This window comes from Culicoides brevitarsis, chromosome 1, assembly GCF_036172545.1.
Source record: "Culicoides brevitarsis isolate CSIRO-B50_1 chromosome 1, AGI_CSIRO_Cbre_v1, whole genome shotgun sequence".
Classification (NCBI taxonomy): Eukaryota; Metazoa; Arthropoda; class Insecta; order Diptera; family Ceratopogonidae; genus Culicoides; species Culicoides brevitarsis.
In genome coordinates this window covers 38,969,145-39,041,233 of record NC_087085.1, presented here as the reverse complement: position 1 = coordinate 39,041,233, position 72,089 = coordinate 38,969,145, and the positions used below count along the sequence as shown (strand labels likewise).

At 25.6% G+C, this 72,089-nt stretch overlaps 1 protein-coding gene across 1 annotated transcript; it reads left to right on the top strand.

The window, feature by feature from the left end:
• The first annotated feature begins 12,258 nt into the window (after window positions 1–12,258).
• Window positions 12,259–57,237, top strand: LOC134827196 (adhesion G protein-coupled receptor E4-like). The gene is made up of 9 exons (XM_063839769.1): window positions 12,259–12,432; window positions 14,215–14,738; window positions 45,143–45,309; window positions 51,141–51,246; window positions 52,558–52,724; window positions 52,837–52,974; window positions 56,074–56,260; window positions 56,541–56,642; window positions 56,706–57,237. The coding sequence occupies exons 3-9, from the start codon at window positions 45,143–45,145 to the stop codon at window positions 57,054–57,056; spliced, it is 1,218 nt and encodes a 405-aa protein (XP_063695839.1). The 5' UTR covers window positions 12,259–12,432; window positions 14,215–14,738; the 3' UTR covers window positions 57,057–57,237.
• The last annotated feature ends 14,852 nt before the right edge of the window (window positions 57,238–72,089 follow it).

The window sequence follows — 72,089 nt, the reverse complement described above, 5'->3', positions numbered from 1 at the left end:
TGCCGAGTGCTTCTTGAACAGTATCTCTCTCTCGCTTACGAAACAAAATAATAATAAAAAGTAATACGCTTCGCCTTGTTCAGCAACGCACACATTTGACTCGATATGCATTACATTTCCCCAACAAGTACCAACTAAGTATAAAAATGATATATAAACATTTTTTCCCCATTATTTGCTGATTTTTTTTTCTTTCTTATTTTTTTTTCCAAGAGTGTGTCAAGCTTTCGCACAATTTTATTAGATCCTTCCATTCAGGTTGGCGACGCAAATGTTCGTGGAAAAAGTTAATAAATTACATTTTCCTCTCTCGCTCGCTCGCGTCTGTATAGGAAACTTTTTAAAGTAATAGTTTGTGACATTATGTCCTTCTGACGTCTCGCTCCGGAGGAAAACGTAGGTGAGAAACGAATAAAAATGTAAATTGAACATGTTACGTGTCGTGTTAGTGATACAATAAATTCCATCAGTAATTTTCCTCCTCCTACTCGGAACAATGCTCGGAGAGCTATTAAGCTAAAATTGAAGCGATTACGTTCCTTTGTTCTATGAAGCACTTTTTCTTTGAAAATGGGTTCGTCAACCACAGAATAAAATGAAATTTTTAATAACGTTCAAGCTAACGAGATTTTGTCTTGTTTTTTTTTTAGTTATTGTCGCAAATGTGATGTAATAAGATAAATTATGCTTAAAATGTTGCCTTTTTTTCGAAAAATATCCTGTTTATATTTTTTTATTATGATGTTTTTTTCTCTTTTTTGCTCTCTTCCCACTTTTTTTCTTTTTTCTCGTCGGCAAAACAAACAAACAAGAAGATTAACAAGATAAGTGTTTGTTCAAAGTGAATGTCAGATGTAATAAAATGTGTAATAAGTTTTGACGTTTTCGCAGTAGATTAATGATTATGAGCCATTTTGTTCCACGAGAGAAAAAAAAGACAAAATCTCTTTTTGCTAATTCAAAGTTTCAAACTACTTTTTATCGTTTTTCGTGTCGTTGACATCATTTTCTCGTCTAATCCGACTAACAAGAGTTTGTTTAACGTTTTTTAATGAGAAACGACAAAACAAATTAAGATGCTCGTTCTTGCTCATTTTTCATCCAATTTTTAATTGAGTCTTGTTCGTGTCACTATTTTCAGCTCAAAAGAACTCATTACAAAGTTTTTTTTTTTTCATTACTTTGACAGATTTTCTTTCTCGTTCTCGGCGTTGTCTCTGAGGAGAAAATAATAATAATTAAAGTTTTTTCCTCTAATAAATCAATCACTCAGTCACAGGAGGAGGCTTCGACAACAGGATGGCGTTACCTTACAAAGGCGTAAAAATATAAAATTTGAAAGTTTTTTGGTTTGAATTTTTGTATTTTGAGCGCATTTTTAAATAAATTTATAATTTAATTAATTATTTTTTTATTTTAATTTTTTGTAATTTTTTAAAATTATTTTTAATTTTTTAAGATTTTTTTTTATATTTTATTAATTAATTCAATTGGACAGTTTTATTTCAATTTTGTTTCTTATTTTAATTTTTTTTTATTTCAAATAATTTTTATTTTCAAAGAATTAAGTTTTAAAAATTGGCCTTGAAAATTTTGTTATTTTTAAATAATTTCTTTAGATTTTTTTAATATATTTAAGATTTTTTAAATATTTTAAAATAACCTTTTTTTAAAAAATAAAATTTGATTTGAAATTATAAAATATTAGAAAATTAAAAATTTATTTTAGCCTTATTTTTTTTTTATTTTTATTAAAAGTTTATTTTATATTTGGACATTTTTTTTTATTTTAAACGATTTTAAATAATTATTCATGTCAAAATATTGAATTTTAAATATTTTTAATTGTTTTGACTTTTATTTATTTTTTAAATACATTTATGTGAAAATTTCATTATTTTAAAAATATTTTGTATCTAATTTTTTTTTTTAATTTTTAAAAAATTTTTTTTCTTCTTAAAATATTTTAAAATTAATAATTTTTCAGTTAAGTAATTTCTTTTAAATTAATAAAAAATAAATTATAAAATTATTTTTAAATAAATATTTTCTTAAAATTTTCTTATATATACCTATTTTTAAATGATTTTGATCTAACTTTGATTTTTAAAAATATATTTTAGATTTAAAAATTTTTTCAATTAAGCATCGTTTTGAATAAATAAAAATTGATTTAAAATCAAATAATTTTTTAAGATTAAATTTTTATTTTTTTTTATTAATTTTTTTTTTATTTCGGCAATTTTTATTTTAAATAATTATTCATTTCTAAAGATTAAATTTTAAATATATTTTTAATTTTTTTTTTATTTTTAAATATTTTAAAATTAATAACTTTCAGTTAATATTTAATTCAGTTAATTAATAAAAATTAAATTACCTATAAAATTATTTTCAATTAAATATTTTCTCATAAATTATTTATTTCAAATTATTAATTTTTAAAATTAAAAAAAAAATTATATATTTTTTTTCTTTTTTTAAAGATTCAAAAAATTAAGACTTAAATCGAATTTTCATAAAACCTTCAAAATGCAACACAAAAAGTATCGCCATCGATAAGAAACAACTCGATCGAGACGAAGAAAAAGTTCTTTTGATGAAGATGAAGTGCGAGAAAAAAACAAGACGAAACCATAAATTTTGTATGCACGTCAAACACACAAAGGGAGGCAAAAAGAAAAAACGCAAACCCAAGCACCGCCGGAGCAATAACAAACAAAAATAAAAATATAAAGAGAAAAATTTGAACGATTTATTTATTTGTTTTAGCAAAAGTTCAATATAATAATATCTACACGAGTAATCTGACGCAAATTGATTTATTACAATAAATAAAATGCTGCTGTTGCACACACAAGAGAAACGAAAATACAGCAACAGGATAACAAGTTGTTCGTGCGGCAGCGTCTTTTTTTAGCAGCAGCAAAAATACAAGATGAAAAATATTTGCAGATGCTGTCGATTCGTTTGTCAATTTTCTATATATCGGTAAATATCTCAAGGTTTCTGCGCGTCAAAGCGAATAGCGCTGCTAAAAATGATTAAAAATAAATGAAAATTTACTATTTGCGTGCATGTCGCGCCAATTTTCATTAAATTCTCCAACAACCTGTTTCAATTCACTGACACTCGTTTCGCAAGAGAACTCGTACAAAAGTCCTGAAATTGAGCAGTTATGTTGCTCTTATACTGAACAGTTCACGTTTTATTTACTTACCGCGCCGGAACGACACGACGACTCTACTTCGCTTCGTGTTATGTGAAACTCTCCGAATAATGCAACTCAAATAGAAACATTTCAATAACATGTTCGTCGACGTGCGTTCTTTCAGGCGGTTTTTATTGAACAATAACATTGGAGAACTTTTTTTCATCAGATTTTATTTTTTTCGTTTGGACACGCGGATCGACCAACGACGACAAGTACAGCTTGTTTCGCAGCAACGAAAAAAAAATGTGTGGGGTTAGAATAAATTGATTGAAATGAAAAACGTGTTTGATTACTGCCGTTAGCATGCTGATTGCTTGCTTAGTTTACGTGTGCTAAGTCAGTATTAAGAGGAAATGCCGTAACATGTTTTAACACACGACACACTGAAAACCTCACAAAAAGTTTGACATAAAACTGAGTTTCTATGGAAAAAAAGAGAAAAACAGTAAATTTAGTTTTGTTAAATTTTACGAGACGAATTGAAAAAGGAGTCGTGCTGTGAGAAATAGTGATACTTTAACCAAATAGAGATTAAGATAAACTGGCAGTAAAAAGGTACACCGTTAAAATTTAGTCAACCTGAACCTCTTTTCATGCATTTAAATTCGAAGGATTTTTTTTTGTCTTTTTGATTAACTTTGAATGTTCGAATTTTCTCAGTTTTCTTAAGAGATACAACCTCCGGGGTATATTTTTCTGAAAGAGCATAAAAATTGCAAGAAAGTATTGGTAGACTTTTGAATTTTGGGTTCTCGTGAAAAAATTTCATCAACCTGAACCCGGTTTTCATGAAATTTATTGGTAGACTTTTGAATTTTGGGTCTTCATGAAAAAATGTTATCAACAGAAAATTTCAAAGGAAATTTTTCTTCTTTTTGATTAAGTTGAAAGTTCGAATTTTTCTCAGTTTTCTTAAGAGATACAACCTCCGGGGTATATTTTTCTGAAAGAGCATAAAAATTGCAAGAAAGTATCGGTAGACTTTTGAATTTTGGGTCCTCGTTAAAAAATTTCATCAACCTGAACTCGGTTTTCATGAAATAAAATTTTCTTCTCTTTGATTAAGTTGAAAGTTCGAATTTTTCTCAGTTTTCTTAAGAGATACAACCTCCGGGGTATATTTTTCTGAAAGAGCACAAAAATTGCAAGAAAGTATCGGTAGACTTTTGAATTTTGGGTCCTCGTTAAAAAATTTCATCAACCTGAACCCGGTTTTCATGAAATAAAATTCAAAGGAAAATTTTCTTTGCTTTGTTAGAGTTCAAAGTTCGAATTTTCTCAGTTTTTTTAAGAGATTCAACCTCCGGGGTATATTTTTCTGAAAGAGCACAAAAATTGCAAGAAAGTATCGGTAGACTTTTGAATTTTGGGTCCTCGTGAAAAAATTTCATCAACAGAATACCTGAACCCGGTTTTCATGAAACAAATTTCAAAGGAAATTTTTCTTCTTTTTGATTAAGTTGAAAGTTCGAATTTTTCTCAGTTTTCTTAAGAGATACAACCTCCGGGGTATATTTTTCTGAAAGAGCATAAAAATTGCAAGAAAGTATCGGTAGACTTTTGAATTTTGGGTCCTCGTGAAAAAATTTCATCAACAGAACACCTGAACCCGATTTTCATGAAACAAATTTCAAAGGAAATTTTTCTTCTCTTTAATTAAGTTGAAAGTTCGAATTTTTCTCAGTTTTCTTAAGAGATACAACCTCCGGGGTATATTTTTCTGAAAGAGCATAAAAATTGCAAGAAAGTATCGGTAGACTTTTGAATTTTGGGTCCTCGTGAAAAAATTTCATCAACAGAATACCTGAACCCCGTTTTTCATATTTCAATGAAAAAAAAAATTTTAACAGTGTAAATTCAAAAAACATTCACAAAAAGACAAGATAAATTCTCAATTGGCATCGAATCAAATGTTGCTTGAATATCTTCATCCTTTGACAACTTCATACCGATAAAAAGTGAACAAATTGTTTACCCAACCGCATTTTCTATTTTCGTCCTCGGAGCAACAATAATTTAATGATTGTCTCATGTGTAACATTAAATTCTCATTATTTACCATGACAATCGTCTCCAGTGCGAAAAAAAGTAACAAACTGTAACTGCTGAACTGGATGAAACAAAAGTATCCACAATAAATAATAATGACAACAAGAGTAATTGAGTGTGTCTCGCCCGTGCCTCGTGTCTGTCTCTAACACAAAATGACACTAAATTACATAAAAATTTATCCTCATATTATATTTCACGCACTTAATATGCTGTGCCAGGCATGGAGTTGACCAAAAAGTTTACTTCGCTACAACACCTGTCCTTCTTCGCCGTCGTTGCTTCGGCAAATTAAATGACACACTCAATATGTGAAGTGACTCCAAAGACGCCCGAATTCAGTGAAAAAGGGATTAGCTAAAGTGCGTTGTGCAAATTCTAGTCACGTGTCAGCTGAAATAATATCTTTTTCCTGTCCTTCACGTTGGTTGGTCCTTGGTGAAATTTGTCATGTCTTCCGACACCCGGCGCGTCATGTTCGGGACTGCACTAAGTGATGATGTTAAAGTTTATGTGCTTCGAGGCATTTATCGTCATACCTACAAATTAATTATTTTAATAGGTGAGTCGGAAAAGGCAAGTTTCATGTTACCTTTGTGAGCGAGTAATTGTGCGCGCGCTACGGAGCAAGGAAAGAAATGATAAAATAATTTCAACGACGAAGAAGCGAAAAAGACAGAGAAAAGGAAGAAATTTATAATAAAAGAAGATAAATTCTATGAATTGCTGATTGAAATTTTCTTTTGTACTTTATGGGCGAAAGACAATGGAAACGAACAATGATGTGAAACGACATGACACGCAGAGAATTGCTTTTATGTGATTACGGGAGGAATTGCGAAAGTTGGCACTGACATAATTATTTGAATAAATTGTTCGAGAAAAGGTAAGTTGAGGGAAAAGTTGAGACAATGGAATGACGTCTGCGGAGGAAACGGATGCGTAGAAAAGAGCAAACGACGTTTTTGGTGATTATTTTGGGGAGTTGCCTAACATTTTTTCGAGGGTAAGTATCGACGAAGTGTCATTTGATGTCTGTCTGTTTAATACATATACAAAAAATTTTCAAAAATATTTTTAAATTTTGTCCCAATGCACAATTTAAAATTTTTCCCTGAAACTTCTAGCGTTTTTTCCCAATGCATTATTAAAATTTTTCCCTTATGCATTCAATTTAAAATTTTTTGCCCTAATGAACATTTTAAAATTTTGTCCCAATGCACAATCTAAAATTTTGTCCTAATGAACATTTAAAATTTTGCCCTAATGAACATTCTAAAATTTTTCCCAATGCATAATATTTTAAAATTTTGCCCTTATGAACATTCTAAAATTTTGTCCCAATGCACAATTTAAAATTTTTCCCTAATGAACATTCTAAAATTTTGTCCCAATGCACAATTTAAAATTTTGCTCGAATGAACATTCTAAAATTTTGTCCCAATGCACAATATTTTAAAATTTTTCCCTTATGAACATTCTAAAATTCGGTCCCAATGCACAATATAAAATTTTGCCCTAATGAACATTCTAAAATTTTGTCCCAATGCAAAATCTAAAATTTTTCCCTAATGAACATTTTAAAATTTTGTCCCAATGCACAATATAAAATTTTGCCCTAATGAACATTTTAAAATTTTGTCCCAATGCACATTCTAAAATTTTGTCCCAATGCACAATATTTTAAAATTTTTTCCCAATGCACAATTTAAAATTTTTTCCCAATGCACAATTTAAAATTTTTCCCTAATGAACATTCTAAAATTTTGTCCCAATGCACAATTTAAAATTTTTCCCTAATGAACATTCTAAAATTTTGTCCCAATGCACAATATTTTAAAATTTTGACCTTATGAACATTCTAAAATTTTGTCCCAATGCACAATGAATATGAATATTCTAAAAAACAATTTTTTTTTTTATTTTTAAAAATCATTTTGAATTTTCAAACTCGTATTGATAAAAATACGCTCAAGTCAATTACCAAAAATTTTTCAACAAAAATTTCTGATTTATTTCCCTCTATTGTTTGAAATGAAATAAAATTCGTCCTTCAGGTAAATTACCGTAAATTTTTCCTCTTGTCAAATAAAAAATTCCTCCTCCTCTCTCATTATCTTTTACCACAAGAAATCAATTAATCATGCGATGATAAAAAGCTAAACAAAATAATTATCTGTCAGTTCAGTCTCCCGACTGTCGCCCTTGACAAATTTCAGCTAATCGCACCATTTATCACTAATTACATTTTCTGCCCACTTTTTTGACTTTTCACTGAAAAGTTTTCAGCAAAGGAGACTAATTTTTTAATTTATCGCCAACGAAAAAAAAAAGTTTTGCTATTGAACAATAAATTTTATTTTTTTTTTTTAATTTTTCACCCACACTCCTTTATTTATTCAAAACTTAAACTATTGAGAAAGATAAGAACACTTATTTCACTGAACAAACGAACAAATAAAACTATATTTAATTAAAACACTTGGAATTCTACTTTTGGAGTTTTTTTTTCTTTAATGCTAAAACGAAAGGATAAATTTTCGTTCGCCGCTTTGCACGTACAAAACTTTTTCTCATGAAAATTTATCAAGTTATTAGCATCATATTTCTCCAAACAGCAAAAAACGGAACAAAAGTGTGCAACTTTGCGTTAAAATATTTAAAATAAAAGAAATGACTAAGAAAGATTAATTAAGCATAATGGTCTTAAACGGCATCTATTGACTTTTCTTACTTCCTCGTTTAATTTGATAAGACAAGAGAAATGCAAATCACACAAAAATTTTATTTGAAAGGGACCCGAAATTTGCATGAACATTTATCATATTTAAAATGTCAAAAAAATTCCTCAATAAAATTAATTTTACTTTGAAACTTTAATTCAATATTCAATTTTGAGGAATTTTTAAAGAGTTTTTTGAACTCTGCCTGATCGGTGTAATTAAAAATACACAAATCCCCAATAAATGACGACCGTCTGTGGTTTATTTGAGTGTCTTTTGTGCAAAAACCCCACTTGACGTGGGACCATCAGCCAACATTAGTGCGGTAAATAATTCCATGTTATTCGATACTTTGGCAGACACAAAAGGACTAAATAATTAATGAGTTTGTACATCGTTGCGAACTGGAGAGAAAAAAGCGGATGATAAATGGCTATCGACGCAACGAACAAAAAAAAATTGAAGAATCCCCATGATAAAATGCAGCAATACACGCGATACGGATTCTCTCGAGGGGAAGATTTGACCTTCAAGGATGTATTTCAAGTAAATACGTAGAAAATTCCATTTAACGAAACTGCTATATAGCGAAAATGTGCATTAGGACGAAATTTTTAAATGTGTATTGGGTAAAAATATCAAAATGTGACTTGGGGCGAAAGTTTTAAATATGTTTTAGGTAAAATTTTTAAAATTTTCATTAGATCAATTATTTCAAAATGTCAACTGGGGTAATCATTTGGAATGGGCATTGGGTAAAAGTTTTTAAATGTACATTGGGTAAAAATTTAAAAAAGTCATCTGGAAAGAAATTTTTAAAAAAGTTTTAAGTAAAGTTTTTAAATTTTTATTTAAGTCAATTATATCAAAATGTCAACTGGGGTAAAAATTTTGAATGTGCATTGGGACAAGGTTCAAAATGTGTATTGGGTAAAAATATCAAAATATGACTTCGGGCGAAGTTTTAAAATGTTTTAGGTAAAATTTTTAAAATTTGCATTAGGTCAATTATTTTAAAATGTCAACTGGGGAAAATATTTTAAATGTGCATTGGATAAAAGTTTTTAAATGTGCATTGGGTCAAATATTTAATATGTATATTGGGTCAAAAATATTAAATGTGCATTAGGGCAAATATTTTAAAATGTAAACTGGGTCAAATTTCGAGTATATAATACTTTAAAAACTTAAAATATGCACTGGGATGAAAAATTCCATTTGTATAATGGGCTATTATTTATATTTGTCAAATGGGAAGTTGTACGTAAAAGCAAATAAATAACAAATATTTGCAAAATTTGTAGTTAAATATTAATTTAGCATGTCGACGTCACACAAATTAGAACAAAGCACAAGTGCCTACTTCACAATTAAATTATTTCGCCGTAATTCAGAAGTTTACTCGAACATTACACCGTAATAATTAATAAACACATGTGATAAATGCTCTTGTATATCCGCTTCTGGCCCATCCGCAAAATTGGTGTGGGAGCGAATAATCATCAAAATTATTTACTCGGTCAGCAGGGAGAGATATTTGAGCTGTGCAATTGCCTGCCAGTATCACTATAGGAACAATTTAATTGATTTAGTTAAAATTTATATTTATTTATATGGAAATGTAATCCAATATTTTATGCTGGTTGAACATAACTTTGATATTTTATGCAAAAGACGGATGTTCGTGTTTTGGATAACATTTTATTATCGAGAAAGATTTTATCCTGAAATGACCAAAAGCAAATAAATGTGGGTTTTACAGGATATGTGATAGATTTCAATCGTCCTTTTATCGTTTGAAATGTTTAGAATGTTGTAATTCGAATGAATTTTAAAGTTTGCTCATGAAAGGTTTTTGATGAAATTCTGGGAATTGATTGTGGTTTGTTAAAAATTATTTTGTTTTTGTGAAGTATTTAATTTTGACATGAAAACCTTGTCAGTTTTTGTGAAAATTTAATTTATTTTGATTGATTATGTCAAAAAAAATATGATTTTTAATTTATATTTACAAGATTTTTTTTCTTCGAAATTTTGCTTATTTTATTCAAATTTAATTTTAAAAATAAATAATATAAAAAAATTAAATAAATTTTAATAAAAAAAAAATTTTAATTAATTTTAAATGTTGAAAATTCTCGAATTCATAAGTGACGTCAAATCTAGTGTCAAATATAAATATCTTGCCAAGATCAGAGTGATTACAGATTTGAAGCTTTATAACTAAATATAACAAATGTTATAGCAAAAACAGAAATTTAAATGAACTCAAATTATTTATTGGTAAGTTGCCAAAATCTGAATATCACGAAAGAACCATTAATTTACAAGAATATTATTTGCAAATGTTTCGATAACAGAAGCGAAGTCAATAAAATCTGTTCAAGATAGAAAAAAAAATAAAATCTTATAAAATTTTTCTCCAAAATTTATTTTTTTAGTTCTTTAGATTACTGCAACGTTAAAAAATTAAATAAAATTGAATTATGAAAAAATAAAAATTAAATAAATTAAAAAAAAATTATTAAAAAATTATATTTTAATTATTTTCTAATTTTCAGGATATGAATAAAAAATTAAATAAAATTTCGAAAATTATTATTTAATTTTTTAATTTTTTTGGGTAAAATCTAATACAATAAATAATAAAAAAATAAAATAATAAAATTAATTGAAATTTTTATTTAGTTATTAAATAGATACAGGATAAAAAAAATTATTGATTTATAATTTTTATAAAATTTTACATAATTTAATAAAATAATTTTAAAAATAATAAGGTATTAATTTTCTTATTTTTTATTTAAAAGTATAAAATTGCATATTAAATTTAAAAAAAATAATGAAACTTTTTTGAACAAAGATTTCAATATGTTTATTCCTTAATGATTTTCAAAGAAAAATGAAAATTATAATATTTTTCAAGCAATTTGTATAATTTTATGACATTAAACTTTTTAATTTAAATTCATTGTTTGCCATTTCTTTGTTAAAATATTTATTTTTAGAAAAAAGTTTTTTAACTTTAAGTTTTATTTTTTTTAAATTAAGTATTACAAAAAGTATGAAAAATAAATATAAAAATAATAATTTTACTTTTCCAGACTTTAAAACAACATTTTTCTGCATTTATTTGCATGTTAAACATTTTACAACATTCTCCATCAAAACAGACAAAAAAAATCGGCAGAAACCCTTCGCGTGCATGCTAAATAAAATATATCGAAGCCATAACACCCATTATTTAGCACATAGTTCATCATCATCGCGAACTTGTCGAACAAGTAACAGCTTGACAGTAAAACATGGCCAAGGCCGCCACGAGCACAATATTTAGAGCAAACAAAAATTAAATCAATACAACAAAATAAATAACAAAAAAAAAATAGAAATCTCATTTCATGCGAATGACTGTGCTTCGTCGATTTATTTATTTGTTTTGTAACCCAATATTTTCACATATGGATGAATTTTCGAAGGACTAAAATAAAATGAATAATATTTATTCGCATCGCTCGCTTTTTTCTTCTTTTTTTTGAACATTTTCATAGCAAAATATTATTTTATGATTTTATGAAAAATTCAAAGTCGAAGAAAAACGAAAGTGAATGGATGAATGAATAATTAAAGAATAACAATAAATGTTAACAGTGCAAACAAACCTTTGGAAAATATTTCACAGAAAAAATGAGAGATCCTGTGTGTTTGTATAAATTATCAAACGTAAATAAATAATTCACTCAGATGCCGAAACATAATGAACTCCTCATGAAAAACATGCATTCGAAGGAAAGAGAAAGCAATTTTTCGGTAGAAAAGGACAACCACATGCGCATTTCATCGACAATTTTCCAGTCTCGAGCAAAACATGTGATATTTTTCCCTCACAACTCACGGTTTGTTTAGTTCAACATTGACGCTCGAAGGAATTGGACGCATTTTTATCGAGTTCTAACATATCAAAGCAGCAGGCAAAGGAAATTAAATTATAATAAAATTACAGAAAGGAGTAAAATAAACAGAACGATTACATTCACCTGTGACACATTTTCTGTCTGACTGTTTCTGTGGAAAAAATTATTTTTTTTTGTGAAAGAGAAAATTCTAACAAATAATTATAATTAATTAGAAAAGTTTATTTTTGTTATTTTATCATTAATTTTCTGAATGTGCGTGAAATTGTGAAATAAAAATCGATCATATCAAAAAAATAATAAATTATATCAAAAAATAAAAAAGTTCATATCAAAAAAACATAAAATTTATCAAAAAGTGTTTAATAACAAAAAACGACCACATTTTATATGAAAAAAAATATATCAGAACGAGTCATCGTTATTTATATTGCATTAAAAAAAAGTTAATAATAATAAATCATCAGACAAGGACAAAACAAGGAAACAGTAACGCAAAAGCTGAAAACAAAAAAAATAAACATCAAGCAAAGTAAGGTAAATTTTATTGTGTACCGGCGAGCTTATGTTACAGCCAAAGTTAAATAAAACTGTCGTTTTGGTCTATAAATATGAAGATTGACCATTAGTGTAGTGACCGAGCCAAGCCTTTATCGATCGGGCGTATTCTATTTTTTTTTGCTGTTTCTTTGTGGAATTAATGTTACCCATTATTATTGGTTAGGGTAAAAATTATGTTTATATTTATTTTGTTTTGTGGGTTTTTTATTTTATGGAAATATTAATGATATGAGTTTTGTATTTTATTGGGGGTTAAGTCAAAGGACTTTTAGTAGAAAATTGGATTTTAAGAGAAATTTTTTATATTTTTAGGATTTTTTTAAAGAGATTTTCTTTATAAATTATTTAAATAATTATTTTTAGAATTTGGATTATTTTAATTGTGAATTTTTAAAAATTATTTTAAATAAACCTCAAACATTAATTAAATTTAAATTAATTTAATTAAATTTAAATTAAAAAAAAAATTTAGAATTTATTGGAAAATTTTTTATTTTAAAAAAAATAATAATATATTTTATTTTAATTATTCAAATTTTTCAATATTAAATAAAAAATTAAAAATTTTGACAGTTTAAAATATATTTTTAATCTATTTTAAAGTTAATTTAATTATATAATTTTATTTAATTAAATTATTTTTTAAAGTTAAAAAAAATTAAAAAATTAGCTCAAATTTAAATAAAAAATTGTAATAAATAAACAAAAAAATAAATATTAAAAAATTAAAAAAAAATTTTAAATAAAATTTATAAATATTCTTTTTAATTAAATCCATCGAAAATTAATTCCGAATTAATTTAAAATAAAATTTTTAATTTTTATTTTATTTAAAATTTAAAAAAAATTAAATATCTGTCAATATTTTTATTTTGTTATTTCATAATAAAAAAATGAAATTAAAAGTTTTAATTGAAATAAAAATTATTTTTTTAGTTTTTTTTAAAATAAAAATAAGTATTGATCTTAAATTTAAATTGGATTTTAAATAATTCAATTATTTTTAAATTTAATTTAAAATTATTTTGAAAATTTTTTAACATTAATTTTTTTAATTAATTTTAACATTTATTTTTAATTTAAAAATTTATTTAAATAATTTAATTAAATTTAATCTAAATTTAAATTAATTAATATTTTAATTTTGTATTTTAAAAAATTCAATAATTTTTTTTTATTAATTTAATTTAAAATATTTAAAAAATTTTTTAAAAAATTTTTTTTATAATAATTTTTTAATTAATAATATTTTCAAATAAATTTTATTTAAAAAATATTTCAATTATATTTGCTTCCAAAAACCAAAAAAATCACTTAAGACCTTAAAATAAATTTTTTAGAACAAAAAATAATCTTTAAAGCCTGTTAAAAATATCAAATTTCTCGCACCTTTCTTAAATTTAATGCTCATTAAAAGCTTATTTTTTTCATTAAATCCCTCTTATTTAATGATTTTTGTCTTTTCACACTTAAAATGTCTTTCTTCATACAAAAAAAAATATAATTTGACATTGAATTACCTTCTTCTCGCCTCCTTCTCTCCCGCCGCGACGACACATGGATCGTGGGTTGTCTATGAAATCATCGTCATTATTATTTTTCTCCTTTATTATCTTCTTATGATTTGTATGAAAGAAGAAAAAAGTCTCCTTTCACTCCTACATTATCGCCGCACCGCATCACATACCGCACAATTGCTGTACAAAAGAAAACATTTTTTTACCGTATTTTTTTTCTTTCATTTTCTTTGCAGCTTCATAACTTCTCGACACCGGCACGCATCCCGCAAACACAAAAGCAAAAAAAATAATAATAAAAAAAGGGACACAGAAGAAAAATTTACTAGTCTACGGTATTCATGTAAAAAATGTGTGCAATGCGAAAAAGATTGTTCCAACTACACTAAAAAAAAAATAATAAAGAGAACGAGGCAAAATATCGCAAAATCGATAATAATCTAATTAAGTGTATCATTCTCTCCCGTGACTGTTGTCGTCGTCGTCGTTGCTTCGTTTGTGGATGAAAAGTGGGACAGAAAAAGGCACACAGATTTTTTTTTAATAAAATAATTACTTTTGAGAAATAAATAAAGCGACAGTGAAGAAGGTGTGACTAACGAAAAAAATTAAAAAAAAAGTTGCCTCGTGCCATCGGTAAAAAAAAATAAATGAAAAGTAAAAGTTGTTTTTCTCTTAATGAATATTAAATAAACAATATTTTAGTGAGAAAAAATTTTAAGTGAAAGTCAACAGAAGAAGTAGCAGAATTGCTTTCAAAGTAAGTATTTACAAAAAAAAATATTAAAAACAATTTTCTACTTAAATGATCTCATAAATAAAAGCCAGCCACGACTTTTGAATAAATTACTTTAATAGCTTCCATTAGTAGGTTTTTTGACTGTATTTTGCCTTTTTTGATGCATTCAAAAGAAAAAAAAAGAGTATTTTGGAATAATTGATGTCTTTTTAATAAATTAACGTCGTAAAATTTTCAAAATGTGCATTGGGTTAAAAATATGAAATGTGCCTTGGGACAAAAAAAGTTAAATTGTGCATTGGGTAAAAATAAAAATTTATTATTAATTCGTTAAAAAAACTAAATTGGATTTTAAAATTGAATTTTAGGTTAGAATGTTCATTGGGTAATTTAAAAATCAAAATTTGCACTGGGTTAATTTTTAAAATGTGAACTGGGGCAAAAAACCCTGTAAAAAGCATTAAAAAAGTAATAAAAAATATTATAAAGAGAATTGATGAATTTGCATTAGGGCATTATTTAAAAAAAATCAAAAAGTGCACTGGGTTGAAAATTTAAATTGTAAACTGGGGCAAAAAGATAATGTATAAATTTAAAAAAAAAAAAAGTTATTATGAACAGAGAATTTGCATTGGGGCAATATTAAAAAAAAATAAAATGTGCACTGGGTAAAAATTTAAAATCCGTTAAAGTCGTTCGTAATTTTTTTGACAATAACTTTCTAAAATATTTTTTGACATAAATGTCACCTCACACTTCATTAAAAAGTAAAACATGCTATGATTGATTGAAACACCGCGTTGAACCCCTAAAAAAGTCTCAAAATGTTAATAAATTGAAATTGCTTTTTGATTGATCGGAATTAGAGGAAACAATGAAAAATATGTTGTTCGTAAAATGGCTTCAGGACAAAATCAAACGGAGGTAAAATATTTTAATTAAACGTTTTGCATTTATTGTTCTCGATCCCATTATCGAATAATCCGATTTTATTCATCAACACGAAACAATACGAAAATTCGTGAATAATTTTAAATAAGGTGAAAAGTGCATGATGCTCAAAATTCAGCCAAACGTAACTTTTAATCAACTTTTTTGCGGATAATTTGCGTAACAAACCGAAAATTAATGGTCAAGTGGTTAGTTTTGCACTCGAATTACTGTAAACCTGTTGACACGAAATTTCGTTAATTTATGCAAAAGCGTAATTTTCATGTGTGGAAACGTCTGGTAGTTTACAAAAAAAAAAGTTCAAACGAAAAATTAATAAATCTCGGTGAACGGAGGCACGTCAGTCACATGTGTGACACAATTTGAGGCAAATAATGGCATTAATTTTACATTCCAGCAGAGTCACGTGACACAAATTCTCATGCATGGCGTCAATGTAGAAGAAATAAATTGAAAATTTTTCGATCCTATTATCACGTAAACTAATTTATGCCTTTTAATCTGTATTAAAGTTTAAGCGCTGCACTTCATAAAAAAGTATTTGGAATTAAATTAGTAGAGTAGCAGCAGTGAGGCAATGAGATAATAACAAACACCAAGAATAATTGCCATGACACTGACTTTTTTGCTGGGTACCGTCGTCGTAAAAATAAAACAAAGTACGAGAAAAATAATGGAATGAAAATCAAATTTAAGCTGCTTAATTTTAGAAACACACATTGGGTGTGCCGAGTATATAAATAAATGTTATTAAGTGTGATTTTATGAGAAAAGGAACCCTAAATGATTGAAAATTGTCAAGAATGTTTTTTATGTTGTTTTAATGAGGATAGTTGATACTTTAAACAGGTTTTTATTTAATTTCAAATTTTCTTGAATTTTCGACTCAAAGGAAAATTTAATTTTTTTAAATTTATTTATTCTTAATTCTTTAAATTTTATTTTAAATTAAAAATTATTTTTAAATAAATTATTTATTTTTTTTTATTTATTATTTTTTTAAATAAAATTAGAAATTAATTTATTAAATAATTTTTTTTTAAATTACTATTTATTTTTTTTTCTTACAATTTATCTAACTTTTTTTATTTTAATTATTTTTTAAATAAATAAAAAATTTTAATAGTTTCATTTCATTTTTTTCTTAAATAAATTTAAAAATTATTTTATTTTTATTTTAAGAATAATTATTAAATAAAAAAATTAAAAAATATTTTATCAATAAAAATTATTTTTTTTAAATTAATTGATTAATGAACAATAATTATATTAAAATTAAAAAAAAATATTAAAATTATTATTTTTAAAATTTTTTTTATTTGAAAAATAATTTTTAATTCAAAATTATTAAATAAATTAAGAATAAATAATTTTTTAAAGTAAATTAAATTTTTTAAATAAATAAATAAAATTTTCAATTGAATCGAAAATTTAAGAAAATTCTAAAAAAAATTTATTTTTAAACATAAAAATCGATTTTCCATCAGAAGCCAAGTAATTTTCTCACAAAATAATTTTTTTGAATTAAATTTCCATTTTTTCATATTTTCTCACTGCCATGCACGGAAAACGAGAGAAAAACGAATCACAAAACCATGATATGATTTAGATTCATTCCATGGTTCATAAAACTTTTGTGCGTATGTGAACTTTTTCGTCTTTCTTTCGTGCGCCTTCTTACTTTATTTTTCTCTGTCTCATCATCTTCATCAGCAAACGCAAAAGATAAAATGAGATTTTGATTTATTATAATGGGCAAATGGAATACTCTTGTCTTTCTACTTTAGACAAAAAAAAATTTTTTTGAAATGTTCTTCAAAACTTTTTTTTTTTGTTCTTGCGACAGGTAAAAATTTAATATCTTCTTCGTCGAGTGCTCCTTAGCTAAAAATTCAATTTAGTACTTTAAAAAATTTTTTTTTCTTCGCTCGAAATAAATATCAAGTCTTCAATTTGTTACCGTGGGAACATCGCATTTTAATTATTCTTCGCTTTCGTCTAAGGAGATAAAATAAAGTAAGCGACTATAGTTAATATCCTGAAATTTAATTATTTTTATATTCCTCCGACGTCTGTTTGAAGAAAAAGTTAGAAGAAGCGGAATGTAGTGAACAGGGCGCGACCTTGTTGCTACTGCCGTTAAGTATATTTAAATTTAGCAAATTATGATCTTTTTGGATGTTTAATAAGTTTACATTTCCGAGAATTATTAAAGATTATTCCTTTGTGATGTATATACTGAACTACATTGAATTGCCGCAAAAGTAATTTTCCTAATTAAAGTTTATTAATAATTTGGCAAGTTTTTGCCAAAAACGGCAAATGTAAGATTAATGGAAAAAGTCGACGATTTTCGCTTGGGAGTTAGTTTATTTAGTGGAAGAGTTTATGATAAAATTTTCTTATATGTATGGTTTTGCTCTGTGAATTAACAAGAGATTAATTTAACATCAAAAGAAACTATTTTTTATCAATTTTCTAAAAACAAAAATAAATTTACAAAATTTAAATCTATGTTAACGGACCCGTAGATCTCGTTCTACCCATCAAAAGTTTTTTTAATTGGAACGTAATTTTTAAATTTTTTTATGAAAATAGAAATTTGCGCCTACATGAAAAGATATGCAATGAAGTTTACATGTCATATTTGGGAAATTTTCCTAATTTTTCACAAATTTTCCCATACATCGTTCAATATACAGTAAATTTAGGACGAATTATGGAAAAAATTTTGAAAAATTAGGAAAACTTTCTAAAAATTTTCAAAAATATGGCATGTAAGGTTCATTGCATATCTTATCATGTAGGCGCAAAGATATATTTTCTTTAAAAATTACATTACAATAAAAAATTTTTTGATGAGTAAAACGAGATCTACGGGTCTACTTACAGATTTTAAAACTTCACTTGAAGAAGAAAATTTTAAATTAAATTCATGAACTCTTCAATTAATTTCTTTTAAGCTCATATTCATCTATTTTAATTCCATAATGCCATGAGAAAAATCTCTTTGCCAAGGACTAACTTTTCTGTGCGCAATCCATTTGAATGGCACTTTAAACTCTCATATGAATTTCATGAAATATTTTCACGTCAGTTCTGAAACACTTATATTAGCAATAATTTTCCAAGCACTTACTCTTCATTCCTCAACTCTTGCAAACGTATTAAATACATTAGAAACACTCTCTTGTACATGACTTTTTGCATCCTTTCGACCACAAGTGAGCATTTAATGCCAAAGATATTTCACAAACTTTCTCTCTCTTTTCATCTAAATTGTTCTTCAACTTCACAAAAAATTTAATTTATGCATTTTTGAACGTCTTTTTGTCAGGATTTCTTTAAAGCTCATAAATTTTTTTTTGTGAAATTCTTTCAAAAGTCATTTGTTGGTCACCCTTTCAGATTAATTGCTTGGCAGATACATGCCACAAAGTAATTAGATAACTTTCGTGCAAGTACATGCCAGAGAGAGAAACTTTTCAATTGAGAATTTATATTGTTCGTAATTAACATCACAGATAACGAAACTTTGATAATAATTTGTGTATGGCTTGAAATATGCTGCTGTTTGTTCTGCCAACGGACACAAATTGATGCAAATGACAGTACTTTTGAAAACTTAATTGCTTTTTCTTCAACTTCTTCCTTCGGTGCTGCAAAGTCGACAAATTTATTTACCGCAAATGTTGTCGAACATTTATTATGACATGACATGCAAATGCAAACAAAAAGCGATGTAACAAAAATATTGTAATAATCAGGGTAGAAAAACTTAAGAAAAATTCTTTAAAAAAAAATTTATGGGTTTTTTCTTACGTTAAAATTAAATTTGTGAAAATTTCTTAAAAATATTTTTTTTCTAAAATTTTCAAAAACTTAAACTTAAACTTAAGATTAAAAACTTAAGTTTTTTTTAAGACAAATTAATATTTCTTAAGTTTAAAATAAAATCTTTTAAGAAGGGCTTCGAAAGATTATGACTTAAGCTTAAGTTAAAAATTAAGTCAGCCAAATTTTAGGAAAAATATATTATTTTATTTCATATTAACTTAAGTTTTTTTTAAGTTTTAAGCCAAACATCTTTTCAACGCTTAATTCGACTTAACTCAACTTAAGCCAACTTAAGTAAAAATTTAAGAAAAATTAAAAATCGTATTTTTTTCCTAAAAAATTTTCGAAAAGTCAAAAGCTGAAAAAAAAACTCAAGTGAAAATTTATTGAGTACGATTTTAAGTCAAAATATTATTTAAAATTAAAATCTCAAGTCTTTTAAACTTAAGTCAATTTTTTTTTATACCTGATAATAACAAATAAATAAATAATTATTGTTTCAAAAAGTTTTTTTTTTTGAACAATGAAAAATTACTTCCTCTTCAGTAAAAACAACAAAAGAGGGGGATAAGAGCCAGCAATTGAAAAATTGTTGTGTGCCTATACTTTTCTCATGTTGCACCGAACGACATGTGAACCGAGTAATGAAAGTCCAAACAATGCATTCATGAACCATTTTATGGTTTCATCGGAAAATTGGAGCCAGTGTTGGCGGTAACGATGATGATGATGATGAGAGAAGAGCTCCATGTGTGTGCTTGTGTGTGTGAAAATATGTGAATATGACGCTTATATAATTAAATTTTCTGAACTTTCGCACAATACCCTCGTACACGACGTGGGGTACTTAAAATGTTATAAATGAGTGTTTTGTGTTGTGTTATCTGTTATGTAATACCATAAGTGGATAAATTTCGAGATAGTCCGTAGTTGAGTGTGTTTTGATAATAATTATTATAATTAGCTTACGCATCGGAGTGAATGTGCTGGAAGAAAACTTTTTGATGAATGGATTATGTAGTATGTGTCGGGAACAATTATGATCGGTCTCTAATGAGTTATGAGAGGTTTATGGGTTTAATTCAATGAATTATGGATTAGTTTTACGTAATTTGTAAATTATTTGCAAGGATCAAGTTTTTTTGGGAAAAAAAATATAAATATTGAAAAATAGATTTTTTTTATTTTTTTGTCATCTAAATTTTATTATTTTTTTTAAATTGAGCAAGCTTTTGTTAAAAAAAATAGAATTTTTATTTAAAATTTAAAATTAATATTTTATTTAATTTTTATTATATTTTAGAATTTTAATAGTTTATTTTTAATATTTTTAGGAATAAAAATTTTCAATAATTTTCTAATAATTTATATTTGAAAATAATTAAAAATTTATTTTTCTTTTAAATTTATTTATTAATAATAAGCTTCAATTAAATACACAAATTTCCGGATTTTTTTTAATAATTAAAAATTTAAATTAATTAAATATATATAAAAAATAAACTTTTAATTTTTAAATTAATAAAAATTTAATTGGTGAATTACAATTCTAATTTACTTATTTATTTCAAAAAATAAATAAATAAATAGAGCCAAAAATAAAAAAATAAACTAAATTTAGCTCCATGTACATTAAATTTTTGATTTATTTTTTTTTTTGTATATTTTTTTATTTAATTTTGTAAATTCAAATTTTTTAATGGAATATTAAATAAAAATAAAAAAAATGGTATTTTAATTTAAATATTTTACAAATTTTTACAAAACCAATTTTATAAATTAAATTTAACTAAAATTAAAATAATAAATAAATTAAAATAATAAATAATTTAGAATAAAAAATATTTTTTCCTTAAACATTTTAATGTTATTTAGTTTTTTTTAATTTATTCATTATTATTTTCGGTATTTATTTCCCGGGCGAAAAGGATAAATCGCACAACTAACATTTTTAACAAACTGAGAAAAATCGATTTAAAGTTTTTTACGGTTTTTGAGCTGTAAAAATTTTTTTAAAAACTATTTCTTCATTTTTAAACTTACGAAAGTAAATAATTGGCCACTAAAAACACTTTTTGTACAGAAAATTTGTTTATCTAGTCTCTAAGGGGTAGTTTTGGGAAATTTTTTATTGAGAAAAAAGATAAATCGCACAATTGCACAAAATTTCATATAAAAATGAGATTTTTTAAGTTTTCCAATTTCAATATTTTTCCAAATTTTTTGGTTCAAGTTGACTTTTTATGTAATAACAGAGCATAAACAACACAAAAACATGAACAAAAAACGATTTGGAAAATTTTTATATTTGACTTATTACCAATTTTCATGCATTTGTGCGATTTATCCTTTTCGTCTATTCTTTCTATTGAAATAAAACTCAAATTTTTTAAAAATTTTTGAAAATCTCTCAATGTATCTTAAAATACTCGTCTTTAAGCACATTTTCTCATTCTTAACTCAATTTTGTCAAAAATGTCAGTTGTGCGATTTATCCTTTTCGCCCGGGATTTTATTCATTAATTTATTTTTGTTTTATCCATTCGAATAAATATCACATACTTATCAGAAAAACTCATAACTCTTCAACATAATAATTGATGAAGTGATATATCAACTTATAATTTCTACATAAACAAGCACCTGTCTCATTCATTTCGAGCAAACGAACCAACCTGTTATACTCTGTTATTGGCATTATTAAAAGTCAATCAAGGTTAATTGGATTTGAAAGCCAAAAACAATGATTAAATGAGTGTGTCACAAATTTTTGACATTTCCCAAACCAGTGACACTAATTTTGCTGATTTTCTAAATTTTCCTCGAATTTGTTTTGATTTTCTGAAAATTCCACAAAATGTCAATCAACACAGTAGGAAATTCATTAACGCTCTGTCACTCAATCATCGACGAAGAATTTTTGGAAATGGACATGTGATTTTTTCATTAGGATTTAACACTTCACTGACATGAAAAAAAATTAACCTTTGGGCGATTTTTTTTTAATTAAATTTATATCGAAAAAAGTGTCAATTTTTAATATTTATGACATCGAACAAATTATTTTTTGTGAGAAAAAAAAAACAAAAAATTTACGACACTGATCTTAACTAATGGAAAGCTCATGTGGGAAACATATGTCTAAAAGTTTGTTGTTTGTCATGTTGTTTATTTAAAAAAATTTGTTCCATTTTTATCTATCCCTCGTGACCTACAACACAAATTTTTTACCGTGTCATGCCTGCTAGTTCTTTGTCATGTGACACATAAATGGATACAAAAACCTTAGACTTCTTTGTAACTTTTAATAGTCAACTCGGAGCGAAACAAGGTAGGTTTACGAATAAGCAGAAAAAAAAAGTTTGAAAGATAATATCACGAACTTTTCTTTCATTCTTTCTCGTTTTTTTCTGTCTGTTTTCTGTTCTTTTTTTTCTCTTTTTTTGCAAAAATCAATATCTTTACTGTGCGAGGAACGACTTAAAGTTATGATGACGTGACGTTGTGATTTTTTGAACTTTAATAAAATGAAATTTTGATTAATGTGCTCTCACATTGATATTTGATACAAGATATGCTAACAGAGTAATGACGTCAATGTCGCTCTTAACTTACATCATTAATGAAATTTGTTCAGCATTTAATTGTCTTTCCGTTACCTTTTGTACGTGAGGGTGCTCTGTGAGTTGAAAAGATGAGAAATTAGCAATTTTAAGATTTTTTTAATTCATAAATTAAAAATTAATTTTTTTTATTGGAAATTTTTTTATTTAAATTTGAATAATTTAAATTGAATTTTTTATTTAAATTTTTTATTTATTTTTTAAATTTATTTTTTAAAGTTTTATTTTTGGTTTAAATTTTAATATTATTAAATAATAAATAAATAAAATTAAAATAAAAAAAATTTAAATTAAAATAAAAAATTTTTTAAAAATAATTTTTAATAAATAAAAATTAAAAATAAAATAAATTTAATTAAATAAAAAATATTAATTGATAAAAACAAATTTATTAAATTAATCAAAAAAAAAATAATTTACCTCGTTGAAAAAAAATTATAAGAATTTTTATAAAAATAATTTGTTCCAAAAATTTTTAAATTTTAATTCAATTTATTTTTCTTACTTTATTTTATTTTTATTTAATTTAATTTAAAATATTTTGAAATTTCAACGAAAAAATTTAATTAATTTTTTTTAAATATTATTTAATAAATTTTATTTTTTTTTTTAAATTTATAAATTTTATTTTTATTATTTTTTTTTTTTTTTTTATTTAATTAAATTTTAAATAACAGAAAATTAGATCTGAAATACAAAAAAAAATCTTAATTAATAATTAAATTAATTTCACGAGTAAAATTAAACCCTTTTTACTCAAAGAGCAAACCTCATACCCATGCCAGATCCAATCTGCGTTTGTAACATTAGTCTCATTGACATCATAAAAATAATATTTTTTTGGGTCTTTCGTAAAACCTTAATCATCATCATTGTCATAATAGTTTATTGTTGTAAAAAAAAATGTTGCCCAGTCCTTCTCAGAAAACGGTCCTTTTTTATACGTGAGCGTGCCACTAACAATGTGACATGTTTCAAATAAATTTCTTTTGTGTGTAAAATGTCTTTATGTGTCATACTTTCACCTGTCTTGTGGAAAAAATATCTTTAATTTACTCGCATCAAACCTTTTATTTTTCTTCTTTTTTTTCGTGCTGGCAAGGCAAATAAATACCGAAAAATTGGATGAAGGTCCTTCAACCTCTTTTTTAAAATTATTTTTTATTTTATGGATAGAAGGATCAAAGCGGATTCCCACAAGGACAATGTCAACTTTTCGGACTGAGATATGCAGAAAAACTTGTCTCGCCCGGAAGACGCAACGAAAATTAGTTGGAAAATTTCCCTTTTTTTGTTTGTTTTTGTCTTTTTCTCTTATCTCTTTGTGTTTATCTAACTGGGGTTTTTATCTCTTGCGTAAATAATAATTTTTTTTTCATGTGAATCCTTGAACGGGTGAAAAGAGAAGGGAAAAAATAATCCAGAGATAAAGAATGTCCTCAGTAACATATGTAAGCCATTTTCGTGCTTCATGGATTCCCAATAATAATCATAATGGAATCATAAATGTTTTGATGTTCTCTCGTTCATTCGGTCGCATATGCAAAAACGTAGATAGGATGAAAAAAAATCGGCAACAAGGAAGGAGCGACAACGACTACGAACATCATTATAATGGAATTTGCGCTTCATTGAACCCCTAATCTTCGCATACTTTGCGCACACTTTCACGATGTTCAAAAGCATTTTACCATATTTTTTATTATTATTAATATTGATTTTCAGAAATTTTTATTCCATTTTAGCTTGCGATGTAAATAAACAGGAACGACGGAAAAAAAATATTATCGCGAAAAAAATTTCTTTTTTGATGCAAAAAGTTTGTCGATCATGTTTCACCTATTTTATGTGATTTTCGGGGAAAAAGTTTGAAGCTGTGGAAACGACTGGTTGATTGTTTTTTATAAGCTGTTGATTTTTTTTCAATAGAAAATAAAAAGTTTTTCAACACCTTTTTGAGAGTTTGTTTATTTAAACAGATAAACACATTTTATTGAATGAAAATCAGAAATGTTGAAAAAAATTGATATTAATATTTAAATAAATTTTTTAAAATAAAATTTGTAAATTAAAAATAAAAAAATTATTTTAAATTAATTTTTTTAAATTAAATTATTTTTTTTATTAAATAAGTTTCTTATAAATTTTTTAAAATTAATTAAAATAATTTTTTTAAAATTAAAATTAAATTTAATTTAAATAAAATTATATTTTTACCTAATTTTTTTAATTAAATAATTTTCCTAATATTTAAATAAAATTTAAATTAAATTAATAAAAAAATAAAATAAATTAATTAATAAAATTAATTCTAAATTAAAAAAATATATTAAATAAACATTACATTTAAAAATGAAAGTTATATTTTTTACAAAAAAAAATGAAGATTAATTGAACAAAAAAAAATAAATTTTTAATTATTAATTTTAATTAAATTATAAAATCTTTAATGTATTTTTTATTTTTAAAATTTAAATTAAAAATTCGTTTTTTTTTTTATTTTCAAATTTATCGTTAATCACTCTCCAAAGTACTTTTCAACCATAAAAAAATATAAATCCCTCACTGCAAATCAACCTAATCGATTTCAGTGCGCCAATTATCAAAATTCAATCAAAAAATGTTAAATGTCCATCGCGCGTACGAAAAAAACATCAGGCAAACAATTAAATTATTATTTTATTTATTGAAAAATGTTTGATAACACATTCACACACGAAATAAAAAATAAACAAGCCTGCATGTCAAAATAAACATACATTTCGTGATGTGACGTGACAATCAAAAAAAAAAAATCTCGCTTTTTATTCAAATAACAAGGAACGCAAAAAAAAAATTGAACAAATAAAGTCTCAAATGAAAAATCAGCGGGCTTATACTATTACGGCAATAAATTATTCGTGCCAGCAAACGTTTTGTTGCAAAATAAATATTTTTCCTGATTTTTTTTTCGCATTGTGCGCGCTATTTACTCACTACTTCATGGACGACATTGAATATATTTATTTACCTTTTTTTTGTGTTCAGCGGAATTCTTGTTAAAAGCAATTTTATTTAACAAAAAATAAAATATTTTTAACTATTTTTTTGCTGTTGCACTATGGGCAGGACATGACATCAGAAATAATTGACTCAATTTTATTTTTTTTTTATTTATTTTGCTTTTTGCGTCATGACAGGTCGTTGTCGCAATGATGTAGGTGAGTTGGTTGAAAAAAAAGAAGTAAAACGAGACGACTAAGAACAAAACATCTTGTCATCCATTTCCATTACCATTTATTATGCAAATTCATTGTTTACATTCATTTAGATGATTAAAAGTAAGAGATTCTCTGTGTTTTTTTTTTGTTGGGAAAAATGAAAGCATTTCAAAACAATGTTCGTGTTTTCATTTTTTTTTTGTTAAATTAAAAAAATGTAAAAAAAAAAAATTAAAAAGTTGTCGTTTGTACAAGAACTAACGATTGTATCGCATTTTTTATATATTTTTTTAACCACGTGGTTAAATTATTTTTTTAATAGTTTATTTAAACATTTTTTTGGTTATAAAAATTTATTATAAAAAAAAATATTTTTATTAATTAATAAATTAAATGAATAAATTCATAATTTTTTTTTTAATGAATTAATTTTAAAAATAAAAATTAAATTAAAAAATTAAATTAAAAATTAAATTTAAAAATTTTTTAACCACGTGGTTTATTTAAATTTTTTAATTAATTATTTTAAAAATAAAAATTAAATTTAAAAAAATTAATTAAAAGTTATTAATTTAAAATTTAAACAATTTTTTAACCACGTGGTCTATTTAAATTTTTTAATGAATTAATTTTAAAAATAAAAATTAAATTTAAAAAAAATTAATTAAAAATTATTAATTTAAAAATTAAATAATTTTTTAACCACGTGGTTTATTTAAATTTTTTAATTAATCAATTTTTAATTTCTTAATTATTTTTTTTATTTAATTAATTAATTTTTTTAACCACGTGACCTCGTTCAAGTTTATTTTTTTCAACGAAATACGGTAAAAAAAGCTGTTGAAATGAAAAGAGATTTTGTATCATTAAAAATTGCAGAGAAAGGGAAGCTTAAAGGATTTGCAAAAAAAAAATGTTGTATATTTTTTTGGATTAGGATTTGAAATTTATTACGTCATTTTTGGCATGTTAGTGAAAAGAAGGGCTTACGGAGTGATTTACATCTGTTTGACATCATACCCGTTAACTGTTGCCTTTTTTCCATAGGGACATGAAGTAATTACAAAAAAGCCAACTATTAACTCCGTCATTACTTCTTGTGAATGTTTTATGAGCAAAAAAGAAGATTACTTCTTTCTTTAAGAAAAAAAAATTTCTCAAAGTAATCAACGCATCCAAGAAAGAAACACACGCTGAGCAAACTGAATGAGAAAAAAGGAAGATAATGAATTAAGATGGAGAGATACAAAGAGTGCAGTGGTGCACAAATAATGTAATCTAACCGCAAGCTAACACACTAACGATGCTTGTTCAAAGGCAAAACTGTTTATTTACTTAATATATCTCTCCCTATCTCACCTCAAACACACTCGCATGATCTTTTAACAAAAAGGTAAAAACAGCAATAAGAGTAACACTTACTTCATTAACAATTCATCTGAGCATCCGAGTATGTTGTTGTTCGGTTTTTTTCTGATGTTTTACGGTAAATGCGAGGAAAAATGTTCAAAGAGACGAACAAATAAACAGATTTGGCTTAAATAAGGGAAAAATTATCTTTTGGATTTTGAGGTTTTGATAATTTGAAGAAAAGCTTTAAAGATTTTTTTTGATGATTTAAAAAAGAGAAACATTTAAAATTTCAAGGAATTTTATTAAATTTTCAAACTTTCTAAATTTTTTATTTTAATTGAAATAATAATTCTAAAAATGTTTAATGAAATAATTTTAATTTAATATTAATTTTTTAAATAAAAAAAATTAAATAATATTTAAATAAATTAATTAATTAAAAAATTAATAATAAAAAATTAAATGAATAATTTATTTAAAATTTAATTAAATTAAAATTAATAACTAATATTTTAAATAATTTAAATAAATATAATAAAAAATTAAAATTTAATTTTAAAAAATTAAAAAACTTTAAATTTTATTTTTTTTTTTCAATTTAATTATTTAAATAAATAAAAAATAAATTAAAAAAAATAAAAAAAATTAAATTTATTTTTTTTTCTATTATTTATATTAATTATTTCAAAACATTTAATTTATGAATTAAAAAAAAAAATAAATTTATTAAAATAATGAACTTAATTTATTTTTTATTCATTTTGATTTTTAAAAATTTATTAAGAATTTTTTTGTAAAATGATTATACAATTTTTTTATTTCCTTACATTTTAACTTGAACTGCTGTAAAAAAAAAATTTTAGTAAAGCTTGTAAACATTTTTTTTTAATATCTAATTTTTTACATTTTTCTTAAATTTTTATAATTAGATATCATAGGATTTATAATTTTTCCAAAATTTAAATTATTTAATTATTTAATTGGAAACTTACAATTTTTTTTTTTAAATATTTTTACCTAAGTTTAAAATATTTTTCTGAATGTCTCGTAATTAGTTTTTTTTTATTTTTTTACAATTTAATTTAATTTTTTTTTTCTATTTTTATAAATTATGTAATCATAAACAGTTTACCAACAAAATTATTTTATGAAGTCAAACTTAAAGTAAATTTTCCTCTCAAAATTATGTTTCATAAACAAAATTAAGGAAATTAGCATCCACAATTAATTTTCATTCGCGTTAATCCTCCTTGCGGGCATTTCCATGTAAAACCCTTCTCATTTCCTTTGCTTTCTCTCGCAGAATTGTGATTCATATCTTTTGTTCAGCTACAGTAGCAACAACAACATCATCATCAACAGAAAGATGACATACAAAGGAAACTAATTAAGCCATTGTTGTTCTTGTATGTCATCTGAGTGTGTTCCGTCGCAACATCTTGTTAACATATGTTCATGCCTTTCCGATAAATTTCCATCAATGACCTCCTTTTTTGATCCTTCTTCCCTTTTATCGTCGCACAATGACAACAACTGTTTAACTTTTTGTCATCATTATTCGAATTGTGGTTGCTTCTCTCTCTCTCTCTTTCTCTCATTTCCAAACAAAATTCATATAAATTGCCATCAAAACACGAGGTTGAGGAGAAACAACGAATGAGTAATTGAATAAATATGATAAAGTTTTCTAGTCATGTCGCTTTGTCACTTCTTTGTCACAACTTGCCGCGTCGACGTGTGTTCGAGTGTCGCAAATAGTGTGATTAGCTGGAATTGGAATGGAATTATCGTCGCTCGCTCACATCTGCAGGCACGAACTTTTCATGCTTTTGTATGTTCTTTTTTTCCTGCGGTTGGTATATTAACATACAAAACTACTTTTTTCTTGCACATACATTATTTATATTGGAAATAAACAAGTCAGTGTGTGTTCCTGAGTTGTTGAGTGTTGTCATGAACAGAGACAGGCTTGAAGTGTGACAAATTTAATTTCAAGAAAAAAAATCTGAAAAAGAAAAAATGAAATTTTGGGTTAAATTATTTTAAAAAAAAATTTAATTTTAAATTAATTTAATTTTAAAATAATTTAATTATAAATATTTTTCTAAAATAATAATTCATTTTTTTTAATTTTTATTAATTTTTAGGTATGATTTTTATTAATTGTTGAATTTTAATATTTTTTTTTAATTTTTTTTATTAAAAATAAAAAAATATATTAACTAAAAATTAAAATAAATATATTAAAATTTTTAAATTAAAATAAAAAATTAAATAAAATTAATTTAATCAAATTTTTAAAAATCAATTTTTTAAATTTTTTTCTGAAATTTGAAAAATAATTTCTGAAATTTTGTAATTTTGTTTTTTTAAATAATTTTTTTTAAATTTAAATTAAATAAATAAAAAAATTTATTCTCTAATAAATAAAATTTTTAAAAAAACCATTAATTAAAATTAAAAAATACAAAAAAGAATTAAACTAATCTTTAAAAAATTATTTTTAAATATTTTTTTACTAATTTAATTAATAAAAAAAATAAATTTTATAAATTAATTAAAAATTAATAAAAAAAATATTTTTAAAAATTTAAATTAAATAAATAAAATAATATATTCTCAAATTAATGAAAATTTTAATTAAAAATAATTAATTAAATTTTTATTTTTTTTTATCATGTCACTAATTTCTTAAAACCTACGCCTCTGTTCATGCTTCACAGTCGACCAGAGTATATTAAAAATATGAAAGAGAGAAAAAAACTACAAAATGTTAGAAAACTTTTTTTATGTGACTGCTCTTCTACTGCTCTGACATTGCGAACGTGATATGACTCCCTTTTTTATTTTCATTCTATTCAAAAGCTCAAATTTGTATCAAAACTCAGACAAAGTAAAAGTTTAAATGAATGTAAAATCCAACAAAATCTGACATTTGTCAGACTTCACATTCGTTTTTCATTGAAAAAAAATTTTTTTCTCGCTGCGAGTGGATCAACTTTTGGTCCAAACATAATTGAATTAAAAGATTTTTTTCGGACACGAGAAAAAAAAGCAAGACAATGAATAAAGTTAACGACTTTTAGTTGTTTGATTTTAATTTGGAATTTCCAAGAAAAAAGGTTTTGTTAAGAATTGAAAAAAAAGAAGAAAGTTGAATGTCTTGTAAAATATTTATTTTTTGTTTCGCCAATAGGAATTTAAAAAAAAAACTCGACTGTCTGATTTTTTTTTTATTTTTATTGTCGCTCGAAGAAATAGTTTCCTTTTAAATTTGAAGCTGAAAAATGTTTCAAATATCGATTTTTCCTGTTCCAGACGATTTTTTTTAGGAATTTCGCTCCTTTGGGGAATTCGTTGAGTGAATTTCCTTAAAAAAAATTCGCTCAATTCAATTCAAAGTATCAAGAAAAAATCTAAAATTACTTTTTCCGTTCGTACGTGACGGAATTCCATCAAGAATCGTCATTGATATTTATGGTTCCACGCAACTTTCAACTTTTCGCGCGCAAACAAAGCCACATAATGCGAAACAAAAGCGCCATATCTTATTCAATTTTACTTTCATTATCATCGTTCGTGCGACGTCACACATTCTTTTATTGCGCGGCGTTATGGTGTGTGACACGCTAATACATAAATTGGCCAATATGAAATAAAAAGCAAGCCCCTGAGACGCATTTTTGGTTGGTTGTGTGGTTGATACGATGCGATGATGATGGCGATAATAACATGTAATTGACAATAGAATGAGAAAATTCTTTTATTTTGCGGAAAAGTTCTCGCATCGTCGACAAAATTGATGGTTTTAGCACGTGCTGTATGAATTTTTATGGAGTACATGGAAATTCTTCGCACTTGACACAAAAATTTCAGTGAAGCTCCAAAAGTTGTGTCGTTTTCATTTTATTTTAAGATTATATGAATTGAAGAAAAGAACCTAAAATGTGTGTCAAGGGTATGAATTGCGCGAAATTTATGGTATAGATGAAAATAACTCACAACACAAAACAATAAAATGCCGTTGGGGAAGTTTTCGTAGGAAAAAAGGTTTTTTTTGTTGTTGTTTTCATGACAAATGGAGTTGTTATCACAATGCATTGTGGAAAATTCAAGGAAAATCATTTCGCAGAATCAAATGTGTTTGAGCGATATGTAAAAAAAATATTTAAAAATAGATTTATTATGAAAATTTTTTACCACATTTCGAAGAAAAAATGCGGTTATGTTTTCAAATTGATGAATTTTTGCATTTTTTTTCAAAATAATTTTTTTTTTAAATTTTTAGAACTGTAACAAAATTAAAAAAATAAAAAATTGTAAAAATTTTACAAATTACAAAATATATGAAAATTATGATAAAAAAGGAAAATGTTAAAAAAAAACTCATTTAATTCAATAAAAAATGTAAAATTTAATAATTAAGAATTAATTAAAAATTAATTTAAAAAAATTAAATTAAAAAAATTAAAAAAAAAATTAAAAAAATAAAAAAAAATTCAAATTAAAAAATATTAAATTTTAGAAAAATTTAAACTAAAAAAATAATAATTTTAAAAAAATTAAATTTATAGAAAATTAAGAAATTCTTGAAAATTTTTAAATAAAAAATTACAAATTTTTTTAAAAAAAAATTAGGTACAAATTTTTCAAAAAAAAAAAAATTAAAAAAAAATATTTTTAAAAATAATTTTTTTAAATTTATTTTTATATTTTTTATTGTATTTATTTTTAATTTAGATTTAATTAAAAATTTATTTTTTATTTTAATTAATTTATTTTTTTTAATATTTACTTGATTTTTTTTTAATAATAATAAATTTAATTTTTAATAAAAACAAAAAAAATTAAATTAAAATTTTTTGAAATTTCGGCAAATTAAGAAAAATTTTAAGAGAAGGTTATTTATTTTTTATTAAATATATTTTTTAGAAGAGTATATTTTAATTATTTTAAAATTTTATTTTTTTATCTTTACATCTTGACTATTCCATCAGTTGCAAACTCCTAATTCTTCACAATTTCTACTTTTTGTCTCATGTATGAATGGAAACGTCTGGTTCTTTATGTGAAATCCTCTTTATTTGTCGTACGACTAAAGAAGAGTTAAAGATTCAAGTCATCTTCTCTGCCATGTAAGAATAAATGAGGCTTTTGACGTTACATACGAAGAGACATACCATCGCAATAATAAAAAGATATGAAGCAAAATATAAAATCTTAAGCCGTTTTATTGTCATAATAAAAAAAAATCTTTAAATAGGTAAAAAAAAAGTAGTTGCTCCATTTTTCCCTTCACCCGAAGAACTACCCGAAGCTTACATACATGCAGTAATATGTATTTTTGCTCGTTTACGTGACCAAACTGCTTAAAAGCTCGACGATACATGGCGAACAATAACCGTCCTCATTCCACAAGGCATTTCATGATCAACGACCATAAATAAAGAGCCGTATTTTCTTTTTTTTTTTTTTTTAAAAAAAGCCTTGAACGCCGCTTGGATGGATGGATGGAAATTTATAAAATTTATAGATTAGCATAATTTTACAGTTTTTTCCATTATATTTTATGTCGGTAGGTAAGGGAAAAAAGGTTGTTGTTGTTGTTGTTACTGCACAAATTTGACGGTTGCCTGATGATGATACAATTTTATTACTCACGATGCGATGTGAAAACGAAAGAAAGAAAAGGAAAAAAGGCATGTTATTAGCAACACAATAACTGGGTAATAAAAATGAAGAAATATATATTGAGAAATGTTGTGAACCAGATTGTTGTAGAACGAAGTTACCTATCTACGTATTTTATTGCACAGCAAAAAAAAACTTTTTAGACGTCGCAGTGGATTTTAGAGGTACGTTCGTATAAGGTACGTGCTTATAAAAAGTGACGGGGTAGATTATAGTTAAGTAACAGAATATTACAATGGAAGGTTGAATAAATAAAAAGTGGCTTTTCGATGTAGGAAAATCAATATTTGCAAAAAATGTGACATTTTTGGGACATTTTAACCCATTTTTTGTTTCAATTTTTGCATAATAATTTGAAAAGGATAAAATTTGGAGTTTTTTTTGCTTATCACAGATTAATTTCTTTAATATTCAAAATTTAATATTTTATTTAAAAACCTTTATTTATTTTTAATTTAATTTTTTTTATTTTGTTATTAATTTTTTTATTATTATTATTATTATTTTATTTATTTTTTTTTTTTTGATATTTAATACTGAATCGATTTTTAAAAAAGTATTTTCAAACAAAATTAGAAATTCTTTAAAAAACTTATTTAAATGTTTCATATTGAAAAAATCATTTTTTGAAACTAAAAAAAAATTACCCTTAGCTCTCATAAATAAAAACTTCGAAATATTATATAAAATGTCTAAAAAAAAAATTAGTTAAAAAATTTTTTAAATTAAAAATTAAAAAAATAGTAATTGAAATTAAATTTATGAAAACAAAATAAAAATGTGTAAAAAATTCAAAAAATTTTTGAAAGAAATTGAAATCAAAAAATTACAGAAAATCTTGGAAAAAAAATCAGAAAATTAATTTATATCTCTACTATAATTTTTTACTTAATTTTTTTATTATATTTTATTTATTTTTTTTTTTTTATATGAATTTTTTAAAAAAATTAAAATATTTTTTTTTAGATGGTTTTAAAAATAATTTTTTTAATTTTAAAAATATAAAAATTCTTTCAAATTAAAAAGAAATAATTTTATTTGAAATTAAAAAATTACTTTTAGCTCTCATAAAAGTGGCTCAGTTTTTGTCAGTTTTTAGTTTTTTCGTTTCTTTTTATTATTTTTAGTTTTAAAAACTAAAATCTGATGAATTTAAAGATCATTTTAACATTTTTAGGCCACAAATTTTTATTTTTTTTTTTAATTTCTTGGTCTTAAAATGATCTTTTAAACTGAAATTTCTCTTTTATTGAATCAAAGATACATCAAAAATATTAATTTTCTCTTCCTAAACATCAACATCAACTTTTTTTGAATATCTAATTCTCTTTTTCAAATAAAATCTGAAACCTGAAAACCTCCTTTTAAAAGCTCTATTGATAAAAATTATTAATCAAAAGTCATCCTCTCATCAAAACATCAATATTTCATCAAAAATTTTGTAACAAAGAACCTTTTTCGTCTCCCGGATTTGAAGGAAGATATGAATGTGCGAAAACACACAAAACAGACAAAACTGGCAGCACTTATCAATTACATTAACTGCTCATGTTTGTACATTTACGATCCATTTAAACGGATGATACGCCAGATGTGTGCATCAATAACAATTTCACTTAAAATAACAAAGCTAACAAAGTTTAACATGCAAAAACCTCCTCCTTCTGATAAAGAAACGACTGCGATAAGGCAATTTCGCAACAACAACAACAACTTTTCTCGCTCTAAAAGCATCGAACACTGAAAAGCTGTTTCTTTTTTTTTGCCTAACGAGAAACGACAACAAGAGATAAAACTTTATTTTCCTCTCTTTTTTCGTTTCATTTAAAAATTTATAACGCTTTTAGCGGAAAATTCGCGAGGTGTCGATACAACTATCAAATTCTCTCTCACGAGGATTTATTTCTAAAAAAAAAATTGAAACGCGTCGATTTCTATTAAAGTTCGTGTCCATTCCGGGTTCTCCCAAAGGAAACGTGACGATGATCTCTTTGTTTGAATTTGCTAATGGAACATCGTGTTACTGCATAAAATATTGGACAAATTGAATGAGAAAAAAAATGATGGCGATGACGATGTTCTGACAACACAATGATTCCCTTTTCACATTTTTTTTTTTTTTTTTTTTGAAATGGAACCCGCATCAACTGTCGGAAAATCCTTGAGAATTATTCAAGCAAATACGAGAAAAACATCAAAAGTAACTTTTTAATCTCCTCCGAGGTTAATATTTTATTTATTATGAAGTGTTGCTAATTTTTTTTAACGCAAATTCCCTCTCTCTCTCTTTGTGCAGCACAACTTTCCATTCTCTGTAATTAATCTAACTTGTTGTTGCATTGCAAATTACTTACTTTGTCAGTCGTCAGACAAGCTTTCCCCAAAGAAAAGCGGCTCATATTTTATTCATGCCGAAGAAAAAAATTTTAAATGATGATTTTCTTTCTGCTTCAGTTATTATGTTCCATCATAGGAGGAAAAGTTTTTTTTTTCGTGGATGGATGTTCGGAATATGTCGTTCCGAAAAATGAATTACCCCGAGGACTTGGCAAAAAACAACACGAGAAAAATGATTCGAAGCACTTCGAAAAAAAATGCCGCATTTTTTTTTTTTCATTATTTTAAGAAGGTCTAGTATGGAGGACGTCCTTTGTTCTCCATTTAAAACTACAAAAGAAAAAAAAATGCTAGAAGAAAATGGTCATGACATCATTAGTAGAAGCACAGAAAAAAACAATGGAGCACGCCATTGTTGCATTTGCATTAATTTTTTTCGTTTTTCTCCGTAATTATATTGCCCGAGTGCGGATGTTTTTACTGACTATGCGGAGATCCTTTGATAAGTGAAGCGAAATTTATTCTGTTTTTGAGGTTTTTTTTCCTGCTTTGTTTTTTTATTATTTTTTTTTTTTTTTTTTGAGGGCGATAAATTAATGAGAACAACTGAAAGTGAAGTGTACTAACGTGCGGCTCAGTGGTTTTGTAGCAATTTGTAAAAGAATGCGAAAAATTTTTTCGAAGAATTTCTTAGATAGAAAAGTGAATGAGGAAAGTTGTGAAATTTTTATTAATTTTTAATTTTATTAATTATTTTTTATTTTTTATTTATTTATTTTATTTTTTTTTTTTTTAAAAAAAAAAATTTTTTTTTAAAAAATTAAATTTATAAAAAAAAATTCCTTAATTTTTCAAAATTATTTTTAGGTTTAAAAAAATAACCTTCTGAAAACATCCCTAAATTTTTTTCATTTATTTTTAATTTTTTTAATTTTTTTTTCTTTTTTAAAAAAATTTTTTTTTTTTAAAAAATTTTTATTTTAGGTTTAAAAAATAATTTAAAAAATTTTTTTTTTTTATAAAAAATTTTTTTAAAAATTTTTTTTAATTTTTAAAAAAAATTAAAATTTTTAAATTTTAATTAAAAAATTTTTTTAAAAAAATTTTTTTTTAATATTTTTTTTAAATTTTGTTTTGAAAAAAAAAACATTAAAATTTTTAATTCTTTTTTCTATTCTTTCAAATTTAATATTTTATTATTAAAATTTTTCAAATAAATTTTAAATTTTAATTAAAATCAATTTTAAAAAAATAAAAAATTACGAACCTTGAAATTTTTTCTCATCTTCAACATTATTTGAATTTTGGCGCCATTTTTCTTCGAACATCTCCTTATTTTCTTCTAAATTTCTTGAAAATCCTGTCACTCGAATTATTTATTTTGTATATTTTATTTGAACAAAAAATCACTTATGCCCTTTTTATGTTTGTTCAGGTCTCAAGATTTTTTTTTCCTATTTTCACATCATAAATCAATCTATTTCAGAAATCTCTTGAGTCTGCTACCGCTTCACTTATATGAAAGCTTTTATCGATGACAACACTCCCGAACAAAGAATCTGACACTAAAAAAATATTCAATCAGTTTATTAATGGTGTTGATGACACGCCTCGATTCTCTCAATTTTTTTTTCAATTTTTCAATAAAACACCAGACGTTCGCTTCCTGTTACTTCACATTTGTTATCATTGCCTTTTTTTATTGTTTATGTCCCCCATTTCGCACTAAAAAAGAGCACTTTTTAAGTATCTCACATTTCTTTATTATTATTGTTATTTTAAGAGTGTGTGTCACCATCACAATAATCATAAATAATAAAAAAAAATCCGTGAATTGCGCGCAAAAGTGTCACATACTCACTAAAGAAGCAGAAAAAATGCGGCAATAAAATAAATCAAAAACACACATTCGTGTAATTTAGATGCTTTGATGCCATTATTGTAGTGTGGGTGTTACATCAAGTGTGAAATGGGAATTGTTTGGCAAGAAACATCAAACGAAGGGAGGCAAAATCAAAAGAAAAAGTTTTTTCCTTCTTTCAATTTTTTTGTCTTGAAAAATGGTTTGATTTGCAAATGCATTCCATTGTGAAAGTACAATCAGTATAAAAGATCGATTTTTGTCAAACAATGAGTCGTTCGCTCTCTAAAGAGTTTATGGTACAATAGAGACTTGGAACAGGGATGTAACAAAAATCGACCCAGTGCACATTTTTAAAATTCCTTCTTCCAATATGGTACGAAGTTTTTCAGTTTTGACCTTATCAACCAATGCAACTTTATGTGAGATAACAGGAATGAAAATTTTCATTGCAATGACCTTTAAAATTTTCGACCCAATGCACATTTTTTAAATTTCTTGCTCCAATATGGTACTAAGCTTTTCAGTTTTGACCTTATCAACCAATGCAACTTTATGTGAGATAACAGGAATGAAAATTTTCTTTGCGATGACCTTCAAAGGATACTTTTGAAAATTTTTGACCCAATGCACATTTTTAAAATTTCTTCTTCCAAAATGATACGAAGTTTTTCAGTTTTGACCTTATCGACCAATGCAACTTTATGTTAGATGACAGGAATAAAAATTTTCTTTGCGATGACCTTCAAAGATTACTTTTAAAATTTTTGACCCAGTGCAAATTTTAAATACTTACCCCAATGGACATTTTAAAATTTCCTCTTAATAAGAAAAGTTCCTTCCTATAAAAAAAATAATTTAAAGTTACTTATAAACTTTTCTACTTAACTTTTCATGAAACTTACCCTTCTCTGCCTTACGCCTCTGCTTACAAATGCGCCCGTATGGTAGACGATAATTTTCTCCGCATGAATAATGTTACGATAAAGCCCAAATCGTGTTCGCTTTTATTCTTTTTTTTCCATTTTCGGCATCATTCAATGAAAGGAGAAAAATCTTGCTTTGACACAAACAATTTCCTCGGAAATATTTAGCACGTACGCAGATAAGACAAAAATCAATGCATCGGATATGCAAGTCGAGGTTAATGCAAAGATGATGTTCGTGCTACCAAACAGCTTTCAGAGATAGTGCGGGAAAATGAACGACAAACTTCTTTAATAAAAATGCAAAAGTTTTCCGAGAAAGTAGCTCAGAGTAGAGTACAAGTTGGGTGTTGATCGTGGTAGAGGATATGGTTGTTGCTTGGTTGCATTCCAACAGTAAGGAAAGAATTTTAAATGAGGCTGATCGTTTTTTTCTTCTTCTTCGTCGTTTTTCTGTCGAGTAAGTGGATGTGTAACAAAAACTTGCATTGGGAATTCAAACAAAAAGAACTACAACAAAAGTTACCCAAGAAGAAGAAGATGAAGAGAAGTTTTATTTTGTCGTCATTTGGGCTTTTAAATAGTTTATGTGACAAGAGACACGGAAGAGCCCATTATACAATCGACATACAAATTCTTACGACTTCCTCCGTTTTTTTTCCATCATTCCGATGTCGTTTTCGTGGAAATGTTGAGTGAAATTTATTCGCTCGTAATTTCAATACAAATGACGGCGGTGACATTCGCATGTTGTCATTTGCTTACAATTTCATTGTTGTTTGATATTTTTTTTTTTACTTACACATCTCGGTGTGTCTCGTTTTTTTTCATGGAAATTTTTAAGAGTTTGAATTTTTTTCATAAAATTTTGAAGACCAAAGCGCTTTTCATATTTGAAAAATTTCTGGAAAAAATTTACATTTTAGAAAAATAATAAAAAAATATTAAAAAGTAATTAGGCGAAAAAAATGATATTTTAAAAATTTTTAGATTTTTCTGAATTTTTTTTTATTTATTTTTAAAAAATTAAATAATGAAATTTATTTGAAAAAAAATGTATAATTTTTAAAAAATTAAAACTTAAATATTAATGAAAAATTATGACATTTCAAATAAAATTTTTTTACGAAATATTTAGAAAAAAAAAATAAATGAATTCAAATTAAAAATTTTAACAAATTTAATTTATTTTTTATTTAAAAAAAAATTTTAAAATAATTTTTAAAAAAAATAAAAAAAAAATATTAAATTAATTTCTTAAAATATTTTGAATATTTTTTATTTTTTTTTATTTTTTTTTATTTTTTAATTAATTTTTTATTATTTTTATTAAATTAACTTAGTTATTATAAAATAAATAATTATTTTGAAAAATTATCCAAATAAAAATTAAATTAAATAAAATTTTTTAAAAAAATTATTAATTTATTTTATTATTTTAATTTAATAAATTTATTAATTTTTTTTTTCAATTTTTTTCAGACATTAAAACATGTAAAAATCCAATATTTTCCGAAAAATCTCAAAAATTCGTTTAAAAAAACATTTTTCGCGGAATAAGTAATAAGAGCCCACATAAAAATGTAAATTTCAATTTTCATCCCATAAAAAAGCACAACCACAAGCGATGATTATGGTTCTGCTTAAAAACGACGCGAGAGAGAGACATTAAAAGTAAAGTGACAAGAACAGGCGAAATGTAAGCAAATGTGAATTATAAATGAAACACAGTTTTCGATGTTTTTTTTCTCTCTACATTTTTGCAGAATAAAATAAAACTGTCAATTCTTTAATTTAATTTCCGCTTTTTTGACTGATTTTCGCGCGTTTGCATGTGACGCGTTTCCCATGTAACTGTCACTCGTCCCACATTTCCATGTTTCGGGCGCATCGCATTGCAATGTCATTATTTCACATGAACTACGACGAATAATGGAGTGACATTTTTCCATGATTAATTGGATTTTTTTTTCGTCTGTGCCTCCAACTATCCAGACAAGCGGATGATGAGCTTTGATGCCGTCGCGGTGCAGCAGACCATCATAGAGAAGATAATAATGAATAAATTTTGTGCTTTATTTCCACTCCAGTCACGATTACGGACGTTTTTGTGGCTTTTCTCTCACTCTCTTTGCTGTATAAATTAGGATGTAGTTCATTTGTACGACGAAACGATGGATATGTGACAGTTCTAAATGAATGCGAACATAACCATATAATTAGTTGTCATTCGTTTCGGACACGTACATGATTTTACGCATCACTGTTCATTTTCCATCCATGACTGAGCACAGCTGTTGTAGGATTTTCTAACTCACGAGGCGAATCATAGAAGTGAGAAAAAGCAAAAAAAAATGACTAGAACGTGATTTATTTGTCAGGATAAGCACAAAAAATGTGTTCCTTTGTTCATTTTACTTCCAGATTATGTCTAAAGCTGCTTTTTGTGTCATCCAATATGAAACTATGGCAAAAAGTAGGTTACGCCAGGTAGGAGCAGGTGACTTGCCATATGTCTTCCTCACTCATTCACTGACGAACTGAATGAGAAAAAAAACAACAACAAAGCAATAATTTTTTCATATCCTTTTTTCTTTGAGTCCTACTCGAGTGCGAAGAAAAATAATCCTCAGCTTTTATGATCATTCATACATATTTATTGGATCCACAAACGATAAGTTCAATTGCTTTTTTATTGTATCTCTTCTCCTCATAGAGATGCAACATTTCTTGAACATTTCCAATTTCAAGAGCAAACATACTTTTCTGATTATATGAAAGTTTAGTTTGTTGCCTTTTCTTCTCTGTTCCTTCCTCGACTCACCCAAGAGATTTGTGCTAAATAAGGCAAAATGTGACAAATGGTTCGAATTGTATTTTTTGTGATTTTCCATTCGAAACAAATTGAGCGCACATGTTCCGTATTATTCGTCGTTCTTTTTCGTTTTTGGATGAAATGAATCGGTTTGTTGCCGGTTAATAATGTGAGACGTTTTGGCATATTGGATGAGGCAGAATGAGAAATTGACTCGAATTTTCATATATTTTATTACGGGCAATCTTATCAGTTTTATTGAAACATTTTTCACTGATTCGATTTCGTGAAGTAATTTCTTTAAAATGTTTCTCCAGAAATGTTTCATGCATTAAAATTATTAAAATTTCTTCGTTGGATGTGAAAAGGTTTATTGCTTGGATTCGTTCAATAGATGCTTTAGAAGAAATCCTTTTCATTCGTATGACAGGCTTTTAACTACTTCATCAGAAGTGTTCAATTGAATGTATCTTGATGATTTTTTTTTTTCATTTTTATGAAAAGAGATCCATATCAAGATATCAAGATGGCTGTAACTGATACTTTTCTTTGTTATCATTTGTGAGCGTTTGCCATCGTTTCAGATTTAGTTCAGATTTAAAAAGTTACGAGTCTTCTGCTTTGTAATCTTTCAATATAGTTCTTACGAAGTTTTATCTAAAAGCTTTATGTTTTTATTTGGTAACTTTTTCGAGGCTCATCATTTGTATGTTGATGTCATTAATATCACAAGTCCATCTTGTGATGATTTGGGCAGGTATACTTTTAAACATTCACATTTATTGCACTTTTCACGTAATTCAACGCCTTTCTTTTAAATTCTTGAATACTATCACAGTCTGTTTTATATTGTTTCGACATTTCATTAAAAAGTCTGACACCGTTGTACCACACTGAATGTTGTTCATTAAACGAAATTTCTTGTCTCGGTCTCAAATGCGCATTATTTCTTAAATTATATGGCTGTATGTCGCCCACTTTCTCAATATTCACAGCCAGGTAATTCGGGAGTTGATTTTACGTTGGTTACAAACACTGCTTTCTATATTTCCATGCGTCAAGATTCTAAGTGCTCTGTTTTGAATTTTTTGTAGTGCTTTAATTTCTTCTTTTTAATTCAGGTACAATATTGAGCTGCAGTAGTCGATATGGGCTCCAACCTATGGCTCAAAGTCAGTTCAAGGAAAGTTGATTGTCTCATGAGATTGTAAAGTTAAGATCGAATTTCAAATGCATCATTGATATGACTTGATCTTGAAATAAAATAAAGCTTTTAGTTATACCTGAAAATTTTCAATAGGGTTGAAAATACTTTAAGTTAAAAAAAACTTTTGCTTAAGTAAAAGTCAAAATCAAGAAAACGGTCATAAAGCTAATTTACTTTTACTTAAGTCAAAATTAAAAGCTTAACCTTTCCAAAAATTCGAAAAATGTTTATTTTTGGAAAATTAAAGTTTTTAATTTTGACTTAATTGAATAAAGAAAAGTAAATAAGCTTAATGAGCATTTTCTTAATTGAACTTTAGTTAAACAAAAGCTTTAAGTTTTTTTTGTGACTTAAAGTATTTTCGAGAACCTTCAGCTTTAGAGGCCCTTCATAGAATCTCATTAATTAAGCAGTTCGTTAATAACTCTTCAATGTTGAAGAATGCACTTCGTCGATATTATAATGACTTTGCTATTTTTAAGTCTTTAATAGGATTATTTCATATCTCAAGTAGATCTTTTTTCTTGTTCTTGAACTACTTGTCATCCAATAATTGCATCATTAAATTGATTTTTTAAGTATTATCCATTTTAAGAGTTATGTCTGAATTTATTTCTTCTAAAAAAAATCTAAAATTAAATAAAATAATTTTTATTTAATTTTTTGTAAGATAAAAAAAATTCTCAGTAGATGATTGCTTACATAAATTTCTATTAAGACTATTGTCCTCTCGGGTCATTTCCATTAGGTTTAACAATAATATCTTCTTCTTCTTCTACATTTGTTTGTTCTTCGCGCCTTCGCTAAAATTAGAAATAATTGACTTAAAATAATAACATGAAAAATAAATAAATAGAGTGCTTATGTTATTTTTCTTGATAAAGTAACCTTAATGCATTTACCACTTGTTCTCGTTGCATTTCCATTCCACACATTTTCTCCCTCTGCAAAACATGCCTTTTTCGAACAATGGACTACAATGCATCTTCTTATACATTTTTTTAAGAGCTACTCATCTGTAAAGTGTACGACAGAGACTCGTCGAAAGAGAAAAAAGAGTGGCTTTAATGCTTGTTGTAGTCTCGGTTCTATTATTATTTGTATAACATTGTGTTTTCGAGTGGTAATAAAACCTCTAAAAGCTTTTAAGAAAAAAACATTTTTAACAGCCTTGGTTTTGTTCGGCTTTCGTGCTTTTTTCATATTTTTCTTTTTTACAATTCAGATAACGATTTCTAAGATAATCAAGGATAACCACAAGAACTGCAAACAACAGCAATTTTCTTTGTAATTTCTTTATTGCATTACAGCACATGATGTAATGCTTTTTTTATCATCTCATGTTTCTGCTTCTGATGAACGAGTGATTAAATTTTTTGTAATAAAATTTTATAAGAAATTATCGATCTAACTCGTGTTCGTTTCAGTAATGATTTTGTATTTACTTTAGAAGGAAAAAAAAGCAGAAGAACTACTGTTTGTAAAATGATATTAAAAAAAACTTCAATCAATAAAAAATACGTGATTAGGGAAAATTGAAATGCACGAAGGCAATGAAAACGACGACGATGCTCTTGCATAGAAGCGCTGAAGCATCATCAATAATGATTACGTTAGATAAATAAAGCGAAGTTGATCTAAAAATGAATCGATTGAAATTTATCATCTACTCTTTCAATTACCTTTTTTTGCATCTTCCTGCTTTTGTGTAACGGGACAATATCAGTTTCAAGGCAACTTAAGAACAAGGTTGAAAAAAACTTTTGACTTTTACTTGACAATTTTGACTTTTTCGAAACTATTCTGATACTTTAGCAAAAAAACAAAAATAAAATAAGTTGACTTAAGACTTAATAAAAGCAATTAAAATAAATTAAGTCAATATTTAGGAAATTAATATAAAAAAAATAATTTATTTAATTTTTTAAATAGTGACTTAATTTATTTTAATTGTTTTCATTAAAAAAAAAATTAAAAATTATCAAATTGTTTATTAATAATAATATTTTATTTAAATTATTTTAATTAATTTTCAGCTTGAATATGAATTTTAATATTTTTAAAAGTTAACTTTTAAAATATTTTTTTTTTTAATTTTATAATAATTTTTTTTAATAAAATTTTTTATTTTTTTTTTATTTTTTAAATATTGACTTAATTTATTTTTACTTTTATTTAAAAAAAAATTAAAATTGATTAAATTTTTATTTTATTTTTGTTTAAATTATTTCAATTAATTTTTAGTTTAATGAAAATAATTAAATTTTTTATTTTATTTTTTTTTTTTTTTTTTTTTTATTAAATAAAATTATTTATTTTTCTTATTATTAACAAGTAAAAAAATAAAAATTATGAAATTTTTTAAATTTATTTATTTTATTTTTTAAATTATTTTAATTTATTTTAAACTTAATAAAAAATTTTTTAAAATAAAAATTGATAAAAAATTAAATGAAAAACATAAAGTAAAAGTTAAAAATTTTTTGAACCCTGTTCAACTTTCAACTTTTTTTTTCTTTGTAACTTAAACCTTGAGATGCAATTACTAAAACAAATTTAACTAAAAAAAAGTAATCAATTTTCAATTACTAACCTTCCTTTCTCCTCTTTTCTTGTCATTTCAGATGGAAACTCTCTACACAGGACACATTCACGGATTTCCTCCTGCCACGAACGTCTCTTACGGATATTCCAATGCTTGGGGATCGCAAGGCGGTTTAGTAGCTCTCGGAGTTGTGCTTGGCAGTTCCGTTAGTTTGGTCGGTTTAGCATTCGCTTTTATCACATACAGGTAGGAAAAACTTTAAATTTATTTTTTTTTTCGTAACTTCCGAAAAATTTTTTACATCCGTGTTTGTGCCTGTAAATTATTCAGTACACTTTGTAACAAATGCCCTTTTATGAAAAGTACTTAAAAACACCATAATTTAACTTCTTTTGCTGTCGACCGAATAAAGTTAAAGTGATACTTGTTATTTTAGTTTACATTTTTTTTTTCGGAAGAAACGGCAGGAAGTGCAATAAAAAATGAAGTAGAGAGAATAAAAGTGCTTGCAAACAACAAACTAAAAAAAAAAAGAAAAAAGACTTAAAAGTTGTTGTTCGTTATTTCGTTGTGTGGGTTTCTTTTTCCGTGAAAATGAGAATTTTCCAGCAGCAAACCTTTTTATGTGCTCATATTTTATGTATGGAAATAAAATGGCAACACTTGCATCGCTTGTCTTTGAAGACATCTCTCTCCCTCTATATATTTTATTTTATTTTTTTTCTCGTTTGATGTTTTCATTTCACTCCAAAGAAGCTTTTCTCTTGTTTGGTTTTTGCCATTATTTTATGATAATATTTTCAGCGAGAAAAAAAATCCCCCACGCATCGCATGACAACAACTTCTGGATGAAACGATGTTCAAATTTGTGTCATGTTTCAGCACTTTCTGAGAAATTACTCACCTGCGGGTCATTAAACACGTAATATTGTCTTGGAATCTACATTTTTTTTTGTTTCATTAAAGTCACGAGCCACAATGAACGAATGACCAGGCACACACGAGAAATTACTTAGCAACTGCTATGCGGTACAAGTTGTCATTAGAGTTTCGGTTTTATGAGCTTTATGGGCAACAAATGTTGTTTTACATGACATTTTAATCTGCCTGTGAGGGAAGTAAATTAGGCAATGACATGCAACGGTAAAATCATTAATTTTACGTCACAATTATTATTTTTTTTGAAAAATGTGCTTAATGATGTTAAATTGTTCTTTTCCTTGTGCCTGGCAGAATATTGTGAACAACAAAAAATATTATGAAAGGAAAAAAATAATTGCATTTTACAAACTTTTTAAAAAGAAAGTTTTTTCCTTTGTGAAGCAATAAACTATTTTTGAAACAAAATGCAAATTTAAGAAAACTTGAGCGCATTTTTAAACAAAAAAAAAATTTTAAATCAACTAAGTTTGACTTAAGTCAAAATAATTGACTTAATTTGCAAAATTTTTTAGAAAATTAAAAAAAATAATTTTTTAAAAATTGGAATATAAATCCTTAAAAAAAATTTATTACTTAATTCTTAAAATTAAGCTTAATTCAAAATATTTTTTTAAAAAATTAAAATAATTAAAAAATTTTAAAAAGAATTTTTCATATATTTTTAAAAAGAATTTAAAAAAAAATATTAATTAGAATTTAAAAAAAAAAATTAAAAAATAATTTTTATTATATTTTTAAGAGTTTTTTTTTTAATTCTTTTTAAAAAAAAATCTAAAAAATTCTTTTTAAAAAAAATTTTTTAAAAATTTTTTTAAAAATTCTTTTTAAAAATATATTAAAAATTATTTTTTAATTTTTTTAAAAATTCTAATTAATATTTTTTTAAATTCCTTTAAAAATATATGAAAAATTCTTTTTAAAATTTTTTAATTTTTTTAAGAATTTTAAATAAAGTTTTAAAAAGAATTTTTTAAAAGGAATTTTCTAAAAGAGTTTTTTAAAAATTTTCTAATTTAATTCAATTTTTCAATTCTCTTAATTTTTTCAAATATCTTCAAAAAGTCAAAAACTAATTAAACATTTGACTTATTCTTCAACTTAGGCTTAAACCAAAAATATCAAAATATTTTTTTTTACTTTTACTCAAGTAAAATCTGTTAATTTTCTACAATTTTAAACCTCTTTTAATGTTTTTCACATCACTCTTAATTAATATTTGACTTGTCAGACAGACTATCAATTTCAGTTTTAACTTTTTTTTCTTAGAAAACCATTTCTTTTAACAAGAAAAAAAAATCTAAAAAGACTCACTTTTATGTTTTTAAAATACATTTTTTCATCTCATTTACCATCCATTAAAAAGGTGTATTTTTTTCCTTTCTTTTGACTTTTCATAATTCAATAAATATGAACATTTCCTCCTCTCAGCCATTTTCTTCGTATTTTACAAATTAGAACGTAGGAGCCATGACGACATCTCCTTTTACTCCAGTTTTCATTTAAGACCTTTTTCTCGTACAATTTTTTTTTATGAACGGCTATAAATCAAATAATAAGCTTTTATGCCATCGCATCGTCAGCAAAGACCTAAAAAAATGAGAACAAAAAAAATCAAAAAGGCAAAGAATGAGAAAAAATGTAAAGAATAAATATTTAGGAAAGGATTGTAAATCGACACGATAACAAACAAGACAATATTATTTACCCCTTAGTTGCTGGTAGCAAATTACTTTTGCACACCCAAGGATGAGAGTGCAGAAGAAAGACAAAAAAGGGATCAGATTCCTTCCTTCATGAGATATAATTAAATTTTTCATAAATCAATGTAATTTTTTCGTTACAAAAAAAAATAGAAGGAGAGAGAAAAGGAAAATTACTTACCTATAAAACTGTCCCATGCTATATGAGACACAATTCCGCCATGTTTGTTCTCCGCATGTATAATTGTATCGATAAATTATGGTCATTTTCCGGGACATGAAAAGGGTTTGATCTCAAAATATATCTATTCCATATACTTTAACTGATTACAAAATAGGTAACCAATTTTCGAAAAGGAATGGGAAATGGAAAGTGACCAACACCCCAGACATTCACCAAAAGATTTATGAAAGCACAAATGACCGAGTTAATTGAATTTTGTTATTAGAATGGAGTCGTTCCATTAAAATAATTGACAACCAAGCCCGTATTCGATAGATGTATCCATTAAATTATCAAACAATCGATCAGCATTTCACTTGATAATATCTAAACACGTGCTATTAAACATAACCTCAAACGCAGATCGATCAGACGATCACATTTTGTGAAAAATGGAGACGCCCGGTACTTTGTCACAAAATTATTTTTTTTTGTTCGTAACATTAATGAGGCGTAATTGAGATACTTGTATCCTTTTAACGTGTGTTTAAACTTTTAATTGGGTTGAAAAAAACAGCAAAAAATTTGTTTCAACGTGGATGTAATTAAAAGTTTGACGTACAAAATAACAAATTTTTTTTTTTGCATAATATGGAAAAAAATAATGTTGAAACTTCATGTCAAAGGCCTTTCACTCATTTCACTGGCATTCAGTTAAGGTACAGAGAAATGTACATTTATTTAATTAAATGCATAGTATGGCACCTTCTTTGTGTTATTTAGTGGAAACATATTGTTCAACATAGAAAAAAAAATAATAAAAGAAGCAGAAGAAAGAGAGACAAAAATAAAATTTAAATTAAAATCATTGTTGTTGAGAAAGAATTTACCACGCTATAAAGCAAGTAGCACATTATGCGATAACGATTTTTGCTGTGGGACAGAGTTGGCTAGACTGGAACAGACGTAAAAAAAAGAAAAACAAGAGGATTAATGCATGCCCTTCAAAAAAAAAAAGGTTTCATCACACGTGCAAAAGCTCAGCAACTTTGATGTTACGTTAGCAACGAGATTTACGACCCATTTATATTTAGTTGGGTGTTCTTTATTTATAAATAATTTTCAAGTTATTTAAAAAAGCAGCATGACGTCAATAAAATGTTGTTAATGCTTTTTTAATTATGAGACTGTGAGGTGAAATTGGGGAGAAATACCGTAATAATTAAATATTCATAAATACGTGAAATATTTTTTTTTTTTTGTATAATTAAAATATTTTCGTGAATGGTTCATAAATACGAGCGAAAAGTTAATCCGTTGTTAATCCGTTTAAAAATGTTTTTCGATTACGAGATTATTTGTGAATTCAGTGAAGGATAGTCGTCGTGATTTGTAAGTGTTTTTGAAAATTTGATAAACATTTTAAAGCTTTAGATTTTTTAAATTTTTTGAGAAAATTTAGCTCAATATTGTTATTTTATTTTATTAATAATTATTTTTATATTTTTGATTAATTTTAAAATGAAAAATAAAATAAAATTAAAATAAAATAAAATAAAATAAAAATAAAATTTAAAAAAATAAAAAAAAATTTAATGAAAAATAAATTTTTATCACGTTTACTTATTTGATATTTTATAAAAAAAAAATAATTACTTAAAAATTTTATATTCATAAGTTTTAATTTTTTAATTCTTAAATTTAATTTAATTTTAATTTTTTACAAAATTTATATTGCATTTGCCTCAAAATTTTGAAACCAACGCGTTTTTCGCAAAACTATACGTTTTCGAGCATATGTTTCATGGAGAAATATGTTAGTTTTGACGTCGCCGATGTTTTAGGCGAAAAAAAAAATTTCAAAAATTCTCACTCATATCCTCTTATTATAAAATTTATTTTTTTTTTAATTCTTTATTTTTTTTAATTTTTTTTTAATTTTTAAACTTTTCTTTTTAAATTTAAAATTTTTTTTGATTATTTTTTTTTTAAATAAAATTTTAATTAAAATTATTTTGGGTTTTAAAAAATTTTTTTACAAAATTTTCTCATCTCAAAGCTTAATTTTTTAATTTACAAGCTTTAGAATAAATCCGCAAAAAATCTAACGCCTTAATTTTTTTAATAATGCCTCTTATTCAAATTCCACATAAACCACGTACCTCATTAAAAGTAAATTGTTTAAAAACACTTTTTATAACATTTCAATTTTTTTTCCTGTCTCACGAAATAAAATATTTAATGGAAAAAAATTGAAAACTTTTTTAAAGTACTTTCAACACATTTCCATAAAATGCGTGAAATATTGTATTATTATCACTCAAGTACTTAACCACACAAGCGTTTATAATAAATTGTGGGATCAAATGCTTACTTTAATATCTCACGAATATATCCTTGAAATATTTTGCCAAAAAAAAAAAAAAAAGAAAATATCGATCAACCACAAATTCTCCTTGGATCAATTTCGAAGCCATTTCTCGTATGTATTTTGTTTTTATTGCTCACTTTATTCGGCAAAAATTGGATTACGAAAAACAAAGCCAAACATTTAACAACGTCTACTTCTTCTGTCTACTTTTACTATCAAAATGCAAAAGAGGGACCTTTTTCATCCTATTATCTTTATCACTTTCCTCTCCTTTTGTTTTTGAGTTGCACATGGCAATCTACGTCGCTACAGCTTTTGTGAGTGAATGAACATAAATCAACTTGTGAAAAGTTGTTATTGCCGAACCACAGCACCATCACACGCCATCTCATATCAATTTTCATTCAATGCGTCGAGCCTATCGGATTTTTTGCGTGTTCGACACATAAATCGAAATAAAGTATCATTGCAAAAAAACAAAAAAAAAAACCGAAAAACAACAACATAAACTTAATTCTCTTGTGTATTTTGGAGCTTATGTCTGTACTTACATGTTAAAATTGATCTCTTGTGTAATCCCGAATGTGTAACATACACTCGTTAATTTTATTTTGAGACAAGGCGAGCCAAATTTAAGCATTGTATCGTGAATTATTGACCGGTTATTTGTTCGTTTTGCACCCAAACACCCGGAAGTGTTGCCGTGTTTTATTACTTCATTATCGTCGTCATCGGGAAATGATTGGAATTTCGTGCGGCTTATGGTTCGTGCCCGATTTTGTGTCTGTTCAACCGGAAGTTATAAGTGTTTATTTCGTTCAAAACGATTGTTGTTGCCCTTTCATTTATTTATACTTTCAACAAGTTTTCATATATTTATGTTTTTCTCTCGTATTTTCAGCTTGTTTTCTGATTTGCGATCACTGGCAGGTACAACGCTACTCAGTTTACTCGCATCATTGTTTATGGGGCAGTTATTGTTCGTGATTGGAGTTGGCGGAATACAGGTGAGAAATTTTTTTCGTGCATTTCAAAAAATTTTTGGGCTAATTTCAAATTTTTAAAATTTTTTTTTTATTTTTTAAATTCTAAAATTCGAGAATACTTTCAATTTATATTTTAAAAAATTTTTAAATTAAATTATAAAAAAATATTCAAATTTATTTTATTAAAATTTTTAAAATATTAAAACGAAAATTAATGATTGAATTAAAATTAAAAAAATAAACTAATTAAAATAAAAAAATAATTAAAAAATTAAATTAAATAAAATAAAATAATTAATTAATTAAAAAAAATTAAAATAAAAAATTAATTAATTAAAAATAAAAAAAAATTTTTTAATTTAATTTTTTAATTATTTTATTTATTTATTTTTTTAATTATTTAATTTTTTTTTTGAAATTAATTTGAAAAAAAGTAATAAATTAAAAACTTAATTTATTAAAAAAATAAAAAAAAAATTAATTAGATTTTTAATTTTTTTTTCTCAATATAAATTTGTTTTAGAAGTTGAAAACTTCATAAAATACATTTTTTAAAATTATTTTTTTTTAAATTTAATTTAATTTTTTTAATTAATAAAATTAATTATTTTATTTTTTTTTTTAATTATTTAATTTTAAAATTTTTTAATTATTTAAAATTAAGTTTAAAAAAATAAATTCTTAATAAAAATTTATTTAAAATCCGATTTATACTCCATTTCAACAAAAACTTTCAAAACTTATATCATTTTATTGCAAAATATTGCGGTAACTGAGAAATTTCCAATTTCAACCAACTATCACGCGATTCCTTTGCACGAAATTCCAACAAATAAATTGGATTTGTTGAGTTCGGTAGAGATTTATTTGTGCTGCTGCCCTTTTTCTTCATTTTCCATATTCCTCTCAAAAAACTTTTCATAAGATAAACTTTTGTGCAAATTTATAACAAAATGCTTTATATTCATACAATTTACGATAGTCTGAGATAGTATAAACGGAAAATAAATAAACAAATATCGTGCCATATAATAAATCTTAGACACTTTTGTTTACGATTTTCATCTAAAATTTAAAATCTTTCTCCGCTAAAGCGCTTTTTGTCCCAAATATTGTCATTAAAAAAGGATAATATAATGGAGACTCCTGGTTCTTTTGTCCAATTTAAATCCTTTTACCATAAATTTTCGCACCGCAAATGCCTTTTTCGCCATAAATAACACTAACCCATTTATTTATCCCAAAAACTCTTCTTCTTCTTCTATTTATTTATGTCGAAAAACTGTCATCTTTTATTCTCTATTCACTTTTTTTTTGTTGTATATTCAACAGGATCCTGAATTATGCCTTTCCTTATCGTTAGCTCTATTATTTATGAAACTCGCTAGTCTGGGATGGCTAGTATGTTGCTGCCATCATGCGCTTAGTGTCTTCAGAGCAAATTCAAATTTAGTGCCACAACCCGAACCGAAAATGGGTAAAATGTTAGCACATTACAGGTAAAAATCTATTTATTTTTATGCAAATTTGGCGAGATACACACGCACAAATTGTTGTCGACCTTATCTCTGTATATTTTGAAACATTCTAACTAAAAATTTCCATTCACAGCCTTTTATCATGGGGACTGCCACTCTTGATGCTCGGCGTTGCGGCGGCATTCAGATACAAGGAGCACGAAATTAAGTTAACGGGATCGCAAGTTTTGGATCAGTTGGCGCACGATGTTGCTACCGGCAGTCATTGTTGGTGAGTTTTTCCATTCGAAATATTTCCATGCGAAAATTGACACAAAAAAATCATGGATTGCACACGAACGGAGACAAAAATTAATTCTAATTGGTTTGCCATTCAGTCGGTTGCTCGTCGGTTTTTTCCTCACTTTTTGTGTGCATTTCTCGCCCACATTCACAATTTAATTTTATATCATTTGCAGTTGCTCTCTTCTTCTTCTTCTTCGTTGTCGTTTAATTGGTTTGTTTGTGTTGTCGACAAAGTTTTATGTGCACTTCAGCATCCGGTAGTAATGTAACATCAGATAAACATTAAACAACTATTTAAATGGCAATTTTTCTCATTATTTACACTCGACATCGGCATGGCACGATTCAGACTGATGTCCTTGTACTGCTTTTGAGATAAATTTCGATTTGTTGAAGTTTAAGTAAATTCTATCAATTCGAGTCTTTTTTAGTTTTTCGGGAAAAAGAAAATTCGCTCAAATAAATAAAAACTCAAATCTTCAAATAAAAATTATTTTTGGCAAATCAAAAGAATTGAAAATCTTGAAAAATAAATTTAGCACATAGAAAATGATTTTTTTTACCGCATTTCGAAGAAAAAATGATTTTTTTTGTCAAAAGTTTGAAAATTTTGAAAAATTTTTGTAAAGCAATTTTAGAAAAATATTTTTTTTCATAATTAAATTGAAAATAAAAAAAACATAGTTTTGATTTTTCAAAAACTTTAAAATTTTTTGATAAAAATTTGTCAAGAGCAATTTAATTTTTAATCATTTTTTAACTCAAAACTGTCAAAAATTGAAACCGAAAAAAAAAAAATTTCCTTTGAATAATTTTAATTTGAAAAAAAAAATAAAAACCAAAAAATTTTTAATTTTTTTTCATTTTTTAATAGTTTTTTGTTAAATAAAATTATTTTTAAAAAATTTCTAATAAAATAAATTAATTTTTTGATCAAACTTACTTTAAAAAATTGAAACTGAAAAAAAAATTTCCTTTGACAAGTTTTGATTTGAAAACTAATCATAAAACTATGCAATTTTTTAAATTAATTTTTTTAAATCAAAAATCAAAAAAAAATAAAAAAAAATTTCCTTTAAAATAAAAAAATCTTTTGTTTTGAAATTATAAATTGCAAAAGGGTCATGAGGAGTTTTTTTGAGGAATACAAAAAAGCGTATAACATTGAAATGCGGTATAATATGTCGTTCTTTAGACGACTACTTTCTCTATTTTTTTCAATAAAATCAAAGTTCATCATTAAGATGAAAATAATTGAAAAAAAAAAATAAAAACAAAAAAATTGAATCATTTAATATTTTTTAAAGGCTTAATAAAAGCAATTAAAATAAATTAAATCAAAAATAAAAAAAATTATTTAATAAATAAAAAATTAACAAAAAATATTTTTTTTTTGCATATTTTTATTAATTTTTTAAAAAATTTAATTATTTAATTTTTTTTATTTTTTAATTAAATAAAATATTAAAAAATAAATAAATTAAATTAAATTATTATTTTTTTTTGATTGAATTTATTTTTTTAATCATTAATTTTTTAAAATTACATTTTTTTAATTAAAAAAATTTTTCTTTGTTGTTGATTTTGGTCGAAAATATTAAATTCATTTTTTTTTGACCTGATCATAAGGCAAAACAAATCTTTTAGTTTGAAATTTAAATTTTGAAAGAAATGAAATTTTGTATTTTTTTTTTGTGCGAAAATTGTCTGCAAACGTGTTTGAAGAATTTTTTTTAATTTTGTGAAATTTTCCTTTGAGTTAAAAGTAAAATTTTTAGCACGTGAAAGTTGGTATAATTCTGTTGATTTATGCTGAAATTAAATTCTTAGATTAAATATTGTTCAAATTAAAACTGAATATTTACCTCTTCAGTATGAAATACCGCCAAATTAATTTTTTTTTTAATTCCACAAAACTCTAAAGTTTTCAATAGTTTCAATTTCATTGAAAGCATTGAACTCTCGTATCATTAACTATTTGAGCCAAACAAAAACAGATCACATCAACTATTGAAATTGAAGTTTTTTTCCAAGAAATTCGACATAATTGAAATGAAAAGCTAATTCGTTAGAATTGTTTTTGTTTCCTCGCCAATATCATCAATACTTAACTAGAAAACTCTGCAATAGATAATAAAAATTGAAAAAAAAAAATATGCGAAAGACGATAAAAACGTAGTCTTAGTTATTCCATTTTCTCTTGACAATTTGCTATTTATTTGTATTTCGACTGTTTTTTGCTTCAGCAACTTTTGAAAATTTATTTACTGTAATTCTAATTTTACGTTGCTTAGTTACTCCTTCTCTCTTCTTTTCCTTTTACTTTGTCGCATGGGTTAAAATTAGTTTTCGTTTTCATTTTCGGGCAACCTTGACAATGATGACACCAATTTTTCCTTTTTTTCCCTTTCAATTATATTAAATTTTTTATCTCGAGTGCTGAAGATGAAACCAAAATAATAAAAAAAAAATCGAAAAGAAAACTTACGGACATTTTTATTTATATGGATTGGTTTTTCCATCCAATTCAACAAATAATTTGTTAGACACTCTCTCTCTCCCGCTACGGTTTTTTTTTCTGTGTATGTGATAGAATCAATATAAATGAGCTGGATATAAAATTTTTATTGTATGAATTTTTTTTTTGTATAAAATAAGCCAATTTGAACGAACGACGGCTTTCCAATCGACAGACATTATAATCGAGATGATATCGCAGCTCAGTTCGTAGTGCGAATGAGAAAAAGTGAAAAAAAATGAAATCTCTTGAAAATTACTCTATAAAAGTATCGTTAAAATAAAATGGATTTTTATGTCAGTCCTCGTTTCGCGTGTCGAAACGAAATGTAGGACAACGTTCGATGCTCATCTCGTGGATGGACATGAAATTGACAGCGATTCACGTGTTGTTTGTATTCGGTTCGAGTTAATGCGAAATTCCTGAAGACGAGATTTTTTCTATAATCAATTGTTCAGTGCAAACATTTGGCGATTCGATTGCATTTTTTTTTTGTCAATCTCGTGATTGGATTTTTTCTATTGAATTTTTTGTTCAATTTTAATAAAAAAAAAATTTTTTTTTTAGGTTAATGGATGGCACTGGTTACGTTTGGGGATTTCTCGTTCCCGCTGCGGTTCTTTTATTCGCCGGATATTATCTCGCGGCACAAGCGAATGGCGCGATAAAATTGTCTGCTGGGCTTCAGGTTGATCTGAAAGTGAAGAATAAAATGATGCGAAAACGCGGATTGCAGATTGGACTCTTTGTTAAGGTAAGTACTAACTTTAATATCGGGAGGCGGCGTGCAGAGAAAATAAATGAAAAACCATAAAAATAAATTTTATTGTTCTATTCCACTCCGTCATTGTTCGTTTTAATCAAAAATTGCTCGTTGAAATTACGTATTCATTGCTGGATTGCAGCGCGATAAATTTAAATACGTTTTTTTATTATTCAAATTTTGTCTTTCTTTATATTTTCTCGGCAGCTACTAGACAGATAATCAGACAGAAATTTTTATTATCTTTACTTACGTTTGTCATTTTTTCCAGTTGTTGATTGTCTTGACGATTGTCATCTTTTTCGGAGCAATGGCGGCGATTTATAACAAGCCTCAGTTATGGGCTTTGTACAGCGTAGCGCAAGGTGTTCAAGTAAGTTTTCCTTTAAAAAACTAAAAAAAAAAAATTTTAAATAAAATTTTAAAATTTTCACAGGGACTTGCCATCGCGATGTTAGTAAGCTGCAATTGTCGCGTCTTAAAACTTTATTCGGCGCCACGCAGCAGCAAATCTCGTCGCGGTCATTACCGTAGTTTGCGTGAAGGGGAAGGCGGTAGATACGGTGTTCTCTCGATCACAAACCCCAATTACGAGGATTCGAACAATATGTGCGCCATGACGGGCGACGAGCCATGTTTAGTCAAAATGGGCTACACCGAAGACGGATTTATTGAACGAAGTGACTTTATTTCGACATCGCCAGCGGACATTCTAACGGGAGAGCTATCGACAGCGTTGCCTGTCAAAGAATTGGGACGATCGGGACCCTCTCCAGCTCCCGTGTAATTTGTCTGAAACGACGAAAGAACGATGAACGTTATTAATGGTCTAGACAATAAATTCACATAAAATATTTAAAAGCATAAATATTTAAATGTAAGCAAAAAAAAACATAAATATCAAATTATATCTCTCTGCTAAAGTCTAAGCTCCGTAAATGAAAATGCAAAACATCACTTTTTGTAAATAACACACATCAGAGCCGTAAATATAAATAAATGTAAATTTTGATTTGTGGCGTCTATCATCGTCAAGCGTGACAATTTTTATCTGTAAATCCTGCAGTGAAATGATGATGAATGACATTAAGTCACAAGAGACAACCATTTTTCATTAGAATCTCGATTGTCTCAATATTTTTGCCGGCTCTGAATTGCCATATAAAAGGAATTTTCCATATCACATGAGGAAGCACGGAGATATGGGAAAGACGTATGAATGCAATTTGTGTTTTCTTTCTATTACACATGTGTTTTTAATATTAAAATATTGAAAGTTGTGGCATTATTCATGACTCTCCATTACAAATTTGTTGAGGAAAAATTGATTAGAGCGCTTTTATTCGGGGGGTAAGTTCATTAAAATATTTTAAAATTCAAAATATTAATTTTTTTTAAATTTTTTAATTACATTTTTGCTTAAAATAATTAATTTTGCATCTTTATATGTTAAAATATTGAAAATTTGACAAGAAAAATTTCATCTGTTAAAATTTTGTCAATTCAAAATTTGACAGTTGAAATTTTTCTTGTTAAAATTTTTAATTTTTGAATATTAAAAAATAAAAAAAAATTATATCAAACAAAAGAGTTGCATGAAATATTCTTCAAATTGTTTATAAATTGAAAATTCTTCAATGAAATCAAAAATTTTGACAAAAAACATTTCAACTGTCAAATTTTGAATTGACAAGTCTTTGACAGCTAAAATTTTTCTTGTTAAATTTTTAATTTTTTGATTATTTTTGATAATAAAATTTGTTATCAATTTTTTCTTAATAAAATTTTTTTATCAACTTTTAGACAATTTTGTTTCTTTTAATGATAAAAAATTTTGATTTTTAACAAAAAAAATTTTCAACTGTCAAAGTTTTGTTTGAAATTTTTCTTGTTAAATTTTTCAATTTTTTCAACATTAACAGAGATTTGTTATTTCAAACAAAAATGTCATAAATAATCTCTTTAAAAAAATTAAAATTAATAATCAATCAAAAAAATCCATTAACTTGTCACATTTTTTCTTTTTGAATAACTTCAAATGAACTTACCCGATTAGTTTTTCTCCGACAGCCATTTACAATATACACAAAACCACCCACAAGAGCAGCAGTTTTTATAATAAAATCAAGGAAAAACCAATTACCATATAAAATGCAATATTAACGTCGAAGCCCCATCATGAACAAATATTGACAACCCCCCCGTTGACTGACACACGACCTTCAAAAGACTTTCTTAGCACTATAAGGAACGCACGATGAAAAATATCAAAATTCAAAAAAAAATATCGATTACAAATTTTCCCATAAACATGAAAGAAACAAGATAACTTACCCCACACACACACACACACACATATTATAGATCTAACCAATTTTTATGAATATAATATGTGTTCCTCTCCAGTTGCTTTGTTGCTCCTACCAAGCCAGGAATCGAAGGATAATACACTTTTACGAAAACAATAACAGCAATTCTTTTGCTGTACACCCTTGGAACATATCACCCTCTCGTATCATTGCAACGTATGTGCAAAATTCAATATATATTTTTATCATCGTATATTATTATGAAAAAGTGTTGGAAACGATGTTTCATCGAGTTGAGCAAGACATGATGTAAATATGTTATGAATACATTTTATTACATATTATTATTATTTATTTATTTTTCTAGACTTTTTAATATTATCAAGAGTATGAGAAATATTGATAAAAAATGTTAGTTTAGAGGAATTGAAAAATAGAACAGGAACTGATAGTTTTTTTTAGAAAGGAAATGTTGAAAAATGAGTTTATTGTAAATAGTAAAAACTTGTAGATTAGGAATGAAAAAATATGTTGACATGATTTCTTGACTTTTTAAGAAAAATAAGAAAAAAAATATTATGTAAAAAATAAAATAAATGTGAAAAAAAATATTTATAGATAAAAATTGGCACAAAAAATTGAATTAATTTATAGACTTTAAGATTTATAATTTAATAAAAATAAACCAAAAAAAAAATGTAAAATGATGAAATATTTATTATTATATACAACAGAAAAATGTAAGACACACGAATATATTGATAAAAGAAAATGCAAGAAATATATATATATGAAATTGAATATTTTTGCATAATTTTTTTGCTTGAAGTTTTCCAGTTCAAAGGAATTCAGAGTTACGTTTTATTCACTGGTTTAACTTCCTATGTAGATTTAAGAGGTAATCGATATCCATTTTAAATATTAAAGTTTTTTTTTTATACTTTAATTCGAAAAATAATGTTCTGAAATTTTTTTATATTTTTTTTATTTTTGTTGAAAATTAAATGTTTGAATTAATTAGTTTTAATTTTAAATGTTTTCCAAGCCAAGAATCAGAATTTATTAATTAATTTAAATTTTAAAATATTATTTAAATTATTTTTTTTTTATTTTTTTTAATATTTTTATCAAAAATAAGGCAAAAGTCATAAAATTTTGTTATGAATTTAAAATTATTTATTAATAATCTTTATTTAATTATTTTTTTTTAATTTTTTTAATTTTTTTCATAATTTTTTAATTTTTTTTTAATATTTTATTTATTTAAAATAGTTATTAACTTTAATTTAATTAATAAAAATTAACTATATTTAATATTTATTTTAAAATTAATTTATTTATTAAATTTAGTTTTATATTTTATTAATTTAATTAATTTTCAACTTGTAAGTTTTTTTTTTTGTATTAAAGCTGTAACTAAATATTTCTATGTAAAAAAAAGTGTAAAAATAATTTTTAATTTAAATATTACAAAAATTCTTCTTTAATTTTATTTTTAAATTTAAAACCTATTTCATGGTCTCTTCAAAAGATCGAATTTTATTTTTTTTTACTTAAAATTTGTATCAAAATTTGATTTTTTAAAATACTTTACTTTATGTCTTTTAATCTAATCAAATTTATAAATCAACTTAAATTAAGCAAATATTTTTATTTCTCTCAAATATCAACACTGAACTTTAAAACTTCTTGTTAATTTAAAAACTTTTCTTCTCAACTCTCATTTCTTAGAAATATTTACAAAATTTACGAAATTATGTAACTTCATCATAACATAAATAGCACCCAAAAAATCCAAAAGGAAGACATAAAAAGTATAATTCTCGAGGTAAACATTGCGAAAAATTTCATTGAAATCAAACGTATTAAAAATTTGAGCAATTTCAGTGTAGTACATGAGTTGAGGTCATACGTGCGTATTGAATGTCTGTTCGATATCTACTTAATATTCAAGACATCTGCCGCACGCAGTGACACACTGAGTATTTGTAAATATCGAAATAATTGAATATAAAAAGACGATTGAACTGTGCTCAAAGTATCAGTGTCAATTTGTTCTTTCACCTGAACGCAAATCAAACCAATTTTCTTACGATGGCAGCAAAAGTTTTGGTAAAAAATTGAAAAAATAAAAATTTTCTCCCAAATTAAAACTTACTTAACAATTTTTTTGCAGTCCTTCATTTTCGTCATTTTGGCGGTTTTCAGCTCAATTCACGCAAAACCCGAAGCCAAACCAGAAGCTAAACCAGGAATTTTCGCTCCAGCAGCTGTTGTGCCAATTGCTTCCACGTATAACGCGCACGTCGTAAATCACGCCGTAGCAGCTCCCGTTGTTGCTCCTGCTGCGTACGTTGCTGCTTCACCCTACTTGGCATCGCCATATGTCGCCTCGCCGTACTTTGCATCTCCGTATTCCGCTTATTATGGAAGATATTTCTTGTAAGGTTTTAACATTGTGTTATTGACCTTTCCCACCTTCACGTTCCTGTAAAACATTTCCCTTGAGTCAAATAATTTCCTTAATTCCATAAAAAAAATAAATAAATAAAAATAGTCAAATTTTATCGTAAAATAACAGAAATTAATTTTTTTTAATGTTTTGAGGCCATTACAGTTATGAAAAATATTTCACTTTTTATTTTTTTCAAAAAATTTCAGGTAAGTTTTTACAATTTTTAATTTTTCTTGAACTATAGTTATTCAAAAATTGTTAAAAAATTAAAAAAAAAAAATCTTTATATTTAATTTAACTTTTAAAAAATTTACCTAAATAGCAAAAATTTGAAAATCGCTTTCTGCTAATTCAAATAATTTATTTTTATTCTTTTAATATTGCCTTATTTTTTAAAAAATAATTTTGAAAAAAAATTCTTACCTTAGTTTATTTAATTAATTTTATATTAATTATTTAAGGGACGTCAATTTCAAAAAAAAAAAAATTTGAATTAAATTATATTAAATTTAGATTTTAAATTTGAGATTCGCTTTTCGCTAATTCAAGTTTTTATTTAAAAATTTTTAAATTTTTACGTATAAAAAATTGTAAAAAAAATTGAAAATCACTTTTTACTAGTTTAAAAAATTATTTTTTTTATTTGAAAATCAACTGATTTTTTTAAAAATAATTTTTTTTAAAGTTATTTTATTTTAGTAAGAAATTTTTAAAAGTCAATTTCCAAACTGATGGGTTTAAATTAATTAAATTAAATTAATTTTTTATTTAAATTTAAAATTCGCTTTCGCTAATTCAAATTTTTATTTAAAATTTTTTTTAATATGTATTAATTTTTTTTAAACATTTAATAAATATTTTTTTAACATTTAATTTTTTTTTAATTTTAAAATTTTTAATTAAAACTAAATAAAAATAAAAACAAAATTTAAAAAAATGAAAAAAAAAACATTTGAAAATCGCCTTTTGCTAATTCAATGAATTTTAAATTAAAAAAGACAAACATTGCGTAATTGATTTTAAAACAATCAACTTCTCTATCAACAATGAAACACAATCTACAATTTATTCAATTGACATTCTCCAAGAGACTCTTCAAATTTGTCTTTGCCAATCACAAGTAATTGCCTCCTCGGGTTCCATTCATTTACAATTCAATAAATCTATAATATTTTCTCCATTCAAGGAACTTTCCGTATTCTGCTCTCCATATCCCAGAAGATAAACAAATTTGCTTATCTTCCTCAAATCAATTGTATATATTTACAATATTTCCATCCTTGAGCGAATAATTTTTCCTTTTTCCTGTGCGTGCAGTCACAAGCTGAAGGCAACGATGGCAAAAAAAAATGAATTGAAAGTCAAAGGTAATTCGTAATAAAATTCGGTTTCCTTCTCTTTGCAAAATCAGATCATTTCTTATGAGTTTAATATGTCCTTAGGCCAGCAAACAGTCAGAGATACAGAGAATAACAATGGAAATGACGCACAGACAGCCGATGATGATTTTACCTGAGGAGAACTTTCGCAGAAATTTATGAATTTATGACAACTCTGATCAAAATTTTATGCTTTTATGGTACCTTCGCAAAAAAAAGATGATTTGTTTTTATGAACTCTGCTTCAAAGCGAAGATTTTATCGCAAAAGGTCGACGTCGTACATGCCGCCTCGTAATAAAAGTAAAAATAGATTCTGATCCGATAATTTTGCACACACAACAAAGAGAAAAAAATCGAGAGCAAAATTCGATTAAATATTATAAATCCCAGTTTTGCCATATATCACACACACACAAGACGACGACTTGATCATGAAAGAAGAGATAAAATCAGATTATCGACGTTATGCTTATGGGAACAACGGAGATTCGTTTCGCTGAAGATGGTAAATAAATACACATAACCCTTTCAAGATGTCGATGTCGATGCCTGCGACGCGATTCAATTTATTGAAATCACATAAGTGCACACTTTAGCGTGTCGCGTTCGTCTGATGATGGTAGCTAGTTGGATGTAAAACGCAATGTCTGTGAGCGAAGTCAAGTGTAAGCGCCAGGATGATTCGAATTACAGGAATTTTTAAAGTCTGCGACTTTTTTTTATTTTATTTTATTTTATTTTATTTTATTTTATTTTATTTTATTTTATTTTATTTTATTTTATTTTATTTTATTTTATTTTATTTTATTTTATTTTATTTTATTTTATTTTATTTTATTTTATTTTATTTTATTTTATTTTATTTTATTTTATTTTATTTTATTTTATTTTATTTTATTTTATTTTATTTTATTTTATTTTATTTTATTTTATTTTATTTTATTTTATTTTATTTTATTTTATTTTATTTTATTTTATTTTATTTTATTTTATTTTATTTTATTTTTTTATTTTATTTTATTTTATTTTATTTTATTTTATTTTATTTTTTTTTATTTTATTTTATTTTATTTTATTTTATTTTATTTTTTTTATTTTATTTTATTTTATTTTATTTTATTTTATTTTATTTTATTTTATTTTATTTTATTTTATTTTATTTTATTTTATTTTATTTTATTTTATTTTTTTTCCATTCCATTTTATCTTATTTTATTTTATTTTATTTTTTTATTTTATTTTATTTTATTTTATTTTTATTTATTATTATTATTTATTTTTATTTATTTTATTTTATTTTTTTTTATTTTATTTTATTTTTTTTTATTTTATTTTATTTTATTTTATTTTATTTTATTTTATTTTATTTTATTTTATTTTATTTTATTTTATTTTATTTTATTTTATTTTATTTTATTTTATTTTATTTTATTTTATTTTATTTTATTTTATTTTATTTTATTTTATTTTATTTTATTTTATTTTATTTTATTTTATTTTATTTTATTTTATTTTATTTTATTTTATTTTATTTTATTTTTTTGATTTATTCCCATCCCTGTTAAACTGTAGCTTCTTGAACTGGCGAACGAAAAAAAAATGTAGTATCAAATATCAAACGTAAGCAATTCCATTTGAACATTCCATCTCATACCCTTTAGCTAAATAAATGCATTTGTGTCAAATGATCCTTAATAATCTGCGACATTCGTATTTTTTTACAACTGAATGAAATTTTCTTTAAAAAATAATTTATGACAATTTTACTTCTTTAAAACGTAATTTCCTTCAAACGGACGAACAGCACCCCCATTGCTCTTTGAACATCATCATCACCCACGATAGATTCCATTCAGAAGGATACTAAAAGGATTACTTTCATTTTTTAATTAAGAACAAAAACGTAATAATAATAAAACAAACATCCTCCCATTCTTTCCTTCGTTTATTTTCTTCGCATTTGTCGTCCTCGGTCGATGATATTAATGAAAATCTCGAAATGATGGCGAAATGGGTGAGAGAAAAAAGGTATATTGGAGATCCCATAGATCCGAAAACGATGTCCGGTTTGTCTTCTTATCCAATTATTCAATTCATTTTCCATCGCCTTTCGTTTAAAAGAAAACATCTTTTGTTTAGAAATCAAATAAATGCCGGAAATCTAGCAAAACACATAAACGAAACGTTCTTCCTTTCTCTCTCTTTTTTTTATCTAAAAATATTTTTACAATGATGCGAGAAATTCATTTCCTGCCAAGACATTTAGTCGAATGAAAACCTGGATTTGATGGAGTTGCCTGGTTTTTTTTTTAATTCACAAAGTTTTAAACAATAATCTATTTCGTACATCGTCTCGTTCATTGTCCGAATCCGTTAGACTGAAGATAATTCTCTGCATTTGTCTATGTGCGACGGTCCTTGGCTCTCACATGAAAAATGAAGATAAAGGTTTCTATATTTGTCTAAACTAAACTGTGATCCTTGAATGAATGGTGACATAAAAGGAAACTTTGTTGTTTGGAAAAGAGTAAGCTTTAGACTTTGGGTTAATAAAACGTTTATTTAAAATCATAAAGTACATTAACCCCTTAAACATACATTTTAGACCTCAAGAGATAAATTTAAAAGCTCAAGAGAGGAATTTAAGAGCTCAAGAGAAAAAATTTGTAAGACCTCAAGAGAAAAATTTGTAAATCTTCAAGAGAAAAATTTTAAGACCTCAAGAGAAAAATTTAAGACCTCAAGAGAAAAATTTAAGACCTCAAGAGAAAATTTAAGACCTCAAGAGAAAAATTTGTAAATCTTAAAGAGAAACTTAAGACTTCAAGAGAAAAATTTTAGGACCTCAAGAGAAAAATTTAAGACCTCAAGAGAAAAATTTAAGACCTCAAGAGAAAAATTTAAGACCTCAAGAGAAAAAATTAAGACCTCAAGAGAAAAATTTAAGACCTCAAGAGAAAAAATTAAGACCTCAAGAGAAACTTAAGACTTCAAGAGAAAAATTTTAGGACCTCAAGAGAAAAATTTAAGACCTCAAGAGAAAAATTTAAGACCTCAAGAGAAAAATTTAAGACCTCAAGAGAAAAATTTAAGACCTCAAGAGAAAAATTTAAAACCTCAAGAGAAAAATTTAAGAGAAAAATTTAAGACCTCAAGAGAAAAAATTAAGACCTCAAGAGAAAAATTTAAGACCTCAAGAGAAAAATTTAAGACCTCAAGAAAAAAAATTTAAGACCTCAAGAGAAAAATTTAAGACCTCAAGAGAAAAATTTAAGACCTTAAGAAAAATTTAAAAACTTAAAGATAAATTTAAACCCTTATAAAATTTAAAATTTAGTGTCAAACGATTTAAATTCAACTCCTTTCGAAACCATGGAAACCCGACACGAAAGACGAAGAGATATTATTATTTGTTAAATTTTGATTCCAAACACAAATAAAATGGAATATTGTTTCCAAAACAAATGGCGAAGATAAAACAAACAAGAGCAAACAATGCGACAGAAAAACATGAAAAGGGACGATAAGTCAATAAGTTCGGTTACGAGACTTCAAACTGACGCAACATTCGTTAAATAAATTGATTGTTATTTTATAACCCGACTTTTTTTTAGTTTGTTTTCCTACCTCAAGCTTTTTTTTTCTCGTTGATTTCCCAAATGGGAATGTCAATCAATCGCATGGAGCTTCGTCTTGGATATCGAAGGAGTTTGGTTGGCAAAGGTAAATAATCATCAGGCTTATGGCAATTCTCTTCCAATTACGGAGCATTATCAGAACAACAACAACAACAAAGCAGGCGACAGGAAAAGCAGCTTATTTTGCGTCGCTCTGGAATACATTTGAATTTATGATTTTCCTTAAAAGTTTTCTTGTATAATCTAATGACTGCCGACAAAGTTACCGAAGAAAGGGAGATGTAACAAAATTTATTTTAATATCAGATTTACAGTTGAATGATATACAAACAAAGGTGGCATAAGTATGTTTGTCTTTGGATTCTCTGTGCGGTTTTTTGATATTTTAACGTCGACTGCGAGAAAATTTCTTCAAACTCGACTGTTTGTTTGTTTTTTAAAAGCAACTTTTTGCATGTTTCTCGAGTTCAAGTCAAATATTTTCTCAGCTTTTCGGTTACAAGCACACTAATGAATAATCTTTTGCCCCGAAATGAAACGAAATTTTAATTTATTTTTTTAAAAAGTCTCTCATAACGTAATTCACGTTGATTTATCGATATTTTACCAACAAATTAATTTCAAAGTTGTAACGTTTTCCTAAAAAGGACTGAAGCGTTTTAATAACGATCGCATGCAGTTACACACAAAACTTTTATGTTTTCCATTTGAACTCATTGAGGTATGAAAAATTTTTGTAATAGAGACGAGTAACGTCACAAGCAGCACACTGAAGTCTGCCATTATTCAAATTTAAAATTTATTCAAGTGTAATTAATGCAATTGAACAAGAGCATTTCGGAAATGGAAAAATATCGAAAAATACGATGAATGAAGGAGAAAAAAATTTCCAAGAAATATTTTTTGAATTTATTGCTGCAAGTGACTTGCGAGTTTAAAGAGAAGTTAATTATTATTATCAAAAGTGTTGTTGTTGCTGATGGAAATCGGGGTAGAAATTGGTTTTTTCGTGGGCTGATGAAATTGGATGTAGATAACGATGTTTGCCAAGGTGTTGAGAATGATCTGTAAATAAAAAGTAAATGAAAAAAAGGGTTAAGGTGACAAAAAATGTTGAAGAGATTGGAAGTGTGAAGGTGTCAAAAGGTAAGAAAAATCATGAATTGAAAAAAAAAATGATAAGAATTTTTTTGTGATTTTTTTGAATTTTTTTATCCATAAAGTCATTTTTAAAAATTTAAAAAAAAAATAAGTTTTAAAATTTTTGATTAAAGTTTTTTTGAAAACATATTTTCTATCAAAAATTTCTGTTAAATTAAAATTAATTTAATTTTAAATTTATTTTTTTTATTATATTTTATTTTTGTTTTAATTAATTTTAAAATCAAAATTTATTAAATAATTTAAATTAAAAAATAATTAATTAAAATAATTTAAAAAAATCATTTAAAAAAATTTAAAAATTAAAAAAATTTAAAAAAAAAATTAGATAATTAATTTTAATTATAAATAATGCCTTAAAAATTATTAATTTCACAAATTATTTTTTATAATTTTTTTAAGGAAAAAATTCAGATTCGAAAGAAATTTTAAATAAATTCTGCATTTTTTTAAAAAATATTTTTTTTTGCAACGATTTTTTGCAGTCGATAAATTTATATTATTTCCAAAAAAATGATCAGTAAAATTTTTCAGATTTCTTTTTTAAAATAAGAATATTTTAAATTTTTTTTAGAAATAAATTTTTATAAAAAAATTATTCCAAATTCAGAGTTTTTATAAAACTTTTCACGAATAAAATTTTAAAATATTTTCAAATTTTTTCTCATCTCCCAAATTTGAGTAATTTCCTTCAATCCATTCAATTTCCTTTTCCAACAAAAAAAAATGTAACCCTCATTTCAAGTCAAATACAAACCGCCGAAAGTAATCCAAAATTAATATCAAAAAATCCCGCGGCATTGATTCTGATTGATTGCATCTCAAATTGTAACAACAACAAATCAATACGATTCCCGTCAAAATTTTCCATCCAATGCTCCCCATTTTGACTGGATACAATTCTATTTCTGCTCGTTTGATGCAAATATTCATGCTTGATGTCCTCATTCTGTATTCAATTACAACCGAAATTGTAAGTTTTTTGTGTGCTTTGAGAGTAAAATTTTAATGAATACCGTTTTAGTGATTTTCCGCTGCAAATTTCCATTGACAACCAGGAACAAAAGCGGCGAAAATACGATGAAAAATGTCGCTAAAAAGGATTTTTCGTTAGAAATGAATGAAATTCTAAAATAAAAGATAAAAAATTTACCGGGAACTACGTCTGGATAATCGCCATATAAAAAATGTAACGCACAAATGTAAGCTGTAAATGAAATTTGTAGCAAGCAGGCAAGTGCAAAAAGTACAAAAGACCATCCAAAGTATTTTGAAATGAATTTCCCCATAAAAAAGAGCTTTGTGTTGATTTGCGAGACAACTGTCACGAAAAATTTCATCATTGAACGTCGTTTTTCGATCCGGATCAGCTCTAAAATCGTTTCTTGTTGCAATATGATAAGCCGAATGTACAGCAAAAACTGCATCCATCGAAATTGCATCAAAATCCTCACAATAATCACATAATAATAGTACCAAAGATCTCCTCCAATGACGACATTATAGATAATTCGAGCAGCTTCGTTGATAAAAAGTACCGCCATCATCCCGAGATGCTCCAACCACATTCCTCTCATCGATTTTTCGTAAAATTTGGCGCATTTTTGACTCCGCAGATACATTTGGTTTCGATCAAAGTACTCGAAAAATGTGCGATGCAATTCCCGATGCCAATAACTCTCAAAAAGCGTGAGAAAACACACGAAAAAACCCAAGTGAAAAAGCACCAACGTGTTTAGTGACGTGATATCCTTGAATGCTGAAGCAGTGCGTACCTGCGGCATTCGATAAAGACCATTAGCGTATGCCGCTGCAAGAATCAGGTAATTGGCCAATTGAAAAGCGATACCGGATAAGTGGGTTAAACGTGTCTTTCCGTAAAGGGGGTGCGGATATTTAATCAGTGAATAGCCACAAATGTTGTAGAATGCGAAGAAAATTTTGATTATCCACATTTTCGTTTCGCTGCGGATTGAAAAGGAGTTAAATTAACCTCTTAGGCGAATAAATTTAATATTTTCATTTTTTGTCCTAAAAAGAATTAATTTTTTGAATTTTTTGATAATTTTTTAACGTTTTTAGACTTTAGACGTTTGAGAATTTTAATTTATATTGTTTTAAAATTTGGAACTTAACAGAAAAAAAATGTTTTTCAACATTTTTTCTTTAGTTTTTTGTATAATTTTACCATAAACAGTAATTTTTCATGATTTTTTAATATAAAATTTCCAAAATATGTCAAAAATATTTGTATTTTATATTTAATTTTTATTTTTCCCCCTGAATTTTTTCGAAAAATCGTAGACAAAAAATATTATATTAAATTTTTAACGAATTTTCACCAAATGTTAATCTATTGAGAGCTTTAAAGGATTAATGGAACTTATTGAGAAATTATTTGAACTATTTTTTCTTCTGTCAAAAAAATGAACCTCTTTAGGAGGAAAAATTTATCATTTCCACAAGAATTTGAAAATATTGAATTTTTAACGGAAATTTTGAAATTTTTTGAAAGAGATTTGTTCAAAAAATTTCTGAAATTTGAAAATTTTCTTATATTTTAGACACTCGATATTAGATATGTCTTCTGAGAATCTCAAAAAAAATTTGAAGTTTCTCATAAACCCCTTTTTGATATTAATTTAAACACTTAAGATATCAATTTAATCCCTTGTGAGCTTCAAAAGTATCAAAAGGGATTAAATTAATCATCTTAAGACTCTTTTATGGTTAAATTAGTATCCTAAAAGGGTTAATTTTTACTTTCATTCGCAATAATCTAATTGGTTCACAATTAAGGACTAATTTCCAGTCTTTTTCAAACCAAAGGGCTCGTATTTGCTCTTCTCTTGCCTTTTGTGTTTCGTGGCCCGAGGGATGGAAAATTATATTTCTTCTTTCGAAACTGAACTGCTTGAATGTCCGATGAACACAATGTTCCGAGGAAACTTTCAATCATGATATCGCATAAATTATTCAATTATTTTGTGTGCGATAGGCTCGGTGCGATATGGAAAACGAGAGTGGAAAATAGCAGTAATTGAAATTAATTTTCCTTTGACATTGTCGTGATTTTCTCTCGATAATGGCCATTAAAAGTGGCAATAAAAATTAATTGACATTAATTGAAAGTACGGATGGTCACGAGATGCTGGCGACACATTTTCCATTTTTTTTTTTGTATTTTGTCATAAAGGAAAAAATGTCGATTGTTTTTACGACGCGTCTTCATCACTTTCTCGGTTTGAGTTTTTATCACTCGCGAAACGTTGAATCGAATTCGATACTTTTATTTTTATGGCCCACGTTTCTTTTGGGACTGAATCTCGTTCTAATTTGTCTCTATTTCTTGTATACACCGCCAAACTGGAGTTTAGTCATCGGCGATTCGTCAAGTCTTCTCATCGCCATTTTCCAGATCGGATCTTTGATTCACGGAACAGTTATGTTGATCGAAGTGTTTTGGTTTAAACCTGTCATTCGTGACATTTTTCTGCAAATGCGAGCCTTGCGGAAGAAATTTGAAGCAAGTTCTGTCAGTGAAATCTTTGAAAAGCGCGCCAAAAGTATTTTTCGCGCCCATTTGATGCAAATTTTCGTTTCGACAACTCATTTGATGCTTAAGTTGGGTTACAATTTGATCTATGATCAGTCTCAATTCAGAAGACGCATGTTTGTGATCTACTATGTGGTAGTGTTGCCAATTCGAGTTTTTCAAATAACGCTTTTGATGAAGATTGTGATGGTTTTTCTTGAAATGAGCGCCCTCTGGATAAATTTGAATAATCAGGTTATGAACTTAAACTTCTATAGCGATATCCAGAAGATACTGAACCAAATCTATAAAATAACGGAATCGATTAACAAAGGCTTTGGCACGTCTTTGTTCTTTTCACCTATTTCTATTTTCTTGTCGATGATAATTTTTGTTTACATTTTCGGGATGTTTGGAATTAATCCGGAAATCAGAGATAAATTAAATGGATTCACGATGATACTGTTTTTGATAGATGCAATGGCAATACTGTACATGGGATGGAAAACCTTGATTGGCAGCTCGGAATGCGAAAGAATGGTGAGATCTGAAAGTAAACAAAGAAACATAACCTCAAAATATGAAAATTTCAATACTTACAGCAAAATCGAGTAATAAATGCTATAAATGGGATCGAGTTTCATCCTAAATGCAGCGTCGATGAGTCTCTAAAGAAACAATTGTCAGTTAGAAAGCAACTTTTATTACTGCAGCTTCAACATCAAAAGTCTTATGTATTTACAGCACGTGGTTTGTTCAAAGTTTCCGCGCCATTTTTGGGATTTGTAAGTTTTTTTCCATAAAATATCTAAGATTTTTTATAAAAAAAAATTTTTTTAGATGATAATGACAGCTATCGACAAAGTAATTTTCATTTTTCAAATCAAAAATAGAGAAAACAACAATGTTGGTTATGATGGCGTCTCGTAAGCTGAACACTGAATGAACATTTTTACAGGATTTTGCTTCCTCGTGTGGTTTATTAATTGATGTCTATAATTATAATTAATCCCCTTCATTAATTTTATGGAGCTATTTTCACGATTTTGATCAAAAAGTAGATATTTTACTCACAAAGCACTAAATTTCATATTTTTAATTTTACGGCGTCACACATTTTTTGTCCATTAAGGCAAATCCAATTAAGTCAATTAACGACATATTCATCAAAAATTAATTGCTGCATGAAAATTGAATCACTTAAGAGGGAATAAAAAAAAATCGTAATTAGTCTCTTTTGTGCGACAAGTCAATCAAGATGTTAAAATTGCTGAAAATCACGACGCGTTTTCATCATTTTCTTGGTCTCTCATTTTATCATGTCTCAAATTTGGAGTCAAA

What these genes read in the sequence shown, in the direction of transcription:
- LOC134827196 (XM_063839769.1), top strand. Translation starts at nt 45,143, where the DNA reads ATGGAAACTCTCTACACAGGACACATTCACGGATTTCCTCCTGCCACG. An exon ending in TTCGCTTTTATCACATACAG is followed by an intron (nt 45,310 to 51,140) that starts GTAGGAAAAACT and finishes TCGTATTTTCAG; the next exon opens with CTTGTTTTCTGATTTGCGAT. An exon ending in AAAATGTTAGCACATTACAG is followed by an intron (nt 52,725 to 52,836) that starts GTAAAAATCTAT and finishes TTCCATTCACAG; the next exon opens with CCTTTTATCATGGGGACTGC.